The sequence below is a fragment of the Stegostoma tigrinum genome, chromosome 7 (genome assembly GCF_030684315.1).
Source record: "Stegostoma tigrinum isolate sSteTig4 chromosome 7, sSteTig4.hap1, whole genome shotgun sequence".
In the NCBI taxonomy this organism is placed as follows: Eukaryota; Metazoa; Chordata; class Chondrichthyes; order Orectolobiformes; family Stegostomatidae; genus Stegostoma; species Stegostoma tigrinum.
In genome coordinates this window covers 16,988,472-17,060,560 of record NC_081360.1, presented here as the reverse complement: position 1 = coordinate 17,060,560, position 72,089 = coordinate 16,988,472, and the positions used below count along the sequence as shown (strand labels likewise).

The 72,089-nt window shown below is 45.5% G+C and overlaps 1 protein-coding gene across 3 annotated transcripts; it reads right to left on the bottom strand.

Annotated features, from left to right (window-relative positions):
* Window positions 1–15,656: 15,656 nt before the first annotated feature.
* LOC125454357 (carboxypeptidase O) lies at window positions 15,657–62,131 on the bottom strand. Of its 3 annotated transcripts, none has more exons than XM_048535039.2 (11): window positions 62,019–62,131; window positions 52,762–52,837; window positions 45,041–45,165; window positions 41,178–41,283; window positions 40,984–41,085; window positions 39,909–40,013; window positions 33,599–33,709; window positions 33,383–33,473; window positions 23,115–23,317; window positions 20,316–20,400; window positions 15,657–16,023 (listed from the first exon to the last, which is right to left on the bottom strand). In XM_048535039.2, the coding sequence occupies exons 1-11, from the start codon at window positions 62,096–62,098 to the stop codon at window positions 15,752–15,754; spliced, it is 1,356 nt and encodes a 451-aa protein (XP_048390996.2). In that variant the 5' UTR covers window positions 62,099–62,131; the 3' UTR covers window positions 15,657–15,751. The 3 variants fall into 3 exon arrangements, with proteins under 3 accessions (XP_048390996.2, XP_048390998.2, XP_048390997.2); XM_048535041.2 differs by lacking the exon at window positions 62,019–62,131 and adding an exon at window positions 61,709–61,747; XM_048535040.2 differs by lacking the exon at window positions 62,019–62,131 and adding an exon at window positions 60,834–60,938.
* Window positions 62,132–72,089: the final 9,958 nt, after the last annotated feature.

Here is a 72,089-nt window from a genome sequence, read left to right as displayed (position 1 = left end):
AATAACTTTTGAAGTGGCACCTTATTGAATGCATGAGCACAGGGTATCCACTGGTTTCCCTCTATCCATAATACTTGCTCAAAGAACTCCAATAAATTGGTTAAACCTGATTTCCCTTTGTCAAAACCATGTTGTCTGCCTGATTACATTGAACTTCTCCAAGTTCCCTGCCATAACATTTTAATAGTAGTTTCAAGCATTTTCCTTGCAACTGTTGCTTAAACAATCTGCCTATAGTTTCCTACTTTCCGTCTTCCTTTTTGGAATAAACTTTCCTATCTAATGGACCCTTGCCCAAATCTAGGGAATTTTGGAAAATTAAAACTGACGCATTAACTATCTCACAGGGCACTTCTTTTCTGACTATAGGATGGAAAGTCTATCAGGGCCCAAGTGCTTGTCAGTCCACAGCTCCGACAATTTGCTCATAACTATTTCCATTTTAGTTGCAATTTTCTTGAGTTCCTTCCTTCCTGCTATTTCCTGATTTATGCCTAATGTTTGGGATATGACTTGTATCCTGTACAGTGAAGACAATTGCATGTTACTTTAATTCATCTACCATCTGATTATTTCTTATTAGTACACCCCTCCCTCCCCATCCACTGTCTTTAGACTGCCTTTCAGTTTGTTAACTATATTCTTTTCAAATTGTGCTTAGAAAAATGAGAGACAACCTAATTGAAACATGCAAGAATCTTAGGCCGTTTGACAGAATAGATGGGACAGTCTAGAACTAGAGGTCTTAATTTCAGAATAAAGGGTCGCCAAAACAGAAATGAGAAGGAATTTCTTCTCTTGGGTTAGTGAAGTTGTAGAATTCTTTACCAGGGTGGAAAGTTGTGCTTGTATCATCTAGTATATTCAATACTGAGATTTTTAGTAATGGAATCAAAGGATTATGGTGCAAAGGAAGGGCCATGGAGTTGAGGGCTATCAAATAAAGCATGATCTCATTGAATGGCAGAGCAGACTCAATGGACTGAATGGTCTACTTCTGCCTGTACATTCCAAGAACTTGCAGTTTTGAATGTCTACTCCAGTATAATTAACTTATCCCTTAGCCTAAGCTGGTTGTTCACTTTGGCTAGCTCTGCTTTCATACTCTCATAATTCCATCTGTTAACCCTTGACTAACTTTTATTTTCCAAAAAAGAAATGCAAGATTCAATCATGTTATGATTGCTGCTACTTAGACATGCCTTAACTATGAAGTCGTCAATGAATTACAGGATCTAAGTATAGCCTGCTCTGGTCTAAGTACAGCCTGCTGTCTGGTCAGCTGCAGAACATGCTGTTCTAAGAAACTATCCTGGAAACAGTCTATGAAATCCTGACCTAGGCTACCTTTGCCCATATGATTTTTCATATGTAGATTAAAATCGCCCAATAAAGATGACTGCACCTTTCTTATGTACTCCTATTATTTCTTCCATTATACTCCACCTTACTGTGTTGTGACTGTTCAGGGGCTGTGTAACACGCCCGCATTTAATTTGCTTCCTTTACCATTTAGCGAGGGATCAAGGAGAAGCTGAATATCTTCCTTCACCAAGGCAAGGAGCTCAGCAAGCTCAGGGGAAATTCAAAGTGTGCCAGTGGGATGACTAGAGGCAGAGTTGTCATTCTGGCAATACATTCAGAATCTCTCCAATTAGCATCAAATCATCGGGGCTGCCACTTGTAGAGGGTAGTTTTAATCTTTCAAAGGATTAAGCTTGAATGGAGAGATGTCTGTTGAAATTTAATGCATGTATGAGGCGATTCAATTCTGTAGGAAGAACAGCAAGTAGTGTGAAATAAATTGTGCAGTATCTCGGGACAAGTGAGGACAAACTATTGAAGGTTGCAGGAGGCATGTTGAGAAGTTGGGATCCTGGCCTTAGAGTACAAAAGCAAGGACGTTATGACAGAACACTGGCTAGGCCTAAACCACTGTCCGGTTCTGAACACTACACTTTACGGAGGACACGAAGACATACAGAAGAGGCAAAAAAGATGCATGAGAATGGTTCCAGGGATGAAGAATTTTAGTTACCTGGGTGGATTAGACAAGTTGGAGCTATTCTTGGAGAAGGGAAAGTTTTTTTGGAAATTTGTCAAGAGGCATTCAAAATGATGAGGGAGGTCTGGACAGGGAGAAACATTCCATCGGTGGCACAACCAGGTAATATAAAGTGATTGAAAAACAAAGCAATCGTCACATGAGGAAAAGCTTTTTCCTTATGCAGCGAGTGGTTAGGATCTGGATTGCCTGAGGGTGTGATGGAAACAGATTGAAGAGCATTAGATAATTATCTGAAGGGAAACATTTACAGGGACTAAAGGAGAATAAAGGAATGGGACTAGACTTGTTGCTTTTGTAAAATTGCTGCAGTCAATGGCCTCCTATGCTGTAACACTTAATAATTCTCTAATATTTTGGTCGGCCTACATGCACAAGGCATTCAGTTTCTGAGGCAGAGAAAAGCACACTGGTAGTAAGCTTCTCTGTGGTTTTGAAATGGTTTGGAGACAGCTGGAACATCTTAGCTGATGACTATCAATCAATAAGGGTGACAACAAGCTCTGAATAGCCACCAGTCAGATGTGTCTCCATTTTCCATGATTTCCAGTTCTCCAAATCCTCAGAATGTAAGGAGAGAGAGAGAGAAAGAGTGCACGAAGGTAACAGTCATGGAACTAACACTTGAACCACACAATAAGCAGAAATTATTGTTCTATGGTCCAAAACGGAGTGTCTGTCCATGAAAGTGGGGTGACGATGGCCTAGTGGTATTATCACTGGAGTGTTATTTCACCATGACAGATGTGACTCCAGACCCAAAGCAATGGCATTGACTCTGAGCTGCCCTCTGGGCAATTAGGGATGGGCAATAAATGCTGCCCAGCCAGCGAATCCCTCAGCCCATTAAGAAATTTTTAAAAATATGATTTTAATAGGGAGTACACATTCCTCTTTCATTCTGCGGACATCAAAATGCCCACATATGATATCTGCTCTGTCCAGCTGAGCTCATGAAATTAGACTTTTTAACTGACCTATAAGATAATGGTCTAACTGAACAAAATGTCCTCAATCTTCTTCCAAAGTTGCCAGATACCCCATTGTTCTTATTGAATTATTACAAAGAAGATAAACATCTTGTATCCACCAAGCCCAGTTTTTGGCCTCTTGCATCATTGGGATATCAAGGTTTGGAAAGGTTTTAGAGGAAGAAAGTTCGATTGATATCTGGTCAATACTGGGGAGCTGGGGATTTTTACTTTGCAAAGGTGTAGATGTTGAAGAAACAATAGAGATTAAGTTAAACCCACAAAGTTTTTTATTTAAATCGTGGAATGCAGGCTTTTTAGATCATTGCTGATCATCTACCTTAACACTATTTCCAATGCTGTCACCATATCCTTTGATATCTTTAAAGATCTATGGACCTCTGCACTGAATATATCCAATGACTGAGCTCCCACAGTTCTCCAAAAATTTCAAACATTCACTTCCTCTAAGAGAAGAAATTCTGCCTCGGCTCAGTCTTAAATGGTCTACTTATTATTCTTAGAAATATAGTCAGTACTACCTGGGTGGCACAGTGGTTAACACTACGGCTGCACAGTGCCAGGGACCTGGGTTCAATTCCACCCTTAGGTGACTTTCTGTGTGGAGTTTGCACATTCTCTGCGTGGGTTTCTGCTGGGTGCTCTGATTTCCTTATCCCAGTCCAAAGATGTGCGGGTTAAGGTGGATTGGCAGTGCTAAATTGCCATTGTGTGCAGAATTATCCATGAGAAATGTGGAGATAGTGGAGTGGGTCTGGGTGAGGATGCTCTTTGCTGGGTTGGTATGGGCTGAATGGCCTCTTTCTGCCCTATAGGGTTCTATACTAATCTCTTTATCCATGGGCAACCTCTTCCCTATATCCACCTTATCGGGTTGCATAAGTTTCAATGAAATAGCTTTTTATTAATCTTTTATTAGACCAGTGAGTCACAAAATAGAAATACCATGTGGACACACATTTGAGAAATGAAAATACATTGGACATTGGAGAGGAGCCTGCAGATATGTTGCAAGATGAGGAGTGAGCGTGGGTTTTTTTTAAGAGGCATGGTGGTGGCAGATTTGAAGGGAGAAGGAACCATCAACAATATCAGTTAACTTGGGGATCAGAAAGGGAAGTTAGCTGGCCAGCTATTGGATGGGAGTAAGGTCTCATGAAATATTTGCCAATGAACTTTGGATGCTGTAATATGAGTTCTGAGGAAGGGTCAACGGACCTGAAACGTTAACTCTGACTTTTCTTCCCAGCTGCTGGTGGATTTGCCAAGCTTTTCCAGCAAATTCTGTTTTTCTGCCAATGAACTTTGTACCACATGGTCACTATTGCAGTGTAGGAACCTCAGCTAAATAATGGAGAAAAATCAAATGGATGTGAGTTTGCTCGCTGAGCTGGAAGGTTAGTTTTCAGACGTTTCATCACCTTTTTTTTATTTGAAAAAAATATACTTTATTCATAGAATGTACAAAAAATAAAACATTTATACACCTACCCAGTCATGCAAGCCACTCCGGGTTACCCGGGGGTACGTACACCAACTAAAGGAAAAAAACAAAACAGAGAAAAAAAGACAAAGCAAAGAAACCGCCCCGGCAGTCGTCACCCTACACAGTCCCAGTTGGCCCCCTGACCAGTTGGTGAAGGCGCCAGCTGGGCCCAGTTACCAGATAGGGTTCTTTTCCCTTTTCTGGACGAGGGGGCTCATACGGTGGTCTTTCCCCACCGCGCCTTGGCGGCGGCTGCCCCAAGCTTTAGCGCGTCCCTCAGCACGTAGTCCTGGACCTTGGAGTGCGCCAGTCTGCAACACTCGGTCAGGGTCAGTTCTTTCAGCTGGCAGACCAGCAAGTTGCGGGCAGACCAAAGAGCGTCTTTCACCGCATTGATGGTCCTCCAGGCGCAGTTGATGTTGGTCTCGGTGTGTGTCCCTGGAAACAGCCCGTAGAGCACGGAGTCCCGCGTCACGGAGCTGCTCGGGACGAACCTCGACAAATACCACCGCATCCCACTCCAGACCTCCTGTGCATAGGCACACTCCAGAAGGAGGTGATCGACAGTCTCGTCCCCCCCGCAGCCACCTCGAGGGCAGCGTGCGGTGGCGCAGAGATTCCGGGCATGCATAAAGGATCTCACTGGCAGAGCCCCTCTCACCGCCAGCCAAGCAATGTCCTTGTGCTTGTTTGAAAGTTCTGGCGATGAGGCGTTCTGCCAAACGACTTTGGCAGTCTGCGTGGGGAACCACACGACGGGATCCACCCTCTCCTTTTCCCGAAGGGTCCCGAGGATACTACGTGCTGACCACTGCCTGACGGCCATGTGGTCAAAGGTGTTTCCTTTCAAAAATTTCTCCACGACGGACAGGTGGTACGGGACGGTCCAAATACTCGGAGCGTTCCGCGGCAACGAGGCCAGGCCCATCCTTCGCAACACTGGGGACAGGTAGAACCTCAGTAAGTAGTGACACTTGGTGTTTGCGTACTGAGGATCTACGCACAGCTTGATGCGGCTGCACACAAAGGTAGCCGTCAGGGCGAGGGTGGCGTTCGGTACGCCCTTTCCCCCATTTCCCAGGTCTTTGTACATGGTGTCTCTGCGGACCCGGTCCATCCTCGACCCCAAAATGAAGTGGAAGATGGCCCAGGTGACCGCAGCGGCGCAGGTCCAGGGAATAGGCCAGGCCTGCACCACATACAACAGTACCGAAAGCCCCTTGCACCTGACAACCAGGTTCTTACCCGCGATGGAGAGGGACCGGAGCGTCCACCTGCCCAGCTTCTGCTTCAATTTGGCGATACGCTCCTCCCAAGTCTTAGTGCACGCCCCAGCTCCACCAAACCAAACACCCAGCACCTTCAGGTAGTCTGTCCTGATGGTGAAGGGGATGAAGGAGCGGTCGTCCCAGTTCCCGAAGAACATGACCTCGCTCTTACCCCGATTGACTTTGGCACCCGAGGCCAGTTCAAACTGGCCGCAGATGTCCAATAGTCGACTCACCGACCGACGTTCGGTGCAGAAGACGGCGACATCGTCCATGTACAGGGAGGTCTTGACCTGAAGGCCTCCGCTGCCTGGGATAGTCACGCCCTTCAGGCTCACATCCTTCCTGATGGAGGCGGCGAAGGGCTCCACACAGCACACGAACAAGGCAGGAGAGAGCGGGCAGCCCTGCCTGACTCCAGACCTAACAGGAAAACTGTCTGATTCCCACCCGTTGATCGAGACTGCGCTAACGATGTTGGCGTAGAGCAGCCGGATACAATTGCGGATGCCCTCCCCGAACCCCAATTTGGAGAGGTCGTCCCTCGTGTAAGCATGAGAGACCCTGTCAAAGGCCTTCTCCTGGTCCAGGCTGATGAGGCAGGTGTCCACCCGCCTGTCCTGTACATAGGTAATCGTATCCCTGATGAGCGCGAGGCTCTCAGCGATCTTCCTGCCTGGCACAGCACAGGTTTGGTCAGGGTGAATCACTGACTCCAGGACAGACCTGACCCGGTTGGCAATGACCTTGGCCAGGATTTTGTAGTCCACGTTCAAAAGTGAAATGGGACGCCAATTCTTAATTTCTTCCCTCTCCCCCTTCCTCTTGTAAATGAGGGTGATGATGCCCTTCCTCATGGACTTGCACATTTCCCCTGCCCGAAGCGCACTATCGTACACCTCCAGCAGGTCCTGGCCGACCAGGCCCCACAGAGCGGAATACAGCTCGACCGGTAAGCCGTCGCTTCCGGGAGTCCTATTCCTCTGCAAGGACTTGAGGGCTCTGGCCAGCTCGTCCAGGGATATCGGCCGGTCCAGCCACTCCCTCGTGCTGTCGTCTAAGACCTCCGTGATAGACGACAGGAACGACTCGGAGGCCGTGCTGTCCGTGGGCTTCGTGTCATACAGTCCGGCATAGAATGATCTGCTGATCCTCAAAATGTCGGGCCACGACGACGTCACCGAGCCGTCGTCCTCCTTCAGCCGGCTAAGCACAGAGCTCTCTTTGTGCACCTTCTGAAAGAAGAAACGCGAGCACGTCTCATCCTGCTCCACGGAGCGGACCCTGGACCGGAAGATTATCCTGGAAGCCTCCGCGGCGAAGAGCAAGGCTTGCTGGCCCCTCACCTCGCGGAGGTCCTCCGTGACATCGACCCCCATCAACTGCAGAAGGAGCAGGTTCTGCACCCTTTTCTGGAGTCGCGACAGCTTTCCCCGCCTCTCTCTTGCCTTCTGAACACCCTTGAGGACAAAGAACCTCTTGATGTTCTCCTTCACCGTCTCCCACCAGTCGCCTGGAGACTCAAAGAGGGGTTTCACGGTTCTCCAACCGGCGTACTCCCTCTTAAGCTCCTCGACTTTCTCTGGGGTCAACAGAGTCGTGTTGAGCTTCCACGTCCCCTCGCCGGCCGGCTGGTTGTCCTGTAAGTGACAGTCGGCCAGCAGGAGGCAATGGTCAGAGAAGAACACCGGCTCGACGCCGGTGGACCTCACCGAGAACATCCGTGACACAAACAGGAAGTTTATCCTTGAGCGGATAGACCCGTCTGCTGCGCTCCGTCTGCAGGGGTGCTGAAGACGTCGAGCAGCTTGGCGTCCTTCACCGTGCCCATCAGGAATCTGGACGTGACGTCCAGTTGACTCCCCCCACCCGCTGTCCCCACGCCGGATCTTCCATCTGCATCAATGATGCAGTTGAAGTCTCCACCTAGGATGACCGGCCTGGACGTAGCCAGCAGGGGTGGAAGCCGCTGCAGGACGGCCAACCGCTCACTCCGTACCGCTGGGGCATACACGTTGATCAGCCTCAGGGGAGCATTTCTGTAGGTGATGTCAGCCACTAGGAGGCGCCACCCCCACCACCTCCTGAACTTGAGAGATGGTGAAGTCGCGCCCCCGCAGCAGAATAGCCAGGCCCGAGGAGCGACAGTCATTACCCCCCGACCAGATCGAAGGCCCACAGGTCCAGGAGCCGGACCATTTCCCATACCTGCCGAGGTGCGGTATCCCGCACTCCTGCAGAAACAGGAGGTCCGCCTTGATGGTGGTCAGGTAGGCCAACGTGGACACACATCTCGCGGTTGACTTGACGCTGCGCACATTAATGCTCGCAACTCATACCCCCATTGTGGGCAGTGACCGCAGTACCCTCCCCAAGTCCAAGGTCCAGCCCCTCCATCTGTCCCTTCATGCCCATTGCCCGGGCTAACTGCTGGATGCTCTCCGGGCTCAGGAAACTGTCCGTGCTGCCTTCCGGGTGGCATCCCCCCGTCAGGGGTGTGGAGGCAGGAGTGTCCGGCTCCAGGTCAGACTGGGGACGCGCTGTTTCCTCCTTCCCGCCTGGAAGTTCCGGGGGGCCCTCCAGTGCTCCAGCGGCACTTGACTGGGTGTCGGAGGGAGCCTCAGGACGCCTCCCATCACCTGGAAGCGGGGTGCTGCTTTCCTTCCCCCTCGAGACCTTTAACTTCTGCTTCGGGTGGGCCCTCTCTGAATCCTCCTCGTCAGAGGAGCTCTTATAGCCCCCCTGTAGCTGCCTCTTCCCGCCTGATGGTTGCGGTTCCTGGGCCCGTCGACGCACCTTCCTCCTCGCTTTCGGGACTGTTGTCCACTCCCCTGGGTCGCCTGTCGCCGCCTCCATTGGCTCCGGGTTGTCGGCGGGGATCAGAGCCTGCAGGGGTGCTTTGCTGGCCTCGGGCCCATCCTGCAGGGCTGGACCCTCCTGCACGGCCTGGCCCTCCTGCACATTAGTGGGGTCCTTGCTGGGCCCTGGTGCCTTCCTCTCCTCCGGGGGGGCTGGCCCCGCATTTCCCCTGCCGGCGACCTGGGCGTAGGTGGTACCCCGCCGCGGGCATGCCCTATAGAAGTGGCCCACTTCCCCGCAAAGGTTGCAGCTTCTCTCTCGTGGGCAATCCTTTGCAAGGTGTCCCTCCTCCCTGCAGTTCCTGCAGATGGTGGCTTTGCAGTCGGCCGCCATGTGACCTGACCTACCACAGGCATGGCAGACTTTAGGTTGCCCTGCATAGGTCAGGTAGCCCCTGCTCCCGCCGATCGCGAAGCTGGACGGTGGGTGTGCGACATTCCCATCTGCGCCCATCCTCAGCGTCACCTTGACCTGCCTCTTACTCGTCCAGATGCCAAAGGGGTCCACGATGTCAGTTTGGTCCCCGTCCACCTTCACATACCTTCCGAGGAAGGTCAGGACATCAACTGCTGGCACACGCGGGTTGTACATATGTGCAGTCACCATACGGCTCCTCTGCGCTGGAATCACAAACAGTGGGACAGCGGTCAATACAGAGAGGGGGCCCTCACCTCCTTTCTCCTTGAAAACCTCCAGGAAGCGCTCGCAAAGTTTGGAACTCCTGAAGGTCATGTCGTAAAAACCTCCTCCGGGGAAATCCTGCAGGCAGTAAATGTCCGCAGCAGCGAACCCACAACAGTCCAACAGGACCCTCTTCACGAAGAAGTTGCGGTCCACAGGTGCACCTTCATCCACCTTCTTTACAGAAACACGGATGGTGTTCCGGACCCCCTGACCTGGGGCATGAGCACTTGCCGCAGCCATCGTTGCAGGTTGGCTGCTCCCCTGAACCAGCGTTAGGCCGAAGCCAGCATTAAGATCCACTGGTCGCAAGGGTGCACAGCCAACCCGACGTCCTCCTTTCACCTCCAAGATAGCACTCTCCTCCTCTCGGTCCACAAGAGAGTGGGTCTTTATTGTGTTCGAGATGTAAGCTAGTTCACTGAGCTTGCCGGTTTGTTCCCAGATGTTTCGTCACCATTCTAGGTAACATCATCAGTGAGCCTCTGACGAAGCGCTGGTGTTATGCCCCGCTTTCTATTTATCTGGTTAGGTTTCCTTGGGTTGGTGATGTCATTTCCTGCGATGGTGATGTCATTTCCTGTTCTTTTTCTCAGGGGATGGTAGATTGGCTCCAAATCAATGTGTTTGTTGATGGAGTTCCGGTTGGAATGCCATGCTTCTAGGAATTCTCGTGCGTGTCTCTGTTTGGCTTGTCCTAGGATGGATGTGTTGCCCAATCAAAGTGGTGTCCTTCCTCATCTGTATGTAAGGATACTAGTGATAGTGGGTCATGTCGTTTTGTGGCTAGTTGATGTTCATGTATCCTGGTGGCTAGCTTTCTGCCTGTTTGTCCAATGTAGTGTTTTTCACTGTTCTTGCAAGGTATTTTGTAGATGACGTTCATTTTGCTTGTTGTCTGTATAGGGTCTTTTTAGGTTCATTTAGCCTGCTGTTTTAGTGTGTTGGTGGGTTTGTGGGCTACCCTGATGCCAAGAGGTCCGAGTAGTCTGGCAGTCATTTCGGAAATGTCTTTGATGTAGGGGAGAGTGGTTATGGTTTCTGAGCCGGTTTTGTCTGTCAAATGGCAGACTGCTACAAACAGAACTGTGATAATGTCAAGTAACTTTTTTGTTTCAGTGAATGCAGGTAAATATTGCCAGGACACCCGGGATAACTCCTTTGCACTTTTTCTAACATGTGACAATACTTGGCTTCAGTTTAAACTGAAAGATATGACTTCTGCCAGTGCAGCACTCCCTCAGTACCACAGTGCAGTGTTAGCCCAGATTCTGTGCTCCAATCTCTAGAGTGCTCTTTGAGCCCGTGACCTTCTGACTGGGAAATGAAGCAATCAGTACTCGAGGCACACATGCCACTCACCCAGTGCATGTTTCCAATACCAATAATAACATTTAGTAATGGAATTTAAATTACAGTGCTTTTTTCCAGATTATGTTGTTGAGAATAAAGTTTGTTTGTGTAGTTTTAATAAGCAGGATTGTAAAGTTTCACAGCTTTGTGCAGCTGCTGGCTTGCTGCTTGTTTAGGCAAGACATTGCTCTTAGAACCTGCGATAAAATCTAACTTTCAAAAGATGTGATTCTCAAACAATTCAATATTTGTCAATGAACAAGGGGAGATTTATCATGCTGGCCTTTCTTAAAATTAAACCCTCATTTTTGTATCAAGCATACACAGCTGACATTGTGTATAGTGGAAATACAGTATCCTTGAGTACATTATGCACTGGCAAATATTCAGTGCATGAAAGTGGTGAACACATTTTTTCAATATCTCTAATTAATAGTGTATTGAGTAATGTGTCATTCATTCGCATCTGGTGCTGCCTGCCAACTTATGAACATATGCAGTCTGCATGGAGTTAAAAAAACATTGATTTTCAAAGCTGAGTTTGAGAGACCTGAGACCTAAATCCTGCCGAACTCTGTGCTTTGTGCATCTGTTACTGCATTGCATCAAGAATCCTTAGCATTTCCTGAATGGACTTCAGTCTGTGTTAACAAGAAATACTCTGATGCCTTGCAGCAAGCTGAAATTATGTCTCAACTGGACTACTGGAGCACGCCCTTTAACAAGTTGTAAATAGCAACTAAAAGCAGTAAGAGCTGAAGAAACTCACCAGATCTGGCAGCGTCTGTGGAGGAAGAAATGGAGCAAACATATGGAGGCCAAAGACTCTTCTTATTAACTGGGATTATACTCGTGGGAATTCAGAAGAATGAGGAGAGATCTTATAGAAACATGAAGGGAATAGGTAAGGTGGAGGCAGGGAGGTTGTTTCCGCCAGCAGGTGAAGCTAGGACGAGAGGAAATCACCTCAAAATAAAGGGAAGCAGATGTAGGATTGAGGTCAGGAGGAACCTCTTCACCCAAAGGGTTGTGAATCTGTGGAATTCTCTGCCCAGTGAAGCGGTTGAATCTACCTTGCTGAATGTTTTTTAAGGCAAGGCTAGATAAATTTTTGAACAGTAAAGGAATTAAGGGTTATGGTGAGTGGGCGGGTAAGCGGAGCTGAGTTTCACTAGGATCAGCCATGGTTTTATTAAATGGCGGGGCAGGCTCAAGGAGCCAGATGGCCTACTCCTGCTCCTAGTTGTTATGTCCTTAAGTCCTTAGTAACTGTGGAATGGGTGGGTTTCCAATGGAAATTGCTGGACAGTCTACCTCTAGAGAAAGAAACAGAGAGGTCAAGGGAGGGAAGAGACAGAGTCAAAGATGGACTCGATGAAAGCAAGAGAAGAATGAAATTTGGAAGCATAATCGACTAATTTTTCCAATTCCAAATTCCAAACAGGAATTCCGTTGGAGAGAAAAGCAGAATTTCTACAAGGTGGAAGAAAAGTAGCAATGAACCAAGCACTCAAACATAGCCATAATAGGCAAATGGGATTGGCAATAAGTTCTGGCCTAGCCATGCCCTCATCCCGCGTGCAAATAAAACAAAATCCTGCAGATGCCGGAGATCTGAAATAAAAGCAAAGAACTCTGAAGAAACTCAATGGACCTGGCAGCCTGGACAGAAAACAATTTCAAGTGACTCTTTTTGGCACAGTTTTGAAGATAGTACTGTCCTTCTTCCAGAAGACAGGCATTGGTGAGATTTAGGTCAGTGCTAGTATTAGAAGGATCTATTGACATGGTGGCTCAGTGGTTAACACTGTTGCCTCACAGCACTAGGGACCTAGATTAGATTCCAGTCTTGGGTGACTGTTCGTGCAGAGCTTGCACATTTTCCCCATTTCTGTGTGGGTTACCTGCGTGTGCTCCCGTTTCCTCCCACAGTCCAAAGATGTGCAGGTTAGCTGGATTGGTCATGGTAGGTTGTCCGTAGTATCCAGGGATGTGCAGGTTAGGTGTGCTAGCCATGGGAAATGTGGAGTTATGGGGATGGAATGGGGAGCTGGGTCTGGGTGGGATGCTTTTTGGAGAGTTGGTACAGATTTGATAGGCTGAAATACACTGTAGAAATTCCATGATTGTCCTTTTTAATGGGCACCAGCTCAAGAGATTTAAGCCATTAAACACCAGAAGTCACAAATGATTGACTGCTCTAGTTTTTATATTATTCAAAAATTATCTGGAGAAGATAAGATTATAGGATTATCACAAGAATGATGATGGATGAGCAAGTAATGCAAATTGTTCCTGTTCAGTTGGTTCCATGGGAATATTGCCTGTGGGATTTGACTTTTCAGTGTTGAATAATGCAGATAATATCACAGCAGACCCTGAAGTTTTCATTCAATCATTTCGGTAAATCAGAAATCAGTTAGAAATGCACTAGTCTCTGCTTGTGTCTAGAATGCTAAGGGACCCACACAGTCAATATGATCTGCATTAAGTGTTATGTTTAAACGATGCAGAGATTCCAGGATTTATTAATAGACACTACAACAGCCTGTTCAGCAAAAGCTGTCATAGATGTGGATGGTTAGGCGCAGTGAGTCAGTTCAGTTCTGAAACTATTGTGAGTGCTGCATTTGTAGGAAAAACTGCCATTATATTTGCACATCTTCTTTCACTAGAACAGTACAACTCGAAGTGTTGCTCGATTAAGAAAGTACTTTTTAAACGCATGTCAGCACTGCAATGTAAGAAGTGGACAGTCAAATAGCATCCAGCAAGTTTTCCATGAATAGTCATGAGATAATGATCAGGTCAGAAATTACTGGAAAAACTCAGCAGACCAGGCGGCATCTGTGGAGAGAAAACAGAGTTAACATTTTGGTCCTTCGGAACTGATAGTAGCTGGAAATTGTTATTTATTTATTTATGCTTTTGACAGTGGCTTATTATCAATCACATGTCTGCCTTTCTCTCTCCCTCTCTCTCTCTGTCTCCCTCTCTCTCTCTGTCTCTCTTTCTGGGCTCCATCTCTGTTCACTCCTTTATTCCCTCCCCACCCCAAGCCCCTGTTAGCAGTATAAATAACATCATTTCCCATATCCTTTGGTTGTAGAGATGGCCCACTGCAGTTGAAACATTAAATCTTTTCTCTCTGCAGATGATGCCCTGTTGAGTTTCTCCAGCAATTTCAGCTTTCTCTTCAGTTTTCCATTGGCCCGGAAATATTGGCCAGGCCACCTGCCTCACCTATTGGTTGAGGCATAAACATTGTGAAGGACACAGGGAGAACTCCATAGTCCCTTTTTCAAAAAGTGGGCATCTTTTACATCTACCAGAGAGGAAATGCTGGGTCCCAACTTAAAGACAGCACCTCTGGCCGTGATGAAGCTCCTCAATACTATACTGTCAGAGTCAGCCTTAAGTTTGTGCTCAAGCCTGCGAAGTGGGATTTGAAAGTGCCAGTGAGGCTCATCTTGCAGCGTTTGTGGTGATATTGGGTCAGTGCTTTGTCCATATCCAGCACATACAGTTGATTGAGTGGATACCACACGCTGGTCTCGGATTGAAACATCCTGATCAACATGCGAGCCTTCCTTGCCTGACCTGGAGCATATGTAACATTGGGGAAATCAGGAGATTTGTAAGAGCCCACATCCGATGAGTTGTCCTGAGAATTTCCCTTACAGATTCAATTGGCTTGATTTAAAAAAAATGTATTCTGTTTTCAAAACATTGAGCAAATCAGAGCTAAAATTGAGATGAAACTTCCATATTCGTAAATTGCAAAGAAGAATGCAATGATCATGGTGAGAACCAGGGGCGGTTGGTGCTCAGCCCAAAATATCTCAGGATCTATTTCATTACAGGGCTGGATTAGAACAATGAGCTGGATGATTAGCGTGAGGTTCACAACAGTGTCAGCGCAGTAAGTTCAATTTCCCTACCGGCTGAGGTAGACTTGGGACCTGGTCCCTCACCTTGCCCCAGAGAGCTGGAAAGCAATGTTAAACCACCCACTGACAAAAGCTGCCTAATTCCCTGAGAATTGACTCAGGATGATGCATGGGCAGTGCCAGGAAGCTACCTTTGGGCTCAGAATAGAGTGGAATTTTGATGTGGTTGCACGAAAGTACATAGCCCTCATTTCCTTGGTGAAATAATGGCTGAGGAAATGGAAATACATGGATTAGAGCTTGGGAACAGTGCCACTTCTTAATATTGACCACATTTTCAGCCCTGAGCGACATGACCTTTCCTCTGCACCCACCACAACCACATAATAGTGATTTATCTTCACCCCCTCGCTCCAGAAATCTGAGCATTTAGCAGAAAAACACACTAAGATCATGGCATTTTACAATGAGCCATTACCCAACAGGTCAATGCTGAGCCTATAGAAACATCCTCCTACCCCTACGTCATCTAATCCTATCACCATATCCTTCTATTCCTTTCTCCGTCATGAACTTAGCTTGGTTACTGCAAAGTGGATCAATGTTATCGACCCCAACCATTCCATGTTGCAAATTCTGGGGAGGCGATGGCCCAGTGGTATTATCGCGGGACTGTTAATCCAGAGACCCAGATAATGGTCTGGGGACTTTGGTTTGAATCCCACCACAGCACATGGTGGAATTTGAATTCAATAAATACCTGGAATTAAGAATCTAATGATGTCCAAGAATCCATTGTCAATTCTTGGGAAAAGCCCATCTGGTTCACTAATCTCCTTTAGGGAAGGAATCTGACATCCTTACCTGGTCTGGCCTACATGTGACTGCAGACCCACCACCATGGGGTTGACTCTGGGCAGTTAGGGTTGGACAATAAATGCTGTGTAGCCAGCGACACCCTCATCCTGTGAAAGAATAAAGGACTCTCCATGTTAGAAGAAAACATTTTTCCTGAATTCTTTATTTGATTTATTGGTGAGTATCTTTTATTTTTATGGCTATTTGCTTCCACAAAGTCATCTTTTCTGCATCAAACCTAATGGAAATCCTTTGTTATTTAAATAGGCCTACCAGGTTATCTGTCGACCTTCTGTTTCCTACAAGGAATCCACAAAGTACATGCTTAATAAGCACGGGGTCAGCACAACCGACCACAGAGCGACAATGGTCGGAGAGGAGTTTGGGAAGTGTTTGTCATGAACGTGCTCAATGATGGTTGTCACAGCTGCCATGGTTTCCTCACAGGTTGGCTGGATCTGATCCGCTGGGAGCAGGAACTGATGGGTCCCATTGTCTCGGAGCTCGAACGTATAGGAAAAGTCTATCCGAACATCGCTTGCCCAGTCCCGTGAGGAGCCAGATGAATAATCTGAAAGATGAAATATTTCAGTACATGAGCTGACTACACGTACCATCCTCTTACCATTAAACACCCACTTGTATTAACTCCTTTAATCTAGAACATCATTCCAAAGGTAGACCCTCCCCTTACTATTATCACTCCATTGGCAACAGTACCTGCCCCCAGTCCTGAACTCCAGAACAAAAACAAAAATTGCTGGGAAAAACTCAGCAACCCTGGCAGCATCTGAGGGGACAAAGCAGACTTAACATTTCCCTTCTGTAGAGCGCTGGACCTGAAATATTAACTCAGTTTTCTCTCCACAGACACTGCCAGACCAGCTGTGTCTTTTCAACAATGCCTTTGTTTTTGTTTCTGATTTCCAGCATCTACTGTTCTTTGTTTTTTTTGTTTAATCCGAAGATCTGGTGGTTTTCTATCCCAACACTCGTTTGGTCTCTAGATTGTAATTCCCCCTTTAAATTAATTTTTGGCAACTGTTTACCTTTGTTCTGATATCCCCTTTGCGATTCCATGATAAATAAGCACCTTCCCGAAAACTGCCTTGGAGCCCAGGGCCAGGGAGGGAAATCTTGGGTCTTGATTGCTTCTCCAGTTTCCAGGACCCCTTATCCCAACCCTTTTTTTTTAAACTCCTCGATAGCCCATCTGGTCTGTGTTTGTTCTTTACAAGAGAAATCCAGTCAATCCTACCCTTGCTGTAGTTGTGAAGGTTAGATGGATTGGCCACGCTAAACTGCCCATAGTGGCCAGGGATGTGTAGTTAGGTAGATTATCCATGGGAAATGCAGGGTTGCAAAAATAGGATGAGGGAGTGGGTCTGGGTGGGATGTTCTTCGGAGGGTCGGTGTAGACCTGATGGGCTGAATGGCCTACTTTCACATGGTAGGGATTCTATGATTCTCTCCTCACTGCCCTCCCACCCCATCCTTCCCTTTATTTTTCTCAAAGTATTTATCCAGCTTCCTTTCAAACATCTGCCACAATCTCATGAAAGAAATGGATTCCAGATCCCAACAGTGCTTTGCATGAAAATTTCCCTTGTAAATCCATCTTATTAGTGACCTTTCAGCCATTGGAAATAGAATGAACAGAAACTATCTAAACACTATGGAATTTTTCACAAATCCCATCAGGTTTCTTGTCTTTACGGCAGGCAATCCCAGCCTCTCTGCCCTTCCTCATCCCTACTCAATTTCTAGTCAGATTTCTTCTGAGGATTTACCAAAGCCTTTACACCTCTTGGTTAAAGCACCAAATATTTTCCTTTGTCTGAAGGGTCCTCATCAAAATCTTCAACAATTATGAATTTTTCATTGAAACTTAAAGCACAATTAGATTAGATTAGACTCCCTACAGTGTGGAAACAGGCCCTTCGGCCCAGCAAGTCCACTCCGCCCCTTGGAGCATCCCACCCAGACCCATCCCCCTATAACCCACACACACCCTGACCAGTAAAGTTCACATTATCCAAATAGATACTCAAGGAAAACTTTAATTTCGTAGACACCACTGTTTTCGACTTGGCACAAGGCTACAGGCATAAATTAGCAAGAGGACCTTTTGTTTCAAAGTCACAGACATACACTTCAACACACAGAAAGCTATCACCACAAACACACTTCTGGAATGATGAGGTTACAATTAAAGTGGCTGTATCTTATATTCACAGTGCTGGAATATTTAAATCCGATACCTACTGCCTTTTTCACTGTATCGCATGCAGGTAGTTCTCCTGTAATGCAACAGCTGCGTTCTTGCATGGCCTTGTGCTATAGAAAACTGCGTTATAGAAAATCACTGTAGAAAGTCGCCGTTATAGAAAAATCTCTATAGAGAAATGCATTTAAGGGAAATCGCTGTAGAAAATCACAGAATAGGGAAATCACTAAAGAAAATTGCTATACCTGCACAGCAGAAAGTTCACATTATCCAAATAGAGTCCACTATTCATTAGTTGCACTACAGCCAATTTGTATTAACGAAACACGCATTATAGCAGAACTACCTGTATTGCAGTCTCAGATTTATATTTAACAATTGATACAGTGCTCATTACAATAGCATCCACTGCACTTTCCCATATACTAGCTCCTGAGCATATTTAGTATTAAGGCAGTAATTCTATAATCATTTGCAAGTAATTATTTACCTAGGCAATTCCCCTGCTCCTAATTAGCAGGGTGTTTATTTTTTGTCAGGTTTGAAACTATTCTTTCCTTTTCGTAGCATCTCTTTTACTCTCTTCTCTCCTCTTGCAGGCTGTTTCTCTCCCACATACCTTCTTCATCCTCCCAACCTCCTTGTTGCCTGTCTCTCCTATGACAACTGTGGCCTCCCAGTCTCCCGTCCCGTCCACTTCCTCATCTATATTCTACTCTTGCTTCCCCCAAGCCTGTTGTGGTTCCCTTCTTTATCCCTGGTCTCTCCGCAGTCACCGTCTGTCCCCTTTGCAGTTCCTCATCTCATCTCAGTCCCTTTGCTGTTCTGTGTGTCTCTGCACCATCTCCCTTGTGGCCCTACCACCTCCTGCACCACCCCACCCTGCTCCACAGACTTCTTTGTGCTGCACCCCCAACTCCCCCAGTCCATTCTCTCTCTTAAGCCCCATTACAGTCTCCATGTCTTTCTCACCACTTTGTAGCCTCCTCTATTTTTCCCTCAACCACCCCAGATCTAGCAGGGACTTTTGCAATGAGGTGGCTACCAACTTCCCAACCCAGTCTCAGTAAAATGGTGTCTGGACCTGACCTCTCCTCGAGGGATTCCCCAGCCTTAGCTCTCAGACACTCAATCTTGTCTCAGGGCACACCTCCTTGCCCCTACACACACCTCCTCCCCCAAACCCCTCTCCTCCCCTGACTCTTGGCCTCATGGCCCCATTCATGGCCTCAGCACCCCAGCTGTTTGTCTCTTTCTCCTGGTCTCTTCCTTTTGTCTTTCCAATTTCTGTTTTTTTTAACTGTCATCTGCAATGAAGTTTACAGTATCGTAGACTTCACTACCCACAGCATTGAGTCCAACAGCAAGAAATTTATCTCAAACTTGTATAAAACCTTGGTTCAGCCTCAACTGGAGTATTATGTCTAATACTGAAACTGGACTTTGGCTAGAATGTAAAAGTATTAGAGTGGCTGCAGAAAACACCCAAAAGACTAATTCCAGTTATAAGGAACATCAATTATGTAGGTTAGCAAAATTGGGACTGTTCCTGAGCAAGAGAGCATTACTTAGTGGATCACTGATATTGTCTTCCCTCTTCTCTGGTTTTCTTTAAGCCTCCCTCAGTCCACTGGTCAATGTTATTTATCCATCCTATTTTCTTCCTCTTTTGTTTTCATTCCCAATTCCTCCTTCAGTCATTGCCAGGACGAGCCTGTCGTTTCTTCACTTCTGCTGCCCATGCTTGACCATCTTTCTCTCTTTGGCCTTACTTTGGAAGTTGTTTGACCTCTGAACATCTACCCTGATCTAAGCCACATACTTGACATTTCTGTTCTTGCTCTTAGGAAGGCTTATGCCTAAACTGTTTACATATCTGTATTTTTTAGGTGCTATTTTACTCACATCATGTGGTTCAGAAGGAGGCTATTTGGCTCATCGTGCCTGTGCTAGCTCTCTGAAATAGTTAACCAATTGGTACCAACCTCCCCCACCCCCCAACCCCCGTCCTTTTCTAGTCTAAATCCTTAACTGCTTCACAATTTTGGGCTCATGTGTTGCCATCAGTCAATTTAATTCCTACATTTCAACCACGTTAAGAGTCCTTTATCTGATTAAGAGCTTATCAAGCACTTAGAGATCATAATTCTTTACTGCCTTTCACCTTTGCTTACTCTTTTTAGAATTTTCTTTTCTATCAGACTTAGACAATGGACTTTTCTCCATCACCTGGCTAAGTTTCAGCAGGTAATATCACCTCATGATACAGCTTTCCTCAATGCACACAATTGCACTCTTAAAGTTGCTAACATTTTGTGACCACACTAGACTGCTTTTGTGCCCCATTAGTATTTGCTGGAATATTTGGACTTCCCTCAAGTGTGTTCATTATGGAATCTGGTAGTAAGTAATCATTTCAACCTGGTGCTTGCCTTTGAGAGGGAATTCACCCTTCTAAACGATATTGATCATTGTAATGCAAAACAGCTCCTTCCTTTGTAACAAAATAAGCAGAATTGCTTTGTAGTTCAACTTCAGAGAAGCTTACATCGGAAGAGTCTCTAGGTCAGAGCTAATCAACGTGAGGTGCACAAGGAGCAAAGAGCCAGGTCAATAGCATAAGTGCTGAAACCTACAGAGGATCCACGAGGAAGGCCCCACTTTGAACTTGGTCCCATGTTTCCGCTCCAAAGCATCGGCTGCTTTTTCTCCAAGCGTCATCTGCAAAATAACAGGACAGCGTTGCTCAAACAGGAGGCCCTCGCAGAAAATAACTCAAGACTTTAGAACAAGCTAGACGTAGCTTGGCTCAGGGCTGGTCAATATACTGTCTCAGGGGAAGGCAATTCCAGTTCTATTCTGAACCGACAGTGCATATTTATAACAATGATTTAAACCAGCTTCCCTTTTGTTGCCTGTTGAACATGAGACCTGCTCTTACTCATGCAGGTCTCCTTCTTTTAGACACAGGCTATAACGCAAGCACAGTGGTTAGCACTGCTGCCTCACTGCGCCAGGGACCTGGGTTCGATTCCCCCCTTGGGCGACTGTCTGCGCAGAGTTTGCACCATCTCCACGTCTCTGTGTGGGTTTCCCTCGGGTGCTCCGTTTTCCTCCCACAGTTCAAAGATGTGCAGGTTAGGTGGATCGGCCACACGCTAAATTCCCCGTAGTGTTCAGGGATGTGCAGATTAGGTGGGTTATAGGAAGATGGGTCTGGGTGGGATGGTCTGAGGTTTGGTGTGGACTGGTTGGGCCAAAGGGCCTGATTCCACACTGTAGGGATTCGATAAGGAAAAACATTCCCTTCCCACAAAAGAAGGTAGACAGGGTGGTTAACAAGACATTCAGCATGCTTGCCTACATTGCTCAGGCCTTTGAGTATAGGAGTTAGGACATCATGTTGAAGTGTATAGGATGTTGGTGAGGCCTCTTCTGGAGTACTGTGTGCAGGTCTGATTGCCCTTTTATGGGAAGGATACTATTAAACTGGGGAGGGTTCAGAAAAGATGTACCAGGATGTCACTGGGAATGGAGGGTTTGAAATATAAAAATAGACTGGAAAGACTGGGACATATTTTCACTGGAGCATAACGGTTGAGGGGTGACATTAAAGAGGTTTATAAAATCAAGAGGAGTGTTGATAAGATGAATGACAAGGATCTTTTTCTGATGATGGAGGAATCCAAAACTAGGAGAAACATTTTTAAGTTGAGAGGAGAAAGATTTAAAAAGTACATGAGGGTGGCTTGTGTGTGGGATGAAATACCAGTGGAAGTGATGGATGCAGATACAAAATTGAAAAGACATTCGGATAAGTACATAAATAGGAAAGGTTTGGAGGGATATGAGCCAAATGCAGGCAGGTGGGACTAGTTTAGATTGGGAGCATTGTTGGTATGGACTGGTTGGACCGTGCTGTATGATTATGACCAGCAGTTCAAATATGAATGTCATTCCCACCGCGAGGTGAGAGGAACCAATCTTGATATGACTGGGTCTTTGCAACATTGGCACAGCTTTGTGAATGGGAAGTGAAAACAGCAAACTCAGACCCTGGCAGTGAAAGTGCACATGGAAGTCAGGTCCTGCTAGTCATGTAAGTGGTGAAGGGATGGATTTGGAACATGGGGTGCCCTGGATCTCCTTGTGGGACCCAGATGTACACTCCTGCCCCCTCACTATTCCATTCTTCTACAAAGAAAACCAGCTCACAAGAAAATCTAATGAAACTGTCATGAAAACCCCCTTGCTAGGGTCTCCTTTAGCCCATGACCCAATTGATTAGCTCCCAAAGAGCCAGGCTTGTGTATTGGAAGGCATTCTGCATTAGGTGAGTGGCCTTGCTAACCGCAATTTATCATTGCAGATTAGGGATGAAACAGAATGAGAATGTTGCCCCCATTTCAGCTCTATTGCTCCCCCTTTTCCCTAACCACACATAACCCCGCGACCACCAGCCCACTGCCTGGTGTGCCTCAAGCTGAATCAGGTCTCATATATCAAAATAGGTGCTATCTGGAGATTGAAGTAAATGATTCACTGAGTCTTGGTCATCAGATGTCTCAATGGACAAAGAGTTAAAGATGCCCACAGTCTTTTGTAGTGCCAGCCCTGATCCCCAGAACCTTTTCAAGAGGATTTAAAGTGTTCATGCCCATGGAAATGTGTCAGTAGATGATTTTACAATAGGTGGTTTTAGTAAATGATCCAATGCAGACTGAAATTACAACCCTCTTTGAAGTAGATTCTGAGTGAATGGAGTGCCTTGCTTCCCACCTCCAATGGCAATTCAATCCAAATTGTCCAAGTGATCTGCTGTCAGTTGCCAAATCTGAATGGGGCTGAAGATCAAATAGTGCTAGTAGTCGCTCGACATTGTGGGCTCAAAGCCCATTCCAGAGATCTGGATGGGTAATCTAGACTGGCATGCTGCACTATTGGAGGCAACATCTTTCAGATGAGGTGGTGAACTGAGGACCCATCTCTCCTGAGAAACCTGGCCAGCATTCATCCCTCAACTCACCTCACCAGAACTGATGGCCTACTAGCTAATACTTTGCCTTTTGTTGGATCTTGATCTTATTTCCTACAGTTGTATTTACACTTCCAAAAGCACTACATTGGCTATAAAGCACTTTCAGGTGTCTGGAGGTCAGAATAAAGCCTATGCAAATACAAGTTATTTTATTTTTTTTTATTTCGAATGTGCTAATTTATCAAATGACATTACACTTTGTGTTCAACTTATCCCTCAATCTGCATCATAGTTTGAATTTCAATCATTCTCAGGGTTTGGTGGTTTCTGGACTATGCTGACTGTAAATAAGGTTCCTTTGTCCCAGATAATCTGACGCCTAATCTGCAGAGCAACTGGGTAATTGCAAAACCTAGAATTTAGATTGCCATCCCCTCCGCTAGGGAAGATGCCTCACCATTTCCTTGTGGTTGTAGGCCGTTGTGTTTGTGTACCCATATGGAGTAAGAATCAGCTGTCCATAGGAGTGAATGGTCAGGTAGCACAAAGTATCCTGCAGATGGTCACGGAGAAAAGTAGCAACTGCAATGGTTTCTGGTTCAGACTCTGGTGCTGAACCACAGTGGGTGTTGGAACAGCAGTTTCTTGAAGCTCCAACACCTGAAGCAAAGTATAAAGTACACAGTTTCAAAGGAAAGCAGCAATATGATGTGTACATCCCTTCATTCCCCCCATTCCGGCCAATTTGTCCCCAAAACCTTTCACAGTTAACCATTGCCCCTCAGCAGCTGAGGTTGTACACACATTGTGCGATGTTCTCTGTGAACTACTCTGTGTCAATCTGTGCCTTGACGAAATCATCTTGAAAACTGCATGTTTGAGCAAGCCATTATACACCTGTCCTGACATCTTGTTGGCTATCAAGTATCATGTGAACATTGCTCCTACAAAGCTCTTTGGGACATTTTACCATGTTAAAATGTCTTGTGAATATAAGTTGCTATTGTGTGATTTTTTGACGTGAATAAAAAAAACTCAGCTTCTATTTCAGAGACAGTAGGGACTGCAGATGCTGGAGAATCTGAGATAACAAGGTGTAGAACTAGATGAACACAGCAGGCCAAGTAGCGTCAGAGGAGCAGGAAGGTTGACGTTTCGGGCCTATACCCTTGAAGTCTAGGCCCGAAATGTCAGCTTTCCTATTCCTAAGATGCTGCTTGGCCTGCTGTGCTCATCCAGCTCTACACCTTGTTATCACGGCTACTATTTCACTTTGCTTCTCTGGAATGTTTAGGATGGGGGTTCTGGGAAGGGGCCGGCTTGGTATTTGTAAGAGACAGGGTCAACAGTGCTGGGAGAATGTGGCATTCTACTTTCATCCCAGATCCCTTCCTGTCAATGCTAGGGGTGCTTATCTACCGTAAGGAGTACAGCACATTCAAGAAGGCAGCTCACCACCCACTTCTTCAGAATAAGCAATAAATGCTCGTCCAGCCAGCGACAGCCACCTTCCCTTGTACAAATAAACAAAGAAGGATGAGCAGACCAGACCAAATTCAGAGTGAACTTTCCTGGAACGACATCCCACATTCCCAGTAGGAGAACAGGACCAGTGTGAAGTACTTTATTTCCAACACCATATGGATTCCCCAGATGAAATCGAGGGCCAGCTCAGTTTTGTTGCATCGTGGGGATTTTGTCAAATGGAGGCAGCACCAACTGTTCAATTTCGGCTGTCACAGGTCTCAGTTCTCCATTTGGGATTAATGGGCCAAGTGCAGGCAGGTGGGGCTAGTTTAGTTTGGGATTATGGCTGGCATGCTCTGGTTGGACCGAAGCATCTGTTTCTGTGTTGTCTGATTCTCTGACTCTATGACTATGATCCAGATATCAGGATCAAATTTGAACTCAACCCAGAACCTTATCAGGAGTAATCACCTGACAGAAGTTTTGGCAAGACTTAATTATAGACCAGAGAGTATTAAATCAAGGTGAGTGTGCTCCTTGGTCTGGAGGGCCAGAGAGAAGTCCTCCAACAGTAACTGATTGATAGCGACAGCCACTGAGTTGGCATCTGCCGGTCCCTACACCAAGAGAGAGGGGGAAGAGGCCACCTTCCCACAGGAAGATCCTCTGAAAATGAGGTTAAAAGAAAATTGATTTTGAGCAGTCCAACTTTCAGGTTGTGATTGTGGAGAGGTACCTGTGATTTTAAAGCTTTGGCAAGTAGAGAGTGCAAAGAACGAAGAAAATTACAGCACAGGAACAGGCCCTTCAGCCCTCCAAGCCTGTGCTGATTGAGATCGTCTGTCTAAAACTGTCATCTCTTTTCTAAGGGTCTGTATCCCTTTGATCCCTGCCCAGATATATCTTAAAAGACACCATCGTGTCTGCATCTACCACCTCCGCTGGCAACGTGTTCCAGGCACCCACCACCCTCCGTGTAAAGAACTTTCCATGCATATCTCCCTTAAACTTTCCTCCTCTCACTTTTAACTCATGACCCCCAGTAATTGAGTCCCCCACTGTGGGAAAAAGCTTCTTGCTATCCATGGGGGGGAATGTCCTAAAGGGGCTCTTTTCGTAGAACCGCAGGTGCTGAAGACCTGAAAAAAAACAAAAGTTGCTGGAGAAACTCACCAGGACTGGCAGCATCTGTGGAGAGAAAGAAGAGTTAACATTTCGAGTCCCAGTGACCCAATCTACATAAGAACTGCAGATGCTGAAGATCTGAAACAAAAGTGGAAATTGCTGGAGGAACTCAGCACATCTGGCAGGAACTGTAATGAAGGAGAAATTAAAATGTTAACTCTGCTTTCTGTTCACAGATTCGGTCAGTTCTACTGCGCTTCTGTTTATGTTTCTGCCCTCAATCTGTTGGGCTTAAACCTATTTGCCACACCACAGCCACTAGATGGTGTCAGTGTATCACTTACCCAACATATTTTTGACACTAAACACACTCACCATCGGAACGGTAAGCCAAAGGATAAAAAAATACAGACTGGGGTCTCCTGAAGTGAACGACACAGTCCAGTTTGGGCTATTAAAGCTGACTTGATATGTCTACCTGGTGTGGAGCATCTATTTGTTGGATAATAAAATGTGAGGCTGGATGAACACAGCAGGCCAAGCAGCATCTCAGGAGCACAAAAGCTGACGTTTCGGGCCTAGACCCTTCATCAGAGAGGGGGATGGGGGGAGGGAACTGGAATAAATAGGGAGAGAGGGGGAGGCGGACCGAAGATGGAGAGCAAAGAAGATAGGTGGAGAGGGTGTAGGTGGGGAGGTAGGGAGGGGATAGGTCAGTCCAGGGAAGACGGACAGGTCAAGGAGGTGGGATGAGGTTAGTAGGTAGCTGGGGGTGCGGCTGGGGGTGGGAGGAAGGGATGGGTGAGAGGAAGAACCGGTTAGGGAGGCAGAGACAGGTTGGACTGGTTTTGGGATGCAGTGGGTGGGGGGGAAGAGCTGGGCTGGTTGTGTGGTGCAGTGGGGGGAGGGGATGAACTGGGCTGGTTTAGGGATGCAGTGGGGGAAGGGGAGATTTTGAAACTGGTGAAGTCCACATTGATACCATATGGCTGCAGGGTTCCCAGGCGGAATATGAGTTGCTGTTCCTGCAACCTTCGGGTGGCATCATTGTGGCAGTGCAGGAGGCCCATGATGGACATGTCATCAAGAGAATGGGAGGGGGAGTGGAAATGGTTTGCGACTGGGAGGTGCAGTTGTTTGTTGCGAACTGAGCGGAGGTGTTCTGCAAAGCGGTCCCCAAGCCTCCACTTGGTTTCCCCAATGTAGAGAAAGCCGCACCGGGTACAGTGGATGCAGTATACCACATTGGCAGATGTGCAGGTGAACCTCTGCTTAATGTGGAATGTCATCTTGGGGCCTGGGATGGGGGTGAGGGAGGAGGTGTGGGGACAAGTGTAGCATTTCCTGCGGTTGCAGGGGAAGGTGCCGGGTGTGGTGGGGTTGGAGGGCAGTGTGGAGCGAACAAGGGAGTCACGGAGAGAGTGGTCTCTCCGGAAAGCAGACAGGGGTGGGGATGGAAAAATGTCTTGGGTGGTGGGGTCGGATTGTAAATGGCGGAAGTGTCGGAGGATAATGCGTTGTATCCGGAGGTTGGTAGGGTGGTGTGTGAGAACGAGGGGGATCCTCTTGGGGCGGTTGTGGCGGGGGCGGGGTGTGAGGGATGTGTCGCGGGAAATGCGGGAGACACGGTCAAGGGCGTTCTCAATCACCGTGGGGGGGAAGTTGCGGTCCTTAAAGAACTTGGACATCTGGGATGTGCGGGAGTGGAATGTCTTATCGTGGGAGCAGATGCGGCGGAGGCGGAGGAATTGGGAATAGGGGATGGAATTTTTGCAGGAGGGTGGGTGGGAGGAGGTGTATTCTAGGTAGCTGTGGGAGTCGGTGGGCTTGAAATGGACATCAGTTACAAGCTGGTTGCCTGAGATGGAGACTGAGAGGTCCAGGAAGGTGAGGGATGTGCTGGAGATGGCCCAGGTGAACTGAAGGTTGGGGTGGAAGGTGTTGGTGAAGTGGATGAACTGTTCGCTCCACACTGCCCTCCAACCCCACCACACCCGGCACCTTCCCCTGCAACCGCAGGAAATGCTACACTTGTCCCCACACCTCCTCCCTCACCCCCATCCCAGGCCCCAAGATGACATTCCACATTAAGCAGAGGTTCACCTGCACATCTGCCAATGTGGTATACTGCATCCACTGTACCCGGTGCGGCTTTCTCTACATTGGGGAAACCAAGCGGAGGCTTGGGGACCGCTTTGCAGAACACCTCCGCTCAGTTCGCAACAAACAACTGCACCTCCCAGTCGCAAACCATTTCCACTCCCCCTCCCATTCTCTTGATGACATGTCCATCATGGGCCTCCTGCACTGCCACAATGATGCCACCCGAAGGTTGCAGGAACAGCAACTCATATTCCGCCTGGGAACCCTGCAGCCATATGGTATCAATGTGGACTTCACCAGTTTCAAAATCTCCCCTTCCCCCACTGCATCCCTAAACCAGCCCAGTTCATCCCCTCCCCCCACTGCACCACACAACCAGCCCAGCTCTTCCCCTCCACCCACTGCATCCCAAAACCAGTCCAACCTGTCTCTGCCTCCCTAACCGGTTCTTCCTCTCACCCATCCCTTCCTCCCACCCCAAGCCGCACCCCCAGCTACCTACTAACCTCATCCCACCTCCTTGACCTGTCCGTCTTCCCTGGACTGACCTATCCCCTCCCTACCTCCCCACCTACACCCTCTCCACCTATCTTCTTTGCTCTCCATCTTCGGTCCGCCTCCCCCTCTCTCCCTATTTATTCCAGTTCCCTCCCCCCATCCCCCTCTCTGATGAAGGGTCTAGGCCCGAAACGTCAGCTTTTGTGCTCCTGAGATGCTGCTTGGCCTGCTGTGTTCATCCAGCCTCACATTTTATTATCTTGGAATCTCCAGCATCTGCAGTTCCCATTATCTCTGATCTATTTGTTGGAAGTGCTTTATAGTCTCTGGAAGAGGCACTTCTAATTGATTGTACAATCTGTGAAGCAAGCTCAGCAGAGATTATGATTTCACGAGCAGACTGGGAGCTAATTAGGAGCTCAACATCTTGTGCGTGTTGAAAGCTAAACATCCTGTTACAGGGTGTCCTGGCAGCGTGAGTTGGCTGTAATGTGATTGGCAAATAGGGGAACGGTATTTGTAAAACGCAAACATGTGTTGGCTATAGCGCGATTCTGTCAAGTTTGGATTGCTCTTTACCAGCACTTTTTTGAACACAATGTTACTCAGGTTTGCAACACATTTTAACCCTACAGTTAACCTCAATGCCAACGGGCTACAAAGGAAAGAAAGGTCAGAAAGGTCAGATTTCTCTGCTTCACTTACCTCAGAATCTATTCAGCAGTCAGATGCCAATAGAATGTCAGGTCAGATCAGCGTTTAAATGGAGGAGGGAGTTTTACTAAAAATTGCCGACATGTCAATTTCAGGGGAGTTTCATGGAGAGTTGCTGGCTGCGAGTTCTATCTCACACGATTTTGCACTGCTCACCTCTTTTGCATCATACCCGCACTACCATGCAGTACTAAAACAAAGTTGCTGGAAAAGCTCAGCAGGTCTGGCAGCATCTGTGGAGGAGAAAACAGCGTTAACGTTTCGGGTCCAGTGACCCTTCCTCAGGACCCGAAACGTTAACGCTGTTTTCTCCTCCACAGATGCTGCCAGACCTGCTGAGTTTTTCCAGCAACTTTGTTTTTGTTCCTGATTTACAGCTTCCTCAGTTCTTTTGGTTTTTATCATGCAGTACCCACCGTGGCTAGGATTTTTTTTTCACTACCTCACGTTCGGACGAACGCCAGCCCTTCAGCTGCTCCACTGTCCCATCCTGACCCCTGCACTTAAAACCCTGGAAACTTGAAATACTAAACAGTCGCAATCAGCTTCTGCAGAAATGGACAAACAAGTAGAAAGCAGCCTCGTACACACAGTACTAGACCAGGATTAAAAGCAGAGTTAACGGAAAAGTTACTAGATCCTTAAAGACAGATGCTTCAGCATGTCTCATTAGATATTAAATAGATAATGTTAAATTGCTCAATTAGGGCAGAGCTGAATAAATACCAGAGATTGAAGTGTGGAAGTTCACCTGGTGTATAAGACAATCCCACTTTATTGGTGCCAAAGATCATGTTTTGGCCTACCCTTTTAAGTCAACACACTCCTCTAATCATCAGTTTACATCTTTCACTTCTAAATGCATATTTTACAAATATAAATACATATTTTACTCAATTCATCAATCAGCATGTGGCACCAAGCAGATTTGATTGTCTAGATTCTGTGCAGGGGTTTAAACACAAGAAAGAACATGCAAGGCAAAGGGTGAACAGAAATGGATCCTCTGCTTGTTTCAAAGTAAAAGTCATATCATTTGCTGTCTACTCCCCAAAGCCAAAATGTGATAGACTGGATGAGCGCAGCTGCAACAACACTCAAGGAGTATTCAGGACATAGCAGCTGAGGTAACAAGGTGTAGAGCAGGATGAACACAGCAGGCCAAGCAGCATCAGAGGAGCAGGAAAGCTGAAGTTTCGGGACTAGACCCTTCTTAGGCCCGAAACGTCAGCTTTCCTGCTCCTCTGATGCTGCTTGGCCTGCTGTGTTCATCCAGCTCTACACCTTGTTGTCTCAGATCCTCCAGCATCTGCAGTTCCTACTATCTCAGGACATAGTAGCCCACTTGATTGGCACATCCACAAGTGTCCATTTTCTCTGCTACTGACGCTCAGTAGCAGCAGGGTGTGTTATCTACAAGATGCACTGCAGAAGCCCACCAAAGATCCTGAGACAGCACCTTTCAAACTCATGGTCACTTCCATCTAGAAGGACAAGGGTAGTAGGTATATAGGAACACTACAATCTGTAAGTTCTTTTCCAAGCAGCTCATCACCCTGATTTGGAAATCTGTCGCTGTTCTTTCATTGTCGCTGGGTCAAAATCCTGGAATTCCCTATGGTCAACCCACAGCACATGGGCTGTGGGCATTCAAAAAGGCAGCTTGCCATCAGCTTCTCAAGGGCAACTAGGGATGGGCAATAAATGCTGGCCTGCCAGCAATGCCCACATTTCACAAATGAATTAAAAACAAATCACTAAATGATGGTGCTGCACTTCAGGAGTTCAGTGTTCATGCAAAATTAGTGCAAGAATAGAAGAAACCTGTCTTAAGGAGGGTGCTCAAAACTAATTCTGCTATAAGTACAGGGACTAGCCATTGACCTGACCTTGAGAAGGACAGATAGGAAAGGACTCTTGAAAATTGCCATGTTGACAGCAGAAATGCAATGTCTATATACGCCCTTGAATTAGCCCAATCAACTCCTGATTCCAACAAAAATTTCAGACCAATGCATAGCTGGTACAGCCACTTTATGGAACAGAAAGTCTATTATTGTAGCAGCAGACTTAAGTTGCCCTGAGGCCACCAACAAATCTCCGACTGACCAGTTTCTAGCAATTCATCATGAGACGGTCGCCTAAACAACAAGTGCCTATTAAGACATATCAGCGACCTGGATGGCTCAACACCCTGGAATACCTCTCTCATGGGTCAACCTACAACAAACAGACTGCAGAGATTCAAGAAAACATCTCACCACCACTTTCTCAAAGGCAACTAGAGATGGACAACGAAATGTTGCCAGACCAGTGAGGCCCACTTCTCATGATTGAATGAAAAACAGAACAAAGAAGCCGCCATGACTGTACCCAGGAAGCAAACTGCGGAGCAGAAAGGTTTGAAAGCAATTCCAGTGAAAACCACAGGCATCAAAAGTATAGGGAAGATACCTGATTTATACCTAACATCATATTTTTTACAGTTTGGATTTCAAACATGTAACACATGGACGTCAGCCTACTTTTGTGAATAAACTGGTTCTGGAACTATGACTTTTTAAACCAATCTGTACCTCCTGGCTGTTAGTGAAAGCTTGTTTATAATGTGGAGTCTAATGACAGGAGAGGGGATGCACTGAATGATATTAGCTTGCTTTTGGGAATGGAATAAGAAGAATTGATCTCAGCTTTGAAAAACCAAGAGATTGGAAAGGTTTGGGCGGTTTTGAAGGAGACCTGAGTAAAATCAAATGCAGCATAGCCACTTCCAGAAAAAGGACATTGCTCAGGTCATTTAAGCAATTAAATTAGTTCAGTGCAAGAGTGTATTTTGTGAAAGTTCCAGATCAGGAATGTTTAGAATTTTGCAGGGCTGAGAAAGTTTAAGCTCTTGTTTGTATGATTATTCACTCACTGTTCACAGGGAAGGCTGTGAGAAAAAAAAAACAGTTAATTCAAATCATGGGAAGGAAGGAAGATTTTTCTGGTTTTTGAGTAATTGTAAAGTCATGGTATTGGGGAATAGATAAGAGTTTATTTTGTCATGTATTTAACTTTTTTAAAATTCTTCAATACTTAGATAAGTTGGATTGTTTTTGCTTTAGTTTTCTTTCTGTTGTATAATAAACTGCTGAATTATGGTTAAAGCCTTATCTGCAGCTTGCATATTTAAGCTTCAGTGAAAGACAACCACATTAAAATTTAAAATAAATGTGATCTATCAAGGCAGATTTCATCCTGGGATCTGTATTGTCCAGCAATAACATCAACTAAGATGGTAACAGAAATCAGGGTTCAGAGTAGTCCTAGCCTGCAACAAAATTAAAACTTACAGTAATTTTCAAACATAAAACTAGACTAAAAATCAAATCCCTGCAGGAATTGTACACATCCAGAACAACAGTTGGATGAATGAGGATAGAGTGAAGGAATGAATCCACACTATGGAACAGGCATTCTGGCTTATTTAAAAATGCAGCTTATTAGTGTGTGGTATTTCAGACTCCAAATAACAAATAACATTAATAAATGCCTATAAAGAAATAACATTTGTACTATACAGTTATATCAGTAGATTTTAATGTCTGTAGATTAATCTTTGAATGTGAACCTAAGCAAACCATTCAAGGATTTGACCCAAACTGAATAGCTGGATGGTTAATGGAGGAAAAATCTTCACAAAGTGTGAAACTATTTGCATTGCCCCAATGTGATCATCATCAAACTGTTATCAGATCATTCAGAAAAAGAGAAATATGTAATTTAGTGAGATAGTAGGAATTTCCAAAATGTCAGCTTTCCCACTCCTCTGATGCTGCTTGGCCTGCTGGGTTCATCCAGCTCTACACCTTGTTATCTGTGTAATTTAGTGGATGGACAAGAGGATGATTCTGGAGATTCGTTGTAGGTTTGGAGTGACTGTTTTATGAGGAAAAGTTGAGTAGGTTGAGCCTTTATTCACTGACATTTTGAAGCATGAGAGAAGACCTTATTGAAACATACCAGAGTCTTATGGGACTTGATGTGGGGAGAGATTGTTTGCTGCTGTGAGAGGGTCTAGGATCAGAATAAGGGGTCACCCATTTAAGACGGATGAGGAGGAATTTCTTCTTTCAGTGGGTAGAGAATCTATGGTATTCTTTGCTGCAAAGGTCTGTACAGGCCAGGTAGTCAATTATATTGAAGGCTGAGAGAAATTTTAATCAGTAAGGGAATCAAGAGTTATTGGGAAAAGGCAGGAAGTTGTAATTGATGATTGTTAGATCTGCCTTAATCTTGTTGAATGGCATAACAGACTCAGTGGGCTAAACAACCTACTTCTTATGAGTGGTTCTGAGGGATGATTCTGAAAGTGAAAGCACCCAATCTAATCCAGATTGGGATTGTTATGATGATGCTACAACTAATGCCACTCAAAATGAATATTAGGGACTCGTGTTGGATTCTGAAATCGATTTATTTTTTACAATTTGGTGGAAGTACCCTTGTAAAATTAATTAATTCAATAATAGCAAGTCATATTGATTTAATTTGAATTGCCAGTATCTTTGTTTTACATCTCAAAATGACAACCACCTACCCTCTGCCAGTGGTTCCCATTTTATACTTAAACTTGAGCCCAGTTTGTGAAAGGGTTTTGTAAGGGTTCAAGTAGTTCAACCTACTGTGATGTACGATACTAACAAGGTAGACAGAGCAATTGATGGGAAGACAGAAACCAATAGAGGGAGGGGATGGCTCATTCATAAATAGGGAATAATGTAAAGGATATGGATGTAGATGCAAAAGATAAGACTTTTGAAAAAACACACTTACTGCACCATTGCGAATCAAAATTCCTGTTAAGATCAGTTCCAAAACAAGTGCTGTTATCGCATGGAGACATGGATTTTCTCCATAAACGGTCCTAGAAGTAGAGGGATTTTGAATCTCGTGTACAGTAATGAAATGTACGAGACAAGTTTCACAGAATTGCTGGTAGTTCATTGTGTTTCAGTAGCATTATGAAATAACGGTCCGGTTTGCACTTACTGTTGTCCAGGAGTAAATGTAGCCATCAATATTCAGGACTGGCAGAACGTAGAAGTCAATGTGTCGGAGGAAGCGATCTGTTTGAGGGTCTGCAGTGTAGGTCTCCAGTACCTGGCATGCACACACAAACAAAGCAAGACTATAGAAAGAGAAGGTTAGAAGTGTTTGATGGAGCTTCTTTTTCAAGGACCCTCATCCTGACTGTCAGCAGTGCTGTAGATCAGTGTTTGTTGTTAAGTGTGACCCCAAGATTTTACACGCTTGCCAACGAAATCACAGGCACCACTGCTATGATCAAATTATTATTTCATTTTGTAGACAGCAAGTTGCATGGAAAGGGTTGGAGGATGCAGAGATACTTCAGTGTGATTTGGACAAGTTGAGTGAGTGTGTGGGACAAGTACATCGTCAGTGTTGTATAATATGGATTAATGTGACATTGTCCACTTTGTTAGTTAAAAATAAGAAGACAGACAATTATCTGAATGGCATTGGATTGGGAAAGGGGGAGGTGCAATGAGACCTGGATGTCCTCATACAACAGTCACTGGAAGTAAGCTTGAGGTGCATCAGGCAGTGAAGAAGGGAAAAAGTATGCTAGCCTTCACAGCAAGTAGATTCTAATACAGGAGCAGGGATGTCTTACTATAATTGTACAGATCCTTGACCACAACTGGAGAATTGTGTGCAGTTTTGTCTCCTTATGTGAGGAAGGATGTTCTGGCTATGGAGGGAGTGCAGTGAAGGTTTGCCAGACTGATTCATGGGATGGCAGGATGGATGTATGAAGTGAGACTAGACCGGCTACGTTCAATGGAGTTTGGAAGAATAAGGGGCAGTCTCAAAGGAACCTATAAAATCTAACAGGATTAGACAGGTTAAATTCAGGAAGGGTATTTCGAATGGCTGGGAAGTCCAGGAGCAGGGGTTGTAGACTAAGATATAGTGTAGACTATTTCAGGTCTGAGATGAGGAAATCTCAATTTGTTCGCCTTGTGAATTTTTCTCAGGCGGTGGTTGAGGCCAAAACATTGAATGTTTTCAAGGAGTTAGCTATGGTTCTTAAGCCCAAAGGGATCAAAGAGTGTGGGGGGGGAAAGCAGGAACAGGGTATTGATTGGATGATCAGCCATCATCACACTGAGCAGGCTCGGAGGGCCAAAAGGCCGATTCTCGCCCCTGATTTCTACATATCACATCTGAGCAATAAAACTTGTTCCCAGCAAAATCATTGCTATTTTTAATGACTTTAATTGTTTCCATTCATGGTTAATGTAAAACTAAAATGCATGTGAATGTAAAAATACTCATCCTTGGAAAATATGGGGCTTTGTTTGTATTATGTTGGAACTCAGGTTTCTTCCACAAAATGTTTGGTTGAACATAAAATTTAAAAAGTTCAGAACCGCTGCTGTAGTGCCTAGGATCTCCTGACCACCCACACTGAATTTCAACAGTCAGAAGTGGCTTCATTTCCCAGTACTGACATCTGGCGCCATTGCAAGCAATTAATTCTACCAAAAGAAGGCAGATTCTATCAGATTTGTTAATCTCTCAGTCCTGTCCATTTTCACTATGTTTTGAGCTGGTCCTTTGTAATGAAGAATTTACTTTGGAATTTATGTTGGCCCTTAAAGTGTAGTCAATGTCAATAATTTCCATTGATTTAGAAGAAAGCTGCACCATCGAACACACTCTGCTAAGAGTTTTACCCCCATTGGAAGGAGATTGATTGTGACATTGTATAAAGGGAATTCCAAGCGTTTAGCTACAGTGATGGTGTCAAGCTGTCTAAGCAGCCAATCACATAACAGAATCTCCACAGACAGGAAACCAGGTAATGAAAAACTCAAATAATCCACTTTTTAACAAAGGTACAGGGGTCTTAAGTAAGGTTAGGATCATATACATATGGTTTAGGCAGCAGGTAAAAAAAACGCAAACAAGCTCATTTTAAAGATCTATCTCATGATTAATCATAACAGAGAAATTCAATAAAATTTGACAAGAGTTCAGAGTTTGTCCCATCATTATGCAAATATTCAAGACCTCCATAAGAAGGCCTGTTACACATCATTGAACAAGGGTTAACTTTTTTGGGGGGCTTCTGATATCAGTAAGGGAGACATTATGACACAGTGGATAGCAATCACTGACTGAGCCTAAAGCTTCAGGTTTGAGTTCCTTCTCTGGGACTTGCTGCTCAGTGAAGTATCTTCAGAGCACGTCTGGAAAAGGTTACTTATCGATCTGTAAATCCCTCTAATCTGTCTGTCTCAGACAGTAAGCTCAGGGCAGACTCCAGATCAGCCGTCCTCGATGTGGAATGATGCTTCTCAAACAGATTTTTTTTGAAAGCAGATTAAAGACCTGTTCCAGGAAAGATCTAGTCAAAGGAACAGATGTAAGCACATGCTTTGTTTACTTCATGTTTCACTAAGAGACAAAGAAAGCTCCTCAACTTCATGTAGATAAGACAGTTTCAAAGAGAAAATTGTCAGATTAATGATTGCTGGCTTCATGGGCGAATGGAGTTGGGGCTGTAGGGAGGCCCCACAGTGCAACATTTGCAGACCAGCAAGTGACAAATCCCAATTTTGGGTTTTCCACTTTAATCTGAGATTGCATTAAATCCTGAGACTAAGGTCTGATTCCGAGAGGTAATTGCCAGTAATATTAACAGTACGTTTGTGAAAATTTTCCAGGTTCAAGTCCGTTCAGTTCTGTCCTCCCTGAGCTTCTATTAAGTGCCTCTATATTAACTCTCCTTATTATGATACAACTGGATGTAATTGCATTTGTTATTGGCAAGACCAGCATGAACTATTTTATACTCTCAGCCTTAATCTGAAATGCTATTTATCTTGAGGACTCTAAGCAATGCCTTTCTGTGGGGAATACTCTGCTTTTTCTGCATGATCTGATACTATCTGTGACTTTGTACATTCTTTTACAAAGCTGCTGCCATTAGAAAAAAAGGACTATTACTATTAATCCGCACTATCTCCTCATTGATTATACTCTAGGACAGCTTTTCCATTGTGTGGCAATATCCTGCAGATTTTGTCTCTCCTGCCCTTATTTTTTACGGAAGATCGGAGGTCCGCATTTCTGAGAGGAGATGCTGCACAGGATTGGGGGTCTCTTGGCAATACAGAGCTATACTTCCATTCTGAAAGTTCACTTGTAGCATAGAACTGCCAAAGGAAAACGACCCACATCCCCTTTTCACAGCCATCAGCTGCTGTGTTCTGAAATGTGAGCATCCACATTGACAGTTACTGTCCATCTATTGTTCTCACTCTATGGGCTCCATCTCCAACTATTAGAACAGTACAGCACAGTACAGGCTCTTCAGCTCACGATGTTGAGCTGAACTTTTACCCTAATCCTAAGGTGTATCTAATCTCCACCCCTACCTTATACTATCATCCATATTCCTATCTAGTAGCTGCTTAAATGCCCCAAATGAGGCCATCTCCACTATCATCTCCGGCAATGCATTCCACGCCCCAACCAATCTGAGTAAAGCACCTACATCTGATGTCTCTCCTATTATCTACTTCCACTCACGTTAAAACTATGCCTCCTTGTGAAAGCTACCTCCACCCTACGAAAAAGTCTCTGGCTGTCTACATCATCTATACCTTTGATCATTTTGTACACCTCTGTGAAGACAACTCTCATCCTTTGTCGATCTAAAGAGAAAAGCCCTAGGCCTCTCAACCTTTCCTCGTACCTTCCCTCCATTCCAGGCAACATCCTGGTAAATCTCCTCTGCACCTTTTCCAATGCTTCCACATCTTTCCTGTAATGAGGCGACCAGAACTGGACACAGTACTCCAGATGTGGCCGAACCAGGTTTTTGTATAGCTAAAGCATAACTTCAGGCTCTTGAACTCGATCCCTCTATTAATGAAAGCTAACAAACCATACGCCACCTTAACAATTCTATCCACCTAGGTGGCAGCTTTCAGGGAACTGTGAACATGAACCCCACAATCCCTCTGCTCCTCCACACTGCCAAGAATCTTTCTGTTAACCCTGTATTCTGTTTTCAAGTTTGTCCTTCCAAAATGAATCCCCCCTTCCCCATCTCATCTCCAGCATACATACCAATATTTTTCTACACGCAATCGGTTCTGAGAAGGGTGACTGGATGCCCAACATCAGCTCTGTCCTCTGTCCACAGATGCCGCCAGACCTGCTGAGTTTCTCCAGTAATTTCTACTTTTCTTTCTGCCTTCTTCAATACGTCGGCTGTACCTTTGCACTATATCCTACAACCCTCCACATCTCATTCCATCCCTGTGAGGTGGTCAGGCTTGGAGGTGTGTGTCAAGGGCCCTGAGGAGGGGCTGTCAGTTTGGGTCTGGCAGAGGAGGATGGAAAGGGGATTTGCGTCATGGCAGGTGGCATTGGGTCATGACCTGCAGAGAGGATGTGAAGAGGGGTTACATACTCCAAAGGGGAAGAATTGAAAGTTCAGATTTGGTGGCATGGTGTGTAGCGTGTGGGTGGGGATTGATATATGAGGGGGAAGGGGCTTTGAGTCTTGCGGCAGGAAAGGGCTCACGATTGGAAACAAAAACAAAAATTGCTAGAAAAGCTCAGTGGATCTGGCAGCATTCATGTGAGAAATCGGAGTTAATGTTTCGGGTCCAGTGATCCTTCCTCAGAACTGATGGTACCTAGGAAGAGGATTTTTTTATGCAGATGATGGGGCAGAGGGAGGGGATAAGGAGTAAACAATAGGTGGCAATAGAGCACAAAGAGAGAGAACAGTTCGACAACAAAGGAGTGAATAATGGTCAGCCCAGGACAATGAAAATCTGCTAATGGGGAATATTAGTGGCTCACAACGGGTTGTGTGTAATAGCAGTCCATGTGATAACAAGGCCTGGTATGTGGTAATTGGGATAAGGAGATGTGAGAAGGTGCTGCAAGCCCTATCGTTGTTGAACTTGATGTCAAAAGGCTGTCGCATTTCCAAGTGGAAAGTGAGGTGCTGTTGTTCCAGCTTGCGCTGAGCTGCATTGGAGTATTGCAGCAAGCCTGAGTCAGAGACGTTAGCTAGGGAATACGATGCTGTGTTGAAGTGGTGTTTGGTCTGGGATTGGGTCTGGTCAAAGACCACAAGGTGGTAAGGGAGATCAGTTCTCAGTTGTGTGCAAGTGGAATTGTAGGTGAGGGATATGCAAGGTAAGTATGGGGTCAATTTAATAGTTACTCAGGAATTAGACTATACACTTAACAGCCTAACTTTTCCCAAGTATCTATTTTACGCAATTTTATCAGAAGTATTGGAATTCTCCTGGAGACTTTCAGAGGGTTTCAGGTGTAGTGGGATTGCCCGGTGAAATGTTCAAAATCCGAGGCAATTCCTTTGGAGTGTGCTAAAATGGGAATGCTGCAGGAACCCAATGCATAACTCCCATCTACGCTCATAAACTGACTGTCTGGACAGTGGAAAATATGTACCCTCTGCTTTTTTGTTATTCATTCATGAGACTTGGACTTTGGTGGTTAGACCAACACTTTTTGCCTGTCCCTAGTTACCCACAGGGCAGTTAAGATTTAACCACATTTCTATGGGTCATTTTTTTATTCACTCATTGGACATGGGCAGCACTGGCTGGACTAGAATTTATTGCCCAGAAGGCAGTTGAGAGTCAACCATATTGCTATGGGCCGGGAGTCACATGTAGGTTAGACCAGATAAGAATGGCAATTTCCTTCCCTAAAGGACATTAGTGAACCAGAGGGGTCTTTCCAACATTCATTGATGGGTTCATGGTCCTCATCAGACTCTTAATTCCAGATGTTTTTAAAATTGAATTCAAATTCCACGATCTGCTGTGGCAGAATTCAAATCCAGGTTCCCAGAACACAACATGGGCCTCTAGAGTAACAGTCCAATGATAATACCACTAAGCTATCGTCTCCACCTAGTTACATGGAGTTACACGTAGCCCATACACTGGCAAGGAGAATCAGTTTCCTTCCTAAGGGAAAGTAGTGAACCAGATGGGTTTTTATGCTAATTGACAATGGTCACCATTTGGCTTGCTCTTTTAAAAAAAATTCCATGTTTTTACTGAATTCCAATTTCATCATCTGCAATGATAGATTTCGTAGCTACGTTCCCAGAACTTTAGCCCACATTTCTGGATTACAAGTCTACTGTTAATGTTCTACTATGCCACCTCCCCTGAGCTCAAAGCAAATTTAGCCTCTCCAACATTGAGAATATTCAGAGGGTTGGAACCTGAGAGTTTCTATTCCGGGTCTATAGTAAGGAGACGCTCACCTCCTTCACAAACCACTGGCAGAAAGCAGGAGCAATCCACTCCCTGGCATGAATTCCGCAATCCATCCAGATAATCTTCTTGGGTTGGTCGGATTTTCTACTGATCTGCAAACAAAACAGATGGAAGATGAAGGGGCTCACTGGCTGTTACATCAGTGTGGGTGGGGGTTATTGGAATCACAGCAACTCTCACAGGAGGAAGTATGATGTGTAGGAAAGGCTCTGGTGCCTAGTGGGATAGAATTACTGCTGTTTGGCAGCTGAAAATTTCCAGTGCCCCCTCAGAGACAAATACCTTGGCTGGAGGAACCATTGTAGAGGACAAGAATGACCTTGTTACAGGCTTTAGGCTTGCAGCTGTCTGGATGATATCTATTGTCTTAATGGTATCTTAAAATGTATACAACACACATCTGTTAATTGCTGTAGCACATGGAGCCAAGACTATTTATATCCAATGAGTTTAGACAGTCAGAGAGGTCCATTTGTGATCCAATAATGTTCTAAAAGGTAATATTTACTCCATGACACTAACTTCAATATGCATCCCTTCGAAATCCCCATCCGACTAGCATCAAGTGGAATTGAGGTTCTACCTTTCCAGGGACCCGGGTTAAAGTGAATGCTAAGATCAAGAAATGAAAGTTTTGTTTTCTCAATGGTGTGAGTAGGTGAAATATTTTCACATTCTTTTTTGACTTCCTAAGATCTGAGTTTCAAATCTAGTCAATGGTCTAGAGGAGCAAAGGTCAAAAGTCCTTGCAGGATGTTTAACTCAAATTAGCTGAGGCCAGATAGACATGATAACTGTCTTCTCTCATGCAGTTTCAACTATTCATCTCAACTGTACAACATTGTTTTGGGTAAAAGTACGCAAAGTAATTGGGAAGCTGGTTGAGATGATCCAAGAATGGAAATTATGGGAAAGTATTGTCATATAGATGTAATGAGGTTGGTGGGGACTGGGTTGCAGTCTGGTGAAGTCCATCGATGGGGCTATATTGGTGAGGGAGGTTAATTCAGAGCCAGTAATACAATAGAAGAGGAATACTTGAGTACAACACTCATTGAATACCTTCAGATAATACATCGGCCGTTTCTGATAAGTTATCCCCAGTAGATGCTGTGTCACCAACTCCTTATAGCTTTCCTTCATTTGCTCCATCCACTGGTATATCTGGGTGTTTGAGAGAGAAAAAGGTGAAGGATGTTTTTGAAGTGTGAAAAAGAAAAAGATTCAGTTCATTTCTCTTCTTAGGTAAGACTTACCTCTTCCATTGGGTGATACTTGGTGTAACTGTGTACATTAAAAGGCTGCTTATCTTCCCTCTGTACTTGACTGTCCAGGAGATCTTGAATATTTTCTGTCAAAACACTGATGAATCAGAGTGAGACACATTGGTATAAAAATAATGGGAAAAGATGTCTGGGCTGACTTACGAAGAGAGACTGGCACTATATTCATTGACATTTAGAAGAACGAAAGGTGATCTCCTAAAAACCTACAAAATTCTAACAGGACTACACAGGATAAATGCAAGAAGTGTGGTTCTGTTAGCAAGGAATCTAGAACGTATCTCTGACCGTTCACAGATAAGTGGGGATTAGCTTGCCTTCTTGGATTGCTGCATTCAATATGATGTAGGTACTGCCACAATGCCATTAGGGAGGGAGGTCTAGGATTGTGGCCAGACTGTCAGGATAGTGTTTCAGGGATAGTAGGAACTACAGATGCTGGAGAATATGAGATAACAAGGTGTCGAGCTGGATGAACACAGCAGGCCAAGCAGCATCAGAGGAGCAGGGGGGCTGATGTTTCAGGCCTAGGCCCTTCTTCAGAAAAAAAGAAGGGCCAGAAGAAGGGTCTAGGCCCGAAACGTTAGCCCTCCTGCTCCTCTGATGCTGCTTGGCCTGCTGTGTTCATCCAGCTCTACACCTTGTTATGTCAGGACAGTGCGTGGCTTGGAGGGGAACTCACAGGTGGTAGACCTCCCGAGCAGCTGCTGCCCTGGCCCTTCTTGATGGCAAAGGCTGCAGGATTGAAAAGTTGCAGTCAGTGGAGTCTTGATGAGTGGTGCAGTGCAGTTTGAAGACGGCCACTTTCCTGCTGCTGTGCATCTGTGGTGGAGAGATTTGATGTTGAAAGTGTTGGATATGGTGCCTATCAAGCGGGCTGCTTTGTCCTGGGTGGTGTCAAGCTTCTTAAGTGTTGTTGGGGCTGCACTCATCCAGATGAGTGGGAGGTATTCCATCACACTCCTCACCTGCACCTTGTAGATGCCTTTGGGCCATCAACAGAATTCCAAATCACTGACCTGCTGTTGTAAAAGATACTATGTATTTGGCTCATCCAGCTCAGTTTCTGATCCAGGGTAACTTCCAGGATGTTGATGGTCAGGGATTCAGTGATGGTAATGGCATCGAACGTTAAGGTGTGATGGTTAGATTCTCTCATGTTGAAGATGGTCATTGTGTGGTCCAAAAGTAATGTTCCAAGCTCAAGTTAGCAGGCCTTGTTATCAGCCTAGCCTATGTTTGTCAAGGCCTTGCTGCATAAAGATATGGACCATTTTCACATCTGTGTAGTCACATATGGTGCTGAACATTGTACAATCATCAGCAAATATCTCCACCTCTGACCTTTGGAAAGAGAGAAGTTTGTTCATGTAGCTGGACCATCACCTAATTGGGTCCAGGAAAATCCCCTGAGGAATTTGCTACTGCATTTGGTCAAATGCTGCCTTGCTGTCGAGGGCAGTTATTTCTCACTTCATTTCAACTTTCAGCTTGTGCTCAGACTTCACTGCCCAAATGTGTAAAAATATCATGAGCCGACTGGCCCTGGCTGAACCCAAGCTGAGTGTCAGTGAGCAGGTTGCCCCTGAGTAAGTGCTACATGGGTAGTACGATCAACAGCACCTTGTACAGCTTTGTGGATGGCCAAGAATCCTGCTAATTGTGGGGAGGTCAGAGATGGGGAATATTCCAAATTGGGCTGAAGACTAGCATCTGCGATGCTGTGGTCATCAGGAGGAGACTGAGATGAAACAACTCTATCCTTCTGACTGAAGATGAAGATAAATTCTTCAGCCTTGTCTTTTGCATTGATGTGTTGGGCTTCCCCATGCGTGAAGGTAAGTGCATGTGTGAAGCCTACACCTTGGGTTAGTTGTTTAACTTTACTGCTACAAATCATGATGTAGCAGGACTACGGAGCTTAGCTTCGACCTTCTGGTTGTGGGATCATTTAGCTTACTGGCAATGTCAGAGTGGGAAATATGCTGGGTTGGCAAGTTGCTGCTGATGGCTCACACTGCCTCTCAGATGTCCAGTTTTGAATTGCTGAATCTGTTTGCAAGCTATTCCACTTAGCTTGGTGACAGTGCAACATAACACAATGGAGGGCATTTTTGATGTGAAGATGGTACTTTGTCTCCACAGTTACTGTGCAGTGATAACTCCTATCAGTGCTGCCAATGGATGAATACACCTAAAACAGGCAGATTAGCAAGGTTGAAGTGCAGCATGTTCTTCCCTCTTGGTGATTGCAGCAGACCCAGTTTAGGTGCTATATCCTTCAGGTCCCAGCTCAGTCAGTAATAGTGCTACTAAGCCGATGAATGATGAACATTGAGGTTGCCCACCCAGAACATACTCTGTGCCCTTGCCACCCTCAGTGCTCCCTCCAACGGTTGCTCAAAACGGAGGAGAAATGATTCTTCGGCTGAGGGGCAGCGGGTGGTAGCTGCTAATCAGTAAGAGGTTTCTTTGCCCATGTTTGACATGATGCCACAAGATCTAATGAGATAGTAAATGCTGATGCCTCCCAGAGAAACGTCCTTTTGACTGTGTATCCACCTCTGCCAGGCCTCACCTGACGGTGGGACAGGGCATACCCAGTGCTGGTGATGGTGGTATCTTGGGAATTTTCTGTAAGGTATGATTCCGTGATTATGACTGCGTCAGGCTATTGCTAGCCTAGTCTGAGGGGCTGTACTCCCAAATTTGGCTCAAACACCCAGATGTTAGCAAGAAGGACTGCTCTGCTGCATGTGCCGTTAGTCTTTCTTTGAAAGGTCCATCTATTTTCATTCCTATTGTCTCTTCTGTAGCAGTTTGACACAAATTGAACTGCTTTCTGTGGCACTTCAGGGGATAATTAAGAGTTGGCCACATTGTTGCAGATCTAGAGTCACATATAGGCCAGCGTAGGTAAGGAGAGTAAAATTGCTTCCTGAAAGTGAACTACATGAGTTATTATGATAATCAATTCATGGTCTTCATTAATGATTCTAGCTTTGGATTAATTAATTGAATTTAAATTTCATCGGCCAATGTAGTAGGAGTTAAACCTATTTCCCCAGAATATTTTGCCTGGGATGCTTCATCTTGTGAAATTTCCACTCCATCGGCCCCTCCCCAATAAACTTGGCAGCGGTAAAGGAAATTTCATAATCATTTAGATTCTTGATTGGTACGGAGGTGTAAGGTTACTGAGCAGGGTGGGTGGGAATGTGAAGTAATCTAATCCGTCATGATCTTATTGAATGACGATGTAGGTTTAAGGAGCCTAGGGAGACCAGAAGAGGTTCACCAGACTGATTCCCAGGATGGCAGGACTGACATGTAAAGAAAGACTGGACCAACTGGACTTGTACTCACTGGAATTTGGAAGAATGAGGGCATCCTACAGGAATGTATAAAATCCTGATGGACTAGATAGGCGAGATGCGGGAAGAATGTTCCTGATGCCGGGCGAGTCCAGAACTAGGGATCACAGTCTAAGAGTAAGAGGTGAGCCATCCAGGACTGAAATGAAGAAGACTTTCTTCACTCGGAGAGTTGTGAATCTCTGAAATTCTCTACCATAGAAAGCTGTTGGAGCCAGTTCGTTAGATATGCTCAAGGGATAGGGGGACATGACCCTTGAGTCTAAAGGGATGAAGAGGTATGTAGAGAAAGCGGGAGTGGGATACTGAAAATGCATGATCAGCTACCATCAATTGAATGGTGGTACGGGCTCGAAGAGCCAAATAGCCATTTCCTGCACCAATTTCTATGTTTTGATATGAATAGCCAGCTTACTTCCGCTCTTACTGTGTATGCATTTGATCATTCAGAGTAGCACCTACTTGTATTGAATGGCCCTTTTCTCCAGTTCACCTCTGACTGTGCCAAGTGCTGAGGCTGGAACCCGAGCATGAACCTCACCCTGAGGTTGAATTCCCTCCAGGATCTGGGGCCTCCATAAATCAATCTGTGCAAAATATCACAACAGCACAGCTCGTGAGTCAAAAGCGTCTCTGTAACCATATGCAGTGGCTCACAGAAATCTATCTCCATCTCGGTGGGTCAGAGGGATAGATTGGCAGAGAAGGGGAGTTGAAACCCACTCTCATGGAGATCGTTGTCAAGCTCGCTGCTCGCCTCTGATCCCTCAATGAAGTTCAAACTCTATCAATCTCACCGAAGTTCTTCAAAATCCTACCCATCCAATATCCCCCTGTGTTTTTATGACCCATTTAATTCAACTTCATGTTTGAATTTGACTGGGGTGCCCAGACGTGAAGCAACTGCATGGCTTCATAGGTCATAGAACTGTTACAGTGCAAAAGGAGGTCATTCGTCCCGTCGTGTTTGCACAGAAGGAAGATACAATGAGAGTTGCAGTTTTTTTTCCCTCCAGGGTGGTTGGTTGACCTAGCTTTGGCTGAGAAGAACCCTAATTGAAAGGGCCATCCTGGAGTGGTCATTCAGTTGGGTATTTTCTTTGCTGGAAAGCAGAGGTAGGTAGCAGAAAAGACTCAAAAAGACAGAGTAAGACAGATGGAGAGACAGGATGACAGACATGAGACATACATGACAAAGAGAGAGAAAGAGAGAGAGATACAGGTGGAAGGACAAGAGAGAGAGAAAAACAAGAGAGACAGACATTCAGGAGAAGGAAGTACAATCAGACAGAAACAGACGGACAGAGGCAGACAGAGAGAGAGAGAGAGAGACAGATAAACAGGGGTATGCTCACAGACAGGATTGAGACACATGAGAGAGAGAGAGAGAGACAGAGACTTACATAAAGACAGGAGAGAGGAAAACAAGAGACTGGCAAACCGAAAAGTAAGAGAGACAGGCGAAGGTGAGAAATACAGGCAGACGGAGATGGGCAAACACAGAGAGAGAGACACAAAGAGACAGGAAGACAGGAGAGGCAAAACAACAATCCAGTACAGACAGAGGCAGACGGAGTGAAAGACTATGTGTGAGAGAGATAGACCGATAGACAGACACAATTGAGAAAGCATTTCTCAATATCAGCAGCTTGGCAGAAATTTAAATCATGGACTGATTTCTTAAAGCATTATTTTCAAATCTCCAGATTGCTTTTGAGATCACTGGAGGATTGATGTTGATTCTGGCTGTTTCAGGAAAGATTCACAAGGCATCCCCCTCCAGTCGTGATTAGCCCTGATTAGTGTCAGCATCATCTAAAACATTGCAATTAATTTGAATTTGGATATTTGGTATATGTACTTTAAGGTTATTGATGTTAATGGGAAACTTATTGCTAGTAGTATCTTAAAGCAATAGTAATAAAAATGTTTCAGACATAATAAGAACTGCAGATGCTGGAGAATCCAAGACAACAAAGCTCCACACCTTGTTATCTCAGTAATTAAGATGTATTGGTTCTGGTTTGCTGTGTCTTGCAGCTCTCGATTGTCTGAAGATCATTGTATTCAATTCTAAGATTCAGAAAATTTAGCCACTACTGACATAGATCCTCAAGAATTGTTAAAAAAATGATAATGTAATAATTTCATATCTCCTATCTGGATCAGCAAATATTTACTTACCAATTTCAACATCATGTGACTATAATCAGAGATAATGGGAACTGCAGATGCTGGAGAATCCAAGATAATAAAATGTGAGGCTGGATGAACACAGCAGGCCAAGCAGCATCTCAGGAGCACAAAAGCTGACGTTTCGGGCCTAGACCCTTCATCAGAGAGGGGGATGGGGTGAGGGTTCTGGAATAAATAGGGAGAGAGGGGGAGGCGGACCGAAGATGGAGAGAAAAGAAGGTAGGTGGAGAGAGTATAGGTGGGGAGGTAGGGAGGGGATAGGTCAGTCCAGGGAAGACGGACAGGTCAAGGAGGTGGGATGAGGTTAGTAGGTAGATGGGGGTGCGGCTTGAGGTGGGAGGAAGGGATGGGTGAGAGGAAGAACAGGTTAGGGAGGCAGAGACAGGTTGGACTGGTTTTGGGATGCAATGGGTGGAGGGGAAGAGCTGGGCTGGTTGTGTGGTGCAGTGGGGGGAGGGGACGAACTGGGCTGGTTTTGGGATGCGGTGGGGGAAGGGGAGATTTTGAAACTGGTGAAGTCAACATTGATACCATTAGGCTGCAGGGTTCCCAGGCGGAATATAAGTTGCTGTTCCTGCAACCTTCGGGTGGCATCATTGTGGCACTGCAGGAGGCCCATGATGGACATGTCATCTAAAGAATGGGAGGGGGAGTGGAAATGGTTTGCGACTGGGAGGTGCAGTTGTTTGTTGCGAACTGAGCAGAGGTGTTCTGCAAAGCGGTCCCCAAGCCTCCGCTTGGTTTCCCCAATGTAGAGGAAGCCACACCGGGTACAGTGGATGCAGTATACCACATTGGCAGATGTGTAGGTGAACCTCTGCTTAATGTGGAATGTCATCTTGGGGCCTGGGATAGGGGTGAGGGAGGTGTGGGGGCAAGTGTAACATTTCCTGCGGGTGCAGGGGAAGGTGCCGGGTGTGGTGGGGTTGGAGGGCAGTGTGGAGCGAACAAGGGAGTCACGGAGAGAGTGGTCTCTCCGGAAAGCAGACAGGGGTGGGGATGGAAAAATGTCTTGGGTGGTGGGTTCGGATTGTAGATGGCGGAAGTGTCGGAGGATAATGCGTTGTATCCGGAGGTTGGTGGGGTGGTGTGTGAGAACGGGGGGATCCTCTTTGGGCGGTTGTGGCGGGGGCGGGGTGTTAGGGATGTGTTGCGGGAAATACGGGAGACGCGGTCAAGGGCGTTCTCGATCATGTGGGGGAAAGTTGCGGTCCTTGAAGAACTTGGACATCTGGGATGTGCGGGAGTGGAATGTCTTATCGTGGGAGCAGATGCGGCGGAGGCGGAGGAATTGGGAATAGGGGATGGAATTTTTGCAGGAGGGTGGGTGGGAGGAGGTGTATTCTAGGTAGCTGTGGGAGTCGGTGGGCTTGAAATGGACATCAGTTACAAGCTGGTTGCCTGAGATGGAGACTGAGAGGTCCAGGAAGGTAAGGGATGTGCTGGAGATGGCCCAGGTGAACTGAAGGTTGGGGTGGAAGGTGTTGGTGAAGTGGATGAACTGTTCGCTTCCCAAAATCCACAAATCTGCCTGCCCTGGTTGACCCATCGTCTCAGCCTGCTCCTGCCCCACCGAACTTGTCTCCACCTATCAGGACTCCATTTTCTCCCCTTTGTCCAGGAACTCCCTACCTATGTCCGTGACACCACCCACGCCCTCCACCTCCTCCAGGACTTCCAATTCCCTGGCCCCCAACACCTCATCTTCACCATGGACGTCCAGTCCCTATATACCTGCATTCCGCATGCAGATGGCCTCAAGGCCCTCTGCTTCTTCCTGTCCCGCAGGCCCGACCAGTCCCCCTCCACCGACACCCTCATCCGCCTAGCCGAACTCGTCCTCACCCTCAACAACTTCTCTTTTGACTCCTCCCACTTCCTACAGACTAAGGGGGTGGCCATGGGCACCTGCATGGGCCCCAGCTATGCCTGCCTCTTTGTAGGTTACATAGAACAGTCCCTCTTCCGCACCTACACAGGCTCCAAACCCCATCTCTTCCTCTGGTACATTGATGACTGTATCGGCACCGCCTCTTGCTCCCCAGAGAAGCTCGAACAGTTCATCCACTTCACCAACACCTTCCACCCCAACCTTCAGTTCACCTGGGCCATCTCCAGCACATCCCTCACCTTCCTGGACCTCTCAGTCTCCATCTCAGGCAACCAGCTTGTAACTGATGTCCATTTCAAGCCCACCGACTCCCACAGCTACCTAGAATACACCTCCTCCCACCCACCCTCCTGCAAAAATTCCATCCCCTATTTCCAATTCCTCCGCCTCCGCCGCATCTGCCCCCACGATAAGACATTCCACTCCCGCACATCCCAGATGTCCAAGTTCTTCAAGGACCGCAACCTTACCCCCACAGTGATCGAGAACGCCCTTGACCGCGTCTCCCGTATTTCCCGCAACACATCCCTCACACCCCGCCCCCGCCACAACCGCCCAAAGAGGATCCCCCTCGTTCTCACACACCACCCCACCAACCTCCGGATACAATGCATTATCCTCCGACACTTCCGCCATCTACAATCCGACCCCACCACCCAAGATATTTTTCCATCCCCACCCCTGTCTGCTTTCCGGAGAGACCACTCACTCCGTGACTCCCTTGTTCGCTTCACACTGCCCTCCAACCCCACCACACCCGGCACCTTCCCCTGCAACCGCAGGAAATGCTACACTTGCCCCCACACCTCCTCCCTCACCCCTATCCCAGGCCCCAAGATGACATTCCACATTAAGCAGAGGTTCACCTGCACATCTGCCAATGTGGTATACTGCATCCACTGTACCCGGTGTGGCTTCCTCTACATTAGGGAAACCAAGCGGAGGCTTGGGGACCGCTTTGCAGAACACCTCTGCTCAGTTCGCAACAAACAACTGCACCTCCCAGTCGCAAACCATTTCCACTCCCCCTCCCATTCTTTAGATGACATGTCCATCATGGGCCTCCTGCAGTGCCACAATGATATCACCCGAAGGTTGCAGGAACAGCAACTTATATTCCGCCTGGGAACCCTGCAGCCTAATGGTATCAATGTTGACTTCACCAGTTTCAAAATCTCCCCTTCCCCCACCGCATCCCAAAACCAGCCCAGTTCGTCCCCTCCCCCCACTGCACCACACAACCAGCCCAGCTCTTCCCCTCCACTCACTGCATTCCAAAACCAGTCCAACCTGTCTCTGCCTCCCTAACCTGTTCTTCCTCTCACCCATCCCTTCCTCCCACCCCAAGCCGCACCCCCATCTCCTACCTACTAACTTCATCCCACCCCCTTGATCTGGCCGTCTTCCCTGGACTGACCTATCCCCTCCCTACCTCCCCACCTATACTCTCCTCTCCACCTATCTTCTTTTCTCTCCATCTTCGGTCCGCCTCCCCCTCTCTCCCTATTTATTCCAGAACCCTCACCCCATCCCCCTCTCTGATGAAGGGTCTAGGCCCGAAACGTCAGCTTTTGTGCTCCTGAGATGCTGCTTGGCCTGCTGTGTTCATCCAGCCTCACATTTTATTATCTGTGGCTATAATCATCCTGTTTCAAGTCAGACTCCGAGAACTTGATTTATACATTTCACAATGCAGGGGAGCCCTATATATATAAGGAAATAATGAAACTTTGTCAATTTTTACAGTGATGCAAGTCTATGAGGAAAAAGCAGTGGGGTGAGACTAATTGATCTTTAATAAAGTCCCACATGTGAGACTTGAGTATACTATCAAGACTGAGTCTTCAATGCCTACTGGGAGATGTCAGACTGCCATCTTTCAGATGAGATATTAAACTGAGTCCCAGCCTATACCCTCAGTTTGTCATGATAGTGTTGCAAGGTGGACTGTCAACTTTGGACGGTCATCATCTGATTTTAATCGATTGGACTTTCATGGACTGATATGGAGACAATGTGGAATTGAGGTAAGTGATCAACCAAGATCTAATTGAGTGATGGACTAAACTTGATGGACTTACTCCTCTTCTCACGTTCCTTTGAAATGGTTTCAAAGAAGGGAAAATGCTGATTTAAAATTGGTCACAGTAAGGACCTGGCAACATGTTGAGGCACGATTCATAAGTCCATCATTAAGAAGAAGCAGGCTGAACTGAAATTAACAATTTCACCAAACAAGACACACATCAGTCAACCTGACCCGTTACTCAGTGCTCCCCACACTTCTTCCCATTGTCACCCCAATGCGATGCATGAACATTATCCAGACCCACCACAGGAGTGGAAGACATCTGTGAGGGTAGAGGATGATGTGCCTCTGAGACTGGTGGATGTAACAAGGGAGTGAGTGAGAGCTTTAAGAACAGAAGGGGGAAAATCTGTTTAGCCCATAGGGTTTTAAGGAAAAAACACTTACCTTCCCTTTAGGGCTCTCTTTGGACAGGATTGAAACCTACAAATAAGGCACTTAGGCCATGGCCATTATTTGAAAAACTGTGAGATTTAAAGGAGCCTCATAGCTGCTAGAACTTGATCAGAATAGCAGTTGACTCCACTGGACAGCATGACCCTGAGTTTGAGTGAAACTGCTGCATCTCCTATTTGCTATACATCCTTATAGGAAGTTCTGGTCTTGGAGAATAAAACAAGAAACCTATGTCTATCTCATTTGAAAACAAGGAATTCAAAAATTGGAAAACACAAACTAGCTGTATTTCAGGGAACAGCTTCTGGGCAGAGCAGAGGAGACTGATTTGTGACTGGAATGATCTAGAGAAATCTCCCTCTCCCAGGTGATTGAAAGATGAGCAAACTGGAAAGAAATGGCCCCTGGGGATTCAAAGAGATCTACAATATTAATGGCTACCATGCATCCTGGATATCTCTAGTGAACCGTGATCTCAGGTTAAAGTCTGACAATTCAAGAACACCCTAAAGACTTTAAAAGAGTAGATTCTTAGGTGTTCTTTTTGTACTCGATGCTATTCCCTTTTTTTAAACTTTTCGTCTGTCTTTGTGTGCGTGTTTGATATCATGCCTTTCTTATTTCTCTCAGGGTTAACAAATGATTAAATTGCTCTTCCTTTTACTCAAGAAAACCTTGTAATTCGCTCCTTATTTGTTTCTGGTGAATCTTTGTTGCGGCAGACTGAGAAAGTTGGAAAGAAAAGAGCTGATCCAATTTACTTCTCCTCACCTGATTGCAACAAGGTGGATATTAAAAGGTCCCTGGGGCATTAATTTAAGCAGAAGGTGGAAGGACTTTGAGCAAATTGGCCAGTAGCTGCCATTAAAACAGACAGCCTGATCATTGTAAATGCAGCAAACTTTTTATTAATTGGCATCTACGTGACCAGGATTGTGACAGTTGATCAAATATTCCAGTTGATCAAGAGGTCTATGTAATCAATGTAAAAACCCACATTAAGTAATAGAAATGTAACGTGGGGGTATATGCATCACTGCTACACTTTATCTACAGCATGAATCACTTAAATAAAAAAGTAACTTTGCTTTAAATAAAACTTACCAGCCGAGAGCCTTCTCATTCGCACCCTGAACTGACAACTTGGGCATTGCAGTAGATTGCAGTACTTGAGGAGAAATTGACTTGAAATTGAATCAACTGTTGATATTTCATGTGGCCATTCGATTGAACAACAAGTATATTTACATTGAGGTAGATAAATTTAAGAACTGTGATAGTTGGACAAAATAATATGGTAAACTTCGCTGTATTTGAGGTATATAATTTATTGAGAGTGCCCTCTCATTAAAGTGCCGGTAAAAGCAAAATTTGCTGTATGTACATAAATGTCAGAAGCAATGACAGGCTGGGGTCTGGTAGAATTCACTCCACCATTTCACAAGCAGTAATAAAGGCCCAGACAACATTGTGGAGAGAATGTTAGGCTATTGTATTAAGTGTATCGGGAGTGGACAATGAGCTGAATGATAACAAGGCAGAAACCCCAGAGACTACCTAATTGGAATTAAAACCAGAACACTAGCCAAACAGACTCAGTGCTGAACATACCCAGTCGTTTTCCACGAGTTGTCTCAGAAAGTGCACCTGTTCGAAATCCCTAGGAAGGAGTTGGAGCATTTGGTCCCTGAAATGAAAGACAAAATTCCTTTACCTAACTTTGGTTTCTTCTTGTATTTAACATGTTGCCTAGACAACAGTGTTACATTTCTATGGTGAGTTTAGAAGGATAGATTGAAGGCTATCCTCCTCAGGGAAGAAAAGGTTGAGAGGAGAGTTGACAGAAAAATGATCAATAATCATGAGGAGCTGCATTTTTATGGAGCCAGGAAGACTCTGTGAAGTTGTGAAAATGGAAGCTGGGACCTAAATACATTATTCCCTAGCCCGTTCCCAGCACCTCCATCTTCCAACCAGGGTGGATTATGGGTGTGATCTCGTTTGGGAATGTCCACATTGCACTCCAGTCCTGGCTGGCTCCATTGCTTGGCCAGGCATGTCCTAAGTCCTCAGAACCAGATTTTAATGGACTTTTGGTTCGTGGTATTTCAGAGGTACCATGAATCACTATCTGGATGAGGGAACCTTTTGAAATGTAAGTTCAAAATATCCACTCCTTTCATGTTCTCGTGGAGTCCCATGAGCCCCATATGCCAGGTTATGATATTTCCATGCACATTCATTTCTGATAAACCTTGTGAGATCCAATTGATCTCACAGTGACAATAGAGTACATTTAAGAAATTTATGTTTAAAACATTAGTGCATTATTGTCCACTTTCTTTAAAATATTTTCATGACAGCCCAGTAACAATGCTAGTCATTTGGACCTTTTAAAGTCAACAGCAGAAACTGCAAGCACCTGAAACCTCTTTACTTGTATAAATTACCATTGTCTGATTTCTAATTTTTTTTGGTTTAGCTCCCTCCCTCTCTTCCTCCCTTCCCTCTCTCACCCTTGTTCCCTTGCTGGGCATTGTAATAATTTGATTAAGCAGAAAGATGGATGATCTTTTGGTGGTGGATAGTTGATGGAAAGTATAACTTGGTAGTGGGAAGAAAGGTTGTGTGTGATAACTCAAAAGGAAAAGAAATCAATTGTTTGATAAGTAGAATAGATCAGAGAACCAGAGCAGTCAATCAAGGAATATTTTCCCCGGGGTTGGATGGGGGAGATAGTTTGGGGCAGGGCAGCTGTTTCAACAGTCATATAGATATGTGGACTTTCAGCACAGAATAGTTCTTGAGAATTCATTAGAATGTTGAAACAGCTACACTCTGAGGAAAACATTGTTTTATTGGGAGCTCTGGCTCTCTGATCTACTCTGTTCCTTGGGCTGTGCTTATTTACATACACTAAAGTGGTTTCAAGTGCTCGCAATTTCTGCTGTTCATTCTTTAAAGAGCCTGAATGAGTGACACTTTTTAAGAAACACGCGAATATCTACTTCATTCCTTCCAAACAGAGAGTATGGTTTGTGAGATAATGAAGTGTGGAGCTGGAAGAACACAACAAGCCAAGCAGCATCTTAGGAGCACAAAAGCTGACGTTTTGGGCCTTGACACTTCATGAATGGTTTTGGGTTGCCATGACCTGGCGTGGAAGGTGTGAATGTCCATGGGGGTGGGTAGAGAGGCACAAATGGCATGGAGGGTATGAGGCACCAACCAGGGGGATGGATTGATGTATAAGGGTAGAAAAAACATCAATTTAAGGTGAACGCCAGAAGGGTCAAAGATAACATTGTAAAATATATTTCTATCTGGTGGATGTCTAGGGTCTGGAATGCACTACCCAAGAAAGCGGTAGAGGTAGACTCAGTCAGGACTTTGAACAAGGATTTGGATGCATACCTAAAGGCATGATATTTGCAGGTTTGTGGAAAGGGGCAGCGGAATGGAACCAGCTGGGTTGCTCTTCCAAGGAATGAACTGACTCGACAGCACAAATGGGCTGTTTTAGTGCTGTGAGAGTTTCTATAATTCGAAAATGTCCTGACATACTTAAGAGGAGCTTTATCAAAATGTGTGTCCATTGAGCTGCATAAACAAGATAAGTGGCCAAAAGCTTGGCAAAAAAAGAATGATTGAACCAGGAGGGAAATGTAGAGAGGTGCGAGTGTTTTGAGGAAAGAATTTTGGTATCTAATACATGGCTGCTAAAAGGAATTGATTAAATTTGGGGACTAACAAGAGGAATGGAGGAATGTCAAACTCCTGAAAGACCATAAAGCTGTAGAAGGTGAAAAATAGAGAGAGATAAAGCTATGGTGGAATTGGAAATCAAGGATAAGAATTTTAAAATTGATCTTTACAGATCCAATGCAGCTTAGTGAGAACAATGATAGAAAAATGGCAGGATTTTGTATGAAGTTATAGATCCATATAGTGTGGAATCAGGCCATTCAGTCCATTGAATCCACACCAACCCTCTGAAAAGCATCCCACTTCATCCCTGAAGTCCTACATTTCCCATGGCTAACCCACCTGGCCTGCACATCCCTGGATGCTATGGGCAATTTATCGTGACTAGCCACCTAACCCCACACATCTTTGGACTGTGAGAGGAGACCCACGCAGACACAGGGAGAATGTACAAATTCCACACATGCCTGGGGGTGGAATTGAACCCAGGTCTCTGGTGCTGTAAGGCAGCAGTGTCGAGCACTGAACCACCCCAGGTCAAGCTTACGAAGGGTGGAACAAGTGGTAAAACATGTGAAGTCTGGTTTTGTGATCTACAACTGAGACGTGACGTAGCAATTCAAAAAAATTACATGATCTTGGCCTCACTTGTAATGCTGTGGAAAGACGAAGCGATTGTAAGACATTTTTTTTAAAAGATGATAAGGTTGATGTTTTTCCAAACTCTGTAAATGCTATTCTTTAGCAGCATAGTAAAACCAAGAAGATCTTAGGCCGCCAAGGCAGCATTGGAGCATCAAACTGTCTCACCAAGTACCATGTTCTCTGGACCCGCAGTAATGTTTAGAATTGGGCTGGCTGGCAATATTTTTGCTGAATACAATTTGCCTAAACCCATATTGTTCAGCTCATAATGTTAACCAATATGCTATTTTCTTTAGTAGTTTGCCTACATTTTTAGGACTGTTTCGCTGCTTCCCTTAAAATATTGACAACTGGTGTTATGCTACACACAGACTGGATCTCCCTGTGGAGCTCCCGTAGATCCAGCACTAACCCTGGAGCCTCCAGAGGTTGGAGGTTAATCTCTGGGCATTTTGGCCAACCACACATGAGTGAGAAATAAAAAACTCACAGGGTCATTAACTGCTGATTCTTTCCTTTTCTTTGAACACTTTTGTATATTGCACTGGGGTTGGTAAAAGTCTGCTTGACGATTGGCCAAAAATGACCCAATTGAGCATCGATAGATTTGTACCCTTTCCCACTGGCCTGGATGAGGCGTTATGCCATGACCATGAGTGTATTAGCAGATCGGAAAGGGTATCAGGCAGGGTGCAGTATGAACGGAATGGGAGATCGTGACAAAACCTCCAGGAACATATCCGATTGAGTAACACCAAAGGAGGTCATTCAGTCTATGCAAGTTCACTGTAATTCACCTAAGAGTGATTCACCCAGTTCTACTCCCCAGCCCTGTTCCTGTGATGTGCAAATCATTTTTCTTCGCAGGCCAGCCACGTCATTCTTCCTCCTTTCGATGTGGGGCAGGTGTGGCCGATTCACATCCAGATGGACTCAGATTGGATTTGATTTGATGTGAATTATTATTGTCATGTACCGAGATACAGTGGAAGGTATTGTTTTAAGAGCTATCCAGGCAAATCAAGCCTTACATAAGTACATCAGATTATTGGAACAGAATGCAGAGTATAGTGTACAAAGTGTGGAGCTGGATGAACACAGCAGGCCAAGCAGCATGTCAGGAGCACAAAGGCTGAAGTTTCAGGCCTAGATCCTTCATCAGAGAGGGGGATGGGGAGAGGGTTCTGGAATAAAAAAGGGAGAGACGGGGAGGCAGACTGAAGATGGAGAGAAAAGAAGATAGGTGGAGAGGAGAGTATAGGTAGGGAGGTAGGGAGGGGATAGGTCAGTCCAGGGAAGACGGACAGGTCAAGGAGGTGGAATGAGGTTAGTAGGTAGGAAATGGAGGTGCGGCTTGAGATGGGAGGAAGGGATGGGTGAGAGGAAGAACAGGTTAGGGAGGAAGAGACAGGCTGGGCTGGTTTTGGGATGCAGTGGGGGCAGGGGATGAGCTGGGCTGGTTATGTGATGCCGTGGGGGGAGGGGACGAACTGGGCTGGTTGTGGGATGTGGTGGGGGAAGGGGAGATTTTGAAGCTGGTGAAGTCCACATTGATACCATTGGACTGCAGGGTTCCCAAGCGGAATATGAGTTGCTGTTCCTGCAACCTTCGGGTGGCATCATTGTGGCACTGCAGGAGGCCCATGATGGGCATGTCATCTGAAGAATGGGAGGGGGAGTTGAAATGGTTTGCAACTGGAAGTTGCAGTTGTTTATTGCGAACCGAGCGAAGGTGTTCTGCAAAGCGGTCCCCAAGCCTCCGCTTGGTTTCCCCAATGTAGAGGTTGCCACACCGGGTACAATGGATACAGTATACCACATTGGCAGATGTGCAGGTGAACCTCTGCTTAATGTGGAAAGTCATCTTGGGGCCTGGGATAGGGGTGAGGGAGGAGGTGTGCAGTCAAGTGTAGCATTTCCTGCAGTTGTAGGGGAAGGTGCCAGGTGTGGTGGGGTTGGAGGGCAGTGTGGAGCGAACAGGGGAGTCACGGAGAGAGTGGTCTCTCCGGAAGGCAGACAAGGGTGGGGATGGAAAAATGTCTTGGGTGGTGGGGTCGGATTGTAGATGGCGGAAGTGTCGGAGGATGATGCGTTGTATCCAGAGGTTGGTGGGGTGGTGTGTGAGAACGGGGGGGATCCTCTTTGGGGGTTGTGGCGGGGGCGGGGTGTGAGGGATGTGTTGCAGGAAATGCAGGAGACGCGGTCAAGGGCATTCTCGACCACTGTGGGGGGAAAGTTGCAGTCCTTGAAGAACTTGGACATCTGGGATGTGCGGGAGTGGAATGCCTCACCGTGGGAGCAGATGCAGTGGAGTCGGAGGAATTGGGAATAGGGGATGGAATTTTTGCAGGAGGGTGTATTCTAGGTATCTGTGGGAGTCAGTAGGCTTGAAATGGACATCAGTAACTAGCTTGTTGCCTGAGATGGAGACTGAGAGGTCCAGGAAGGTGAGGGATGTGTTGGAGATGTCCCAGGTGAACTTATGGTTAGGGTGGAAGGTGTTGGAGCATCTGCAGTTCCCATTATCGCAGAGTATAGTGTTATAGCTATAGAGAAGGTGAGGAGGAATATCAACTCCCAGGGCTGATGGCTGCGCAGGGCTGAAATGGCAACAATATCAACAGAGAAATAGCTGAGAGGTCCATTCATTAATTTGGTCAGCATGGGCGAGTTGGGCAAAGGGTCTGTTATCATGCTGTACAACTCTATGTCTCTATGATAAGTCTGATACCAGTGGGGAAGAAGCTGTTCTTACATGCGTTGGTACATGTTTTCCAACTTTTGTACCCTCTGCCCAATGGAATAAGTTGGAAGAGACTGGGTGAAAAGGGCTTTTGATTATATTAGCTGTTTTTCCAAGGCAGCAGGAAGTATAGATGGAGCCAATGGATGGAAGGTTGGTTTGCATGATGGATGGGTCTGTGTTCACAACTCTGTAATTTCTTGCGGTCTTGGGACAGAGCCGTTGCCATACCCCTCTGTGATGCATCCAGATGGGATGATGTCTACAGTGCACCTATAAAAAATGGTCCTTGTGGACAGGCCAAATTTCCTTAGCCTCCTGAGGAGGTAGAGGCAGTTGTGTGATTTCTTGACCAGAGCATCAATGTCACTGGACCAGGACTGGACACACTAGGGCTGAGCCATCCTGCTGCAAGTTACTTTTAAATATGTTGTCACACTTTACACCCTTGAGTTAACTTTTATTTATCCATAATTCTTTACACAGGACTTGATTAGGATTTTAAGCCACACTGACAAAGAGTTGGGGGGGTTGGTAGTGGTAGGGAGTAGATTCAATCAGAGCTCTCCAAGGGAAATGGAATAATTGTCCAAGGGAAAATGATTTGCACATTACAGGGACAGGGCTGAGGAGTAGAACTGGGTGAATTGCTCTTGAGTGACTTACAGTGAGCTTGCGTGGAATGATGAGCTGAATGGCATCCTTTGGTGTTATAATCATTCTATGATTGGATTTGTCATGCCTTCACCTTTGTTTTCTTCGCTTTGTTGCCTGTCTACAGCCACGGAGCAGCTGTCATGTGCCCTACGTGAATTTGTATGACTGTCAATGACTGTCCCTCTAACTTTGACTGCCCTTCCCTCAGGAAGAGCTTTTGCTTCTGCATTGTGCCTCCCTAAAAGTGACAGAACTGAATGACCAGGAACTTACTGCAGGGTGCTGCTCCTGGCTGCTTTTCGTTCAATGCAGAGTGAGCTGTTAACATCATCGCCCACAAGCAGATCAGTTTTGTGCAACGAGAGCAACAGGGGAATCTTACAGGAGATCACAGAAACGTGGGCTATGGCAAGATTTGTGGCAGAATCAGGAACGATGAGTCTAAACATCTTGTAGGATTTTCAGAGGTGGTGTGGCCAGGTTCTCATGAGGCCAGCGGTGAGATGCTAATTGAGAGGGACTAACAGTTTTTAAATGCCTTGATATGTCATATGTGATATACATAAATGAGGAAGGTATAGATGGTCTGATTAGCAAGTTTGCAGATGACACTAAGATTGGTGGAATAGCAGATAGTGAAAGGGACTGTCAGAGAATGCAGTAGAATATTGATAGATTGGAGAGTTGGGCAGAGAAATAGAAGATGGATTTCAATCTAGGAAAATGCAAGGTTGATGCATTTTGGAAGACCCAATTCATGAACCAACTATGTGGTAAATGGAAAAGCCCTGGGGAAAATTGATGCACAGAGAGATCTGGGTGTTCAGGTCCATTGTACCCTGAAGGTGGCAATGCAGGTTGATAGAGTGGTCAAGCAGGCATATGGCATGCTTTCATTCATCGGACAGGGTATCGAGTACGAGAGTTGGCAGGTCATGTTATAGTGTACAGGGCATTGGTTCGACCACATTTGGAATACTGCGTACAGTTCTGGCCACCACATTACCAAAAGGATGTGGCTGCTTTGGAGAGGGTACAGAGGAGATTCACCAGGATGTTGCCTGGTATGGAGAGCGCTAGCTGTGAAGAGAAGTTGAGTAGATTAGAGTTATTTACATTAGAAAGACGAAGATTGAGGGGGTCCCGATTGAGGTCTGCAAAATCATGAGAGGTATAGACAGAGTGGATAGCAAGAAGCTTTTTCCCGGAGTGAGGGACACAGTTACTAGGGGTCATGATTTCAAGGTGAGAGAGGAAAAGTTTAAGGGAGATATGCGTGGAAAGTTCTTTACGCAGAGGGTGGTGGGTAGCTGGAATGCATTGCCAGTGGAGGTGGTAGAGATGGGCACGATAGCGTCATTTAAGATGTATCTAGACAGATACATGAATGGGCAGAGAGCAAAGGGATACATATCCTTGGAAAATGGGCGACAGGTTTAGAAAGAGGATCTAGATCTGCGCAGGCTTGGAGGGCCAAAGTTCGTGTGCTGCGATTTTCTTTGTTCTTTGTCACATCTTGCCTCGCTAATATTCAGCCACTCAACTTACAAGACTCACCCAACCAGTTAGACATCGGGAAAACTCACCAAGGAAACCAGAGTGTCTACCTGGCTCGAAATCACATCCATGTTGCCTGCAGCCCAGCATTGGTTGAATACACTCCTCTTCCACCGACATTGGCATTCAACATCTGCAAACCCATCATGACCATCCTGGCACTTCTGTAATACACTGGCTATGTACTCTGGTAGCACAGACTTGCATTGCAGGGCACAGTGTGCACTGAGCATTGAAAGACAAAAGTGGAGACACTTGGTGCAAAGGGACAGGCTAGATCAGGCGCTCAGTTACTTACCAACAAGAAGCAAACTCACAGCATCATGACTGTGGTTTGCCTTGCAAATTAACGCTGTAACACAAACAAGCAGCTCACCTTGCTGCTGTGCAGCCATCAGCCCTGGGAGTGTATGTCATGCCATACAAAGTCAATCTCACATTTGCTCCGTGTGCCTGCAGTTTACATGGTAGGCAGACTGCGTGTGTACAGCAAACGGGCAGCCATGTCTCAAAATCTTAGGCCACTGGTCCTCAAAGAAATTCATGGAGGCATCCATCAGTCAAGGGATCCTGACCTGACAAGGCAAGTGCAGACTCCCTTACCTGTCTGCGGAATTGGCTACAGTCAAATAGATATCTGCTGAGTAGCGATTTGATGTGGGAGCAGCACGTGGTAAAATGAAAGTGGGCAGGAGAGATGCCACGAGCCAGCATTGGTAATTAATGCTGTGAGTTTGGTAAACCAGGGTGAGGAAACATGCTAAGTTTCACGTGAAAACCCTCTAACAAACCTAATGCCATGTCAACTTAACCAAACAAAATGTGATTCATGCCCTATGACGCAGTAGCAAGATTCACTGGCAATGTCTGGGAGCTAATGTTTGTTCACTTACAGGCACTGGGTAGACCAGAGACTTGTTAAGTGGGTAGATTTGCCAGTGAATTATTCAAACACACATCCTCATCGTCCGCTGATGCACCTAAGCATACCAGGTGGTCTATAGAGAGAGAGATAGCAAAAAGAACTGGTGCTCAGAAACACTTACCAATCGACAACACACTGTTTGAAGTGGTGTTAATGAGGAACTGATTGTGGGCGTGAATTAAATAAGGGAAAAGTACAGCTGATTATTCAGGAAGAAGCAGCGAAGGTGTTCGGTTCAACATTTGATCCATCAAGCTTCCAATCACAGTCACTTTGGTCAAGTTACGGCAAGATCCTATCAGTAGCTAAATCAGATGGACACTTACTTACTTTTAATGGTATTGTGCATCGGGGTTGTCCCATGGGATCTGTTGCATCAAACCAAATGAACTGACAATACTCTGGTTTAACATTTCAGCTGTAGGATGTTACCACCCACAGTGTTGCCCACCCCTTAGCACTGCATGGCAGCGTCATTTAGATTGTAGCTTCAAACATGCCTAGATGTGGTGGATCATTGTCACTGGGTAGTAAATTCCACCATGCCTATGGATTTTCACCGTAGTTTATTTACATTAGTCAAATACTGACAGTCTTCTTCACTGATAATGCAATGGTAATATTTGACTGACTTACCCATTGTATCGCACCTGGAAGCTGTCTGCGATTAGTGGGATTAACCCCAGGATACTGATGCACCTTATCCACCATTTCATGATTATTCACACTCACTGCACCTTCACAAACTCTCAAAAAGGGACTTGGGAACTAAGAGCTGCGCAGAGCACGCAGTCTGATAAAAACTGTCCTCCGTGACACCCGCCCCACGCCCACATTCTCAACCCACAAATAACCTTCCTGCCACTTCTTCACATTGTAAATAAAGTTGATGAAAGCCTAGATTAATTTCAGCTATGTGGGAGAGGTAGGAAAGTTATCCCAGCACTGCTTAGAGGCAGAGAATTTTCAGGGAGATATAATACGCATGATTAAGATTAGAAATTTTAATGAGAGGGTGGAACTGTTTCTTTGGTAGTAAAATTTGGAGTGATGGGCAAAATAACCAGTGGAGAGATGAATTTTTTTTCCTCTGAACACAGCACATTGTTACCTGCAAAACACTGCCAGGCGCAAGTACAATGTCTGTGGCAGCTTTCATAAGGGAATCGGACAAATATTTGGAAAGGAAAAGCTTTCGGCTGAGAAAATTAATCAGGAGGTTGGAGTTAATTAAGCCATGGGCCAGCCTCTGCATTGCAAAGTTGTGGTTTAGTTCTTGCTCCGGGGGTTCAACACAAACTGCAAGAGGGCACTTCAATGCAGTATGGGAAGGGGGGTGGTGGTTAGGCAACATGTTTCAGAGTTAGCATTCAACCAAGAGCTTGCCTGCCCTTTCAGGTGAATGTAAAGGTTTCCATGGCACTCATTTTGAGGGAGAGTAGGCTATAGCTGGGTTAAGAGTTGCTTGATAGCACAATCCACAGCAAGTTCTGTCACTTTGTTGTTAATTGTGAGTAGACTGATGGAGTGTTAATTGACCAGATTCTATGTGTCCTGATTTTTTTAAGATAAAGGATGCCTGGCAACAAAATTGGGTAATTATAGAATCCCTACAGCGTGGAAGCTGGCCATTCAACACAATGAGTCCATGCAAACCCCCTAATGGACATCCCACCCAGACCTAGCCCCCTGCCCGATCCCTGTAACCCTGCAATTCCAATGGCTAATCCATCCAGCCTGCACACTACGGGCAATTTAGCATGGCCAATCCACCTGACCTGCACACCTTTGGGCTGCGGCAGGAAACCCACATGGACATGAGAGAAAGTGCAAACTCCACACAGTCAGTTACCTGAGGGTGGAGCCGATGCCAGGTCCCTACTGCTGTGAAGCAGCAGTGCGAACCACTGATCTATCCTTTGCCTCTCCCTCACAAGCATTGTCCAGAGAGCTTGCAGGGTCCCACAGCACCCTTACTTAAAAGAGCAGACACCATGATTGTTAATAAATAGGAATGAGCCAACAGTCCAGCACATTGACCCAGCCTCTCAGGGTGCAAGCTCATTCAGCGCTCTCCTATGTTCTGTCTTCATCTGAGTCCCATGCGGCAGTGTCTGTTTGCCTCCTTAACCTCCATGATACCTGGCAATTGAACCATCCTTTGCCCTAGAACAGAAGGGGTGAAGAACATTAGTGACTGTGCTGACATTGTGTTTGGCTAATGGGCTCACTTCAGCTGATTACCTGGAGATACCAGAAGGCACTAGGAGATCGCTGTGAGTTTTGCAGCACCGATAAGGGTGTGAGGGTGAGGGGGAGAATCAGGGGTCAGGCATGAGCTGCAGTGCATGACCGATGGGGGTGTGGACTTTTTAAAACTCTTTCACAGGGGGAGTGGCCATTGCTGGCCAGTAGTTATTGGCCATTACTAGTTGCAAGGAGAAGGTGGTGGTGAGCTGCTTTCTTAAAGTGCTGCTGTCCTTGGGGTGCAGTAGCGCCCATAATGCTGTCAGGGAGGAAATTCAGGGATTTTGACTTGGTGCTGCGGGAGGAACGAGTGATATATTTCCAAGTCAGGGTGGTGAGAGACTTGGAGGGGAACTTGCAGGTGGTGATGTTCCTATGTATCCATTCCCCTTGTCCTACCAGATGATAGTAGTTGGTCATGGGTTTGGAAGCAGCCTTGGTGAGTTGCTGCAATGTGTCCTGTGGAGGCCAGATCATTGAGTATATTTAAGATGGACATGGATAGCTTCTTGATTGTTGAGGGGATCATGGGTTACGGGAAGAAAGTGGGAAAACGGTGTGGAGAAACTTATCAGCCATGGTTGAATGGTGGAGCAGACTTGATGGGCTGAATGGCCAAATTTCTGCTCCTATGTCTTATGGTCTTATGGTCTACCTTTTAGATGGGACACACTGCTGCTGGCGATGGTTGCGGTGGCCTGGTGTTTCAGTAGTTAACATTGCTTCATCACACTGCCAGGGGCCTGGGATTGATTCCTGCCTCAGGCAACTGTCTATTTGGAGTATGCATGCTATATGTGGGTGTGCTCTGGTTTCCTCCCACTGTCCAAACATGTGTAGGGTAAGTGGATTGGCCATGGGAAATGCAAGGTTACAGGGATAGAGTAGTGTGGTTGCGGGGTAGATATGTGTGGGGTGCTCTTTGGAGAGACACCGTAGACCCAGTGGGCAAAATGACCTGCTTCCACACTGTAGGCAGTCTATGATGATGGACGAGGAGCTAATCAAGCATGCTGCTTTGTCCTGGATGATATGGAGTTACTTGAGTGTTGTTGGAGCTTTAGGCAAATTGTCAGTTTTCCATCACACTTCAGACTTGTGTCTTATAGACAGGGAACAGGCTGGGGAGTAGGGAGGTGGGTTACTCATCACAGAACCTTTGGACTTTCTAAAGTTGCCACAGCATTTGTTTATGATGGCTCACTCAGTTTAGTGCCTGCTCAACTGGAGCCCCCACATTGTTGATTGTGAGGGGCACAGTGATGTCAATAAAAGTGAATGTCAAGGGGTGATGGTTAGTTTCATTTTGGTTGGAAATGGTCACTGCTTGCAATAAGGTTATTTCTGAGGTACCAATTTTAATTTGAGAGTTATCAGCTGGATTTTGGTCCAGGTCCTGTTACAATCAGATATGGCTGCTTTAGCATCTGAAGGGTCATGAAAAGAATCCACACTGACTCTCTGGAGACCATCTCAGCCAGGCCCACTCCCCTACCCTATCTCTCTAACCAAGCATTTCCAGTGGCTAAGTCACCTGAACTGCACATCCCTGAACACGATGGGCAATTTAGCGTGGCTAATCCACCTAGCCTGCACATCTTTGGACGTGGAAAGGAAACCAAAACATCTGGAGGAAACGCGCATAGTCATGGGGAGATTGTGCAAACTTCACACAGATGGTTTCCTGAGGGTGGAATCAAACTCATGTGCCTGTGAGGCAGCAGTGCCAACCACTGAGCCACCATACCATCCTGAATATTGCATTAAATCAGTAGACATTCCATTTCCCACATGATGATCAAGGGAAGGTTATCGATGAAGCATCTAATGATGGTTGGAAGATTGTGCTTGCTTTCAAGAGACTGCCTGCCTTTAAAAAAATGGGTTGGCTCTACTGCAGCATTGACAAACAATATTGCTGGTGCCTCCTGATCTGTGCAGACCGTATGGGCAGTATTGTCAAAAGGAGACTAGCACTGAGGGCACAGATTTCTTTGCAAAAATCCGGCAGATGAAGTGGGTTGTTTAAGTCTATGTCTCACATATTTGATCTGAACAGGTATGGCCATGACATGAAACCAGAAACTTCGAAGCTCAAGTTTTTTTTTAATCCTTCAGAAATACCTTCAGTAAATATCCCTTGGTGCTCTCCCCGACCCCTGCCAAGGTTAGTGTTGAGACCACTCTACTTCTGGATTTATTGTTTGAAATAGAATCAAATTCCAGGAAACTTTCATTTTGCACTCATCAGAACAAAACACAAGAATGCAAAATTTTCTAACAATCACAACAATTTATACCCAAAAAGAAAAATCAACTCTAATTTATCAAGGTGTTACGATGGAGCACAGGCAGGCAATTTTCTGCTAAATTTGAGACAAACAGAAATGGGGTTGTAATGATTGAAGCCAGGTAGATTTTATTGACTATGAGATCCTTGATTAGGGTTGTTAACCCTGGGCCACTCAGGGAGCCCTGGCTGGCAGATAGAAACAGGGGATTCAGAAATTTTCCTGACTTCAGGGACTGACAAGTTGGCTTGTCACAGCCAGTGTCCTATGCACATGTAAATAAGGGGTGACTTGGTGAAGGGATATCAGCCTCTATGCAGTTATTTCAGGGGCAATGCTGACTCAAGTGCTGTGTTCTTTTTATATGAAAAAGAGGTCTCCCTCTCACTGGCTATATATTCCAAATGACCTCCCAGTTGTAGGCCGCAAACAGTAGTGTGCATTGTCTATACTCTGGCTGCTACGCATCTCTTCACACTATTTGAGCCAATTGACAAGTTACCAGGTCAAGAAATTTATTTTTAATTGTCCCTGAACATCCAATGGTAATCTCTAATCTATTACATTGCTGTAAGAGGATTCTCACACACCGAAACACTTTATCAATTTGTACCAGTTTCAACCAGCTTTATGTAATTAGAGATAATGGGAACTGCAGATGCTGGAGATTCCAAGCTAATAAAATGTGAGGCTGGATGAACACAGCAGGCCAAGCAGCATCTCAGGAGCATGCTCAGGAGATGCTGCTTGGCCTGCTGTGTTCGTCCAGCCTCACATTTTATTATGTAATTAGAAGTGCATGCAAACCAAGGTTACAAAGTTCACTTAGATTGTGAATTATTATGTTTTGACTTGTGCAGCTGCGTATTAAAGCTGTAGAATTTGAATACATAGTTGAATTCTTTCACGAAGTATAATTCTAAGCCTGATTTCTTTTCACAGCAGTACCCACTAAATTGCAATCTTCACAATTCCAATCCGGGCTCGACAGCCATCTAACTGAATATGTCAGAGAAATGTGGAATGACAGGATGATCCAATTGTTGTAACCTGTAACGGATGGAACAAATGAGAGGCAGTTCTGTTAAGGGAATATCTGAAGTTAGGAATGAAATTTCCTTAGATATAAGGGCATCGTGGCTGAAAATCATTATCCATGTCATAGCAGAGGCTTATCAGGAAAATCAATGCTTTCCTGTAAGACTGAAAATGGAAAGGAGGGGGTTGCATTTCGTGGGACACAGGAACTAGCGTAGGAGCGGCAAGGGTCGGAACTGATGTCTAAGAAGACAGCTAATAATAAAAGGGAAAGACATGGGCAATATGCAGAACAGAAGAGGCCAAATAATCTCTGGAAAATTAATGATTGAAGTGGGTGGAGAAACAGATATCTGGGGATAGTGGTGCATAGATCACAAATGATGGATTTCCAAAAGGCCTTTGATAAGATAACACACATTCGACTCATGATTAAGGTCAGGCCATGCCAAATTAGGGAACTAAATTTAAAACAAATAGTACACTAGGCTACAAAACTGAAGAGTCAAGTGTTCAAGGTGGTCACTCTGACGAGCAATAAGGGGGCAATAGTATTCCTCAGGGATTGGTGCTGGGACCACCATTATTCACCAGCTACATAAAGGATTTGGACTCAGGAATAGGAAGTACATTGGGTAGAATCCTGTTAAAATGTGGGTGTGTCAGCAGCTGCTGGAGAGTTGGTGACAAACTATCCTGCCACTTTCAGGGAAGGCCTGACAAATTGTGCTTGGGATCAAAACCTCAGGCCAGGAGCCAACAGAGGAAAACTGCACAGGCTGGAGCTCTCTTCTTTAAAGTAGATAGAAATGAAACGTGTTGTGATTTGAAAGATTACAAATGGTTTTGAATGGGAGAAATGTCAACTGAGGGCCTTAAACATAGTTACTGATATATCTAGATGGAATTCAGAATAGCAGGTAATTAGAATCTGGAACTCAATAATATGAAGAGTATTTAAGGTGAATAGCACTGACACAGTTAATGGGAAGCTAGACAAGTACCTGAGGAGGAGAGGAATGGAAGGGTATGTTGACAGAGCTAGATTAAAAATTTGATAGGAGGTGACACATGTGGAGTATAAAGACTGGCGTGGACAAGTTGGACCGAATGGTGTTTCTGTGCTGGAATTCTTTTGTATTACTTGATGATTTTGCTTGATTCAAAAAAGTTGTGTTCATTGTAAGCTTGCCCACATTACCACCTTCTAGAATTGGCATCTATGTCACTCAGTCTGAGCGCCAGGGTGACAGCTTTGTCGTATGACATTCCTCGCTCCTTTGGGAAGGATGGGACATGAAGGACAGAAATTTAGGAAAGAGCGTTGTGATATTGTTCTATTAAATCTCCCATTTCCTTTAATAATGTTCCAAAGGTGTCAGTCAGTATGTATTGGTTAGCAGCCCTTCCATTTTGTCTACGATTGATTTCAATGGGGGTTGTTGCTTGCTTTCGTTCCATTTTCCTGTTTTGCCTTGAACATATTAACTGGAATACACGTTTCTATTCTGATGATCCTGAATTCTCCATCCTTCTCAAGCATGGCCCAGACACATGGAGCAATAGTACAAAGCTTACTTACAAGCATTGCCAGGTCATGTCCTTCTTCCTGCTCCTCGAATTGATCCAGATATGAACATGCAGGGATTGAGGGATCTGGAGGTTCATGTGTATGGATCTTTGAAGGTCACTGGGCATATTGAAAGAGTAATTAGCACGGTAGATAGGATGTTGGGCCTTATCAATAGTGTAGAGATATTGAACGCAAAGGCGGGAAAGTTATCCCGAGTCTTTATGATGCCACAATTAGGATTTAATTAGGGTGTTACATCCAGTTTAAGTCACCACAGTTTAACAAGGATGTGAGAGTCCTTAAGAGGGTGCAGAGGTGCTAGACCAGAATGCTTTGAGGGATAAGCGATTTGAGCCACAAGGTTAGCTTGGAAAAGTTGGGGTTGTCCTCTTCTGGATAAACAGATTTGTAATGACAAAGAAATGCCATTTCTATTTTATGAGGTCAATAGGGCTAAGGAAGAGATGTGGGGTAGGGAGTGGTAATGAAGGATCTCTTTTACTCACTGGGACTGGTAATGCTAACTGTGAGGATTTCAGAAGATGACCAATTATTTCAAAATGGAATTGGACAGGAAATTGAGCAAAATAAACTTCTGGATTATGGCTACAGAGCCAGGAGCTATGGTTGATTGGATTGTTCTATAAAGTGCTGTCACAGACTCAATTGGCCAGGTGGACTCTTGCTGTGCTGCAATGAATCTATAACTATATGTGTTTGAGTCCCCATTCCTCCACCTCAACATCACCCTTCAACAATGCCATCTCACCAACCCATCCTCCCATTCCTTTGGTCTTACCCCTGTGTTGTGGGAGTTATTTGACAGAGTATATATTAAGAAGCTGGGGACCAATATACTGGAACACAGAGCCACAATGGGCAGAGAGGGGTTTGGAAAATGTTTGTCATGTATGTGTTTGATGATGGTCATCACAGCAGCCACAGTTTCCTCACAGGCTGCTTGGATCTGATCCTCTGGGAGAATGAAATGATAGATCCCTTTGTCTTGGAGTTCAAGTAGGTATGAAAAGTCAATCCCAAGGTCAGCTCACAGAATCCCTACAGTGTGGAAGCAGGCCATTCAGCCATCAAGTCCACACTGACCCTCTGAATAGTACCCCACCCAGACCCACCCTAGACACTCTGGGGCAATTTTGCACAGCACATCTACCTAACTTACACGTGCTTGGATTATAGTAGGAAACCAGTACACTCATGCAGACACAGGGAAAATGTGCAAACTCTGCACAGACAGTTAACCAACATTGGAATCGAACCCAGGTCTTTGGCACTGTGAGGCTGCAGTGCCAACCACTGAGCCACTATGCCACTCCTGGCAGCTAGCCAGACACAAGATATGCCAGCAGCATAGTCTGTAAAATAGGGCCACATATTAACAGATTGAGCAATGCAACATAGTTCTACACTTTTAATGAAACCAAACTTTATTGTATATTATCATTAAACACACGGAAAGGTCTTAACACTATAAGATATGACTATTGGATTCTTTCTCTTTATTTTTTAATAGGATGAGGATATCACTGGCTAGGCAGCATTTATTGTCCATCCTTAATTGTCCAGAGGGCAGTTCAGAGTCAACCATCTTGCTGTGGGTCTGGAGTCACATGTAGACCACACCAAGTAAGAATGGCAGTTTCCTTCCCTGAAGGATATTAGTGACCTGGGAAATTTTCCCCCAACAATCAGCAATAGATTCATGGTCATCATTAGATTCTTAACTCTGGATATTTTATTGAATTCAAATTCCACCTTCTGCCATGGTGGGATTCAAACCCAGGTCCCCACTATGTTATCCCGGTCTCTGGATTAACAGTGCAGCAATAATACCAATAGGACATTGCTTCCCACTATGGTAGAATCTGTTTTACTCTTTACTCCTCCCAAGGTTTTTCCTTTTAAAACACATCAATCTTAAAGTTATTTACTTCTGTAGGGACCACCTATAAATATGCCACAATCCTTTGAGAATGATTTTAATTCTCTTCATTCTAGCTATTCTCAACAAAATTCTCATTTATTACATCTTGACTGTGAATATTTCAGACCCGTGTTCTGGTTGACTTTTCAGTAGAACGTAGGACAGTGCAGTACCGGAACAAGCCCACCATGCCTGCACCAACCATTATGCTATTCTAAACTAATCCCATCTGCCTACACGTGGTCTATATCCTTGTAGTCACTTAAATGCTGCTATTGTGTCTGCTTCTACCACCTCTCCTGGCAGCGTGGCCCAGGGACCTACCACCGTCTGGATAAAAAAACTTGCCTCGCACATCTCCTTTAAACTTTCCGCTTCTCACCATAAAACTATGTCCCCTACTTGACATTTTCTCCCTAGGAAAAGGACTCTGATGATCCACCTCGTAATTTTATTTACTTCTATCAGGTTGACCCCTCAGCCTCTGATGCTTTGGCAGAAACAACCCAAGTTTGTCCATTGTCCCTGCAGCCAGTGACAAGTGGTGTTCTGCAAGGGTCAGTGCTGGCACCACAACTTTTCACTTTGTGCATTAATGATCTAGATGAAGGAACTGTGGGCATTCTGGCTAAGTTTGCAGACAATACAAAGATAGGTAGAGGGGCAGGTGGTAGTCAGGAGGTGGGGGCATGCTGCAGACGGATTTGGACAGGTTAGGAGAGTGTATAAAGAAGTGGCAGATGGAGTACAACATGGGAAAGTGTGAGGTCATGTACTTTTCTCTCAAAGTAAATTTGCAGGTTGGGTCAGTAGTCAGGAAAGCAAATGTAATGTTGGCATTTATTTTGAGAGGACTTGAATATAAAAGCAGGGAAGTACTCCTGAGGCTTTATAAGGCTCTGCTCAGGCCACATTTAGAGTATTGTGTGCAGTTTTGGGCCCCATATCTCAGGAAGGATGTACTGGCCCTGGAGAATGTTCAGAGGAGGTTCACGAGAATGGTGCTAGGAATGGAAAGCTCAATATATGAGAAAAGTTTGAAGACTCTGGGACTATACTTATTGGAGTTTAGAAGGAAGAGGGCAATCTAATTGAAACTTTCAGGATCCTGAATGGCCTGGGCAGAATGGATGTTGGGAAGATGCTTCCACTGGTAGGAGAGTCTAGGACCCCAGGGCACAGCCTTAGGGTAAAGGGAAGACCTTTTAGAATGGAGATAAGGAGAAACTTCTTCAGCCAGAGAGTGGTGAATCTATGGCATTCACTGCCACAGAAGGCTGTGGAGGCCAGGTCATTGAGTACATTTGAGACTGAGATAGATAGGGTCTTAATTATCAAGGGGATCAAAGGTTACAGGGAGAAAGCAGGAGAATGGGGTTGAGAAACTTATCATCCAGGATTGAATGGCAGAGCAGACTGGATGGGCCAAATGGCCTAATTTCTGCTCCTGTGTCCTATGGTCTTATGGTCTTACTCCAATTCAGGCAACATCCTGGTAAACATCTTCTGCAACCTCTCCAAGGCCTCCACATCATTCCAGTAGGGTGGTGACTATAGCAGCACACAATACTCCAAATGAGGCCTAACCAAAATCTTATACAGGTGCAAAGTGACTT

What these genes read in the sequence shown, in the direction of transcription:
- LOC125454357 (XM_048535039.2), bottom strand. Translation starts at nt 62,098, where the DNA reads ATGAAATGGTGGATAAGGTGCATCAGTATCCTGGGGTTAATCCCACTA. An exon ending in TTCCAGGTGCGATACAATGG is followed by an intron (nt 52,838 to 62,018) that starts GTAAGTCAGTCA and finishes CTTTCATTTCAG; the next exon opens with GGACCAAATGCTCCAACTCC. An exon ending in TTTTGATTCGCAATGGTGCA is followed by an intron (nt 23,318 to 33,382) that starts GTAAGTGTGTTT and finishes ACTTTGCTTCAG; the next exon opens with GTGTTGGAGCTTCAAGAAAC.